We start from the raw sequence: 72,089 nt of genomic DNA, 5'->3' as shown, positions 1-72,089 counted from the left end.
CCTGATGTCTACATTTCCAGATTTCTTTGCTTATCTTTTTTATGTTTCTAAGTTGTATCTGCATACTAACAAAATTCTGTCCCTTCATCTCTGCTCCTTACCCAATTCTTATTCTGATGATTCACATCACATGTCAAAAGAATATGACTTACATGCTTAGATATAAGACACTGAAAGGAGACACTGAAAACAATTTTTTCAATGAGTGCTACCATAGTATATGTCTTACAGTGTTCTCAAATTACTCCTGCCTTTGTGATCATAGATCACATTTAAAGATTAAGAGATTAATCAGAACTTCGATAAACTGCCTAAATATACTGTAAGCAAATCCCTTTCTTGGGTACTCACCACAGACATATTCCAAATACAATCCATAAAGCTCTCTCATAGAGGTTCTTTTATGATGCTGTAATGAAACCTGTTATTCAGGCATTTTGTTTTCAGATTTACATTCATTTTCTGTACTAATAAAACACCAACATATAAACTAGGTCCTGATTTCTCAAGGACCACTCTCTGATGAGAAAGTTGGCAATCTTTTGAGGGGACCATGCCAGAATGCATTTTTCTTTAACTTAGACATCAAAGAGGTCAAAGAGTAGTACCAGTGAGGACCAGAAGAAACTGCCTCTCAGAAACCACAGACGTCTTATCAGCAAGTGTATCAGCCTTTCTGAGAGGCCCAGATAGCAGGAAATGTGGATCTCGGCAGGAGTGAGCTGTTGCTGCCTTTCACTGTTGCCTCGCCCTAGATGCTGTGGCTTTCTTAGCCCTTTTATCTGACATCCTAAGCCATCCTTTATATCGAGGTTTGCTCTTCTTTAATAAGTTACTTATCCCCAATCCAGTATTATAAATGATTACATTTGGTGACAAGTTAGGCACACCATAATAGGAGCTGGTAATCTCAGTTTCGATGTTTTCCATGAAATGAATCAACCCTTTCTAGCTCTACAATTCAAAAGCAAACCCTCTCCAGGATTTCATATAGATGAGACACATCTTATAAAAAAGTACAAAAACAGATTAAGTCAACCAAATACAGATCACACATATGCAGATACAAGTACAACCTTCAATTAATAAGGAATTGCTTGCAAGAATATAGATCTCAGCCATTTCCACTCAGGAAATGCTGAAACAGTGCAACAGCATGAAAACTTTATCATACTACATTAGCAATTTCCCATTACATATTATTAGGAACTGTCATATTACCCTAGAGTCCAGCACAATCATGGATCTCCATTAACCTAGCAGAGGGGCTTTCTTCTCTCCCTGACATAACTGCTAAACTACACAATACTACTCTTTCCTTCCATCAGAATATGGCTCCATCAGATTAACCATCTGGCCTGAAATACTTTCCTTTCCTGTTCAAAATCTGTTCCATATTCCACCCAGAAGAGTTTTTGAACACAAAAGGGCTATTCGGGTCTTGCCATTTATCTGGCAGAGCAGACTTCTATCAAACTGCAGATAGACTCACAGCTGTGATGGCATTCTGCAGAGAGTAATTTTCTATCCACGAGAGAGACTGTTTAATAAAAAGAATCTATTCTCTGATTCAGAAGGAAGGCTCTATCACGCAAGCACAAGGGTGTACTGTAAGTATGATTTCTCTTGCTATTTGTAAATCAGTGCTAGCTAATCTCAAGCAATTGGGGCCAGATTAGCTTAAATAATTGTATAGAATATTTACAGCATATTTCAGGGAAGGAAGTAGGTTAACAGTCTTCATCCTCTGAATTACCAATGCAGACATTAGCTATAACTTAGAGTGCCATAGTATTACTATGCCATTTTAAACAAGGTAAAGCTCTGTGTTGCAATTAAAAATACTGGACCCAAAATAGATCATGTGACTTTTGAACCAAAATTCCCAGGTGTACAAATCTCCATGTGTTCTCTATACCAGCAAGTAATTCTCTTCTTTCTTTCATTTACCCTACCTGTAATTCAATCATCCACCAAAAAAAGTGAAGGAGAGCAGCTAAAAGCAACATAAGTAAAGAAACTCCCATTGTGGAAAGTTTAGTCATTGTATATAACTTTATGCAAATTCTTCTTCAAAAGTATATTTGAAATCCTAGATGAAGGAAGACAAACTCTTTCAAATTTGCATGTACAGTAACTACACGGCATGATTATTTCCCTATTCTTTTTCTCTGTATTCAAGAAGAAGACTGGACAACTTTTATTTCAAGTCACCTTAACTTTCCAGTCTTTCTTAGAGCAAATAATCAAGCACCTTTCAATAAATACTATTTTAGCTCAAATGAAAGGCAATATGAATCGCACAAGGGAATCAGTACATCATTTAGCAATTACTGCTTGCCTTCATCAAAGCATGTAGCCAACAGAGAGTCCTGTGCTAGGTAACTGAACATGCAGTTGCCATTGGGCTCTATGAGCTAGAGAAGTGCCATAAAGCCAAGAATCCAAGTAACATCAAGAGCTGAAAAAATTAGACACAGTTTTAGGAAGTAAAGCCACAGGCATAGTCTGGAGCTTGGTGAGATCAAGACTGCAGGTAAAATAGTCTGAGCACTGGGCTGTCTAGCCACTGGTGTACCTTCACTAGCTACAGTGGAAGCTGGGAGTGCAAAGTACTCAGAGTGCAAATGACCTCCAGTAACACTATAGACCTGTTCCACGCTGCTGATGTTGGTTTGATTAGAAACTATTCAAAGATTACCAGTGACAGGTCACCAGCTCTAGGGAGATCAACCTTTTAGCTTTGACTTCTTCACTGAAATGAACCCCTGTAATAATAAAGCAGTATGTTATGCCCAGGAACCAGCCACTGTCAGAGCCCCTGTAACCTGTGCATTTGCCTACAGAGAGCATGTTTTTGGGAAGCAGAAAGGGGATTATTCACCCCTGTTGGCTTAGGGACATCACACGGTAACATAAATACAAGATGGGTGGGAAAATGTGCAGCGTTGCTTTGCTGTTCGGACGGTTAGTTCCAATCTATATAATTCTTGGGTTGGTGTCTTTTCTTTCATCCCTTTCACGGAGAAGATCCTTTCCAGATAGACATCTGATTAGAGTTCTCCTGAAATCCACAAAAATGAAGGTTTGGAAACAGAGAAGAGTTTCAGGACCTACCCTTTTTTCTTTTTTTTTTTTTTTTTTTTTGCTAGTACACATTCATTCACTCAGGCACATTAATAGGAGAGTATATATTAAAAAGTCTAGTGACAGTCTTAAAATGGCTGGTGGTAGCCTAGAAATAAGAGATTTTTGTTTTCAGATCATCTTATAATTTCTAACATAAGACTTTTAATATCATTTAGAGCATATGAACCTTTAGATTTGTTGCTTTTTCCCTATGAAGTGTATACCTTTTAATGTGTTTTAACTTCATTATAGATTTCTTTCTATTTCCAAGACAGAAGTGTTCTCCCTCTCTACTTTTATTCTTCTTTAGGCAGACTATGAATTCTTTACTTCTACCTGGGTTTTATTTCCGCTTTCTGTTATTCTGTGGGGGTTTTTCTACAACACTGTGGTGGGTTGACCTTGGCTGGATGTCAGGTACCCAGCAAGCCACTGTAGCACTCCCCTCCTCAGCAGGACAGGTCAGGGAAGAAAATAAGATGGAAAAAACTCTTGGGTCAAGATAAAGGCAGTTTAATAAAGCAAAAGCAAAGGCCACGCGTGGAAGCAAAGGAAAACAAAAGATCAATTCTCTACTTCCCATCAGCAGGCGATGTCCAGCCACTTCTCGGGAAGTAGGTCTTCAGTACACGTAGCAGTTGCTCCAGAAGACAAGCGTCATAATAACAAATGTCCCCCCTGCTCCTCCTTTCTCTTAGATTTTATTGCTGAGCAGATGTCATAGGGTATAGAATATCCTTTTGGTTAGTTTGGGTCAGCTGTCCTGGCTATGTCCCCTCCCAAGATCTTTCCCATCCCCAGCCTACTGGTGAGGGAGGGAATGTTGGAGAGACAACCTTGATGCTGTGCAAACACTGCTCAGCAGTAGCCAAAACACTAGTGTGTTATCGACACCTTTCTAGCTACCAATACAAAGCACAGCACTAATGAGGGCTGCTATGGGGAAAATTATCTTCATCTCAGCCAGACCCAAAACAAACACAAAGACTTCCTCCTGAGCTTCCAGGTTCTCTTTGTTTCAGACATCACCTTCTGGTACTACAGTGTTTACTTTTACAGTAAAATAAGAGTGTGCCTTTCATGTGACCATTCCCATCTCAACATAACAGGTACTACAGATAGATTCATTAATCAATCCAACTTTTCCCCACTGATATATGAGACTTTATTCTCCTGATTTTCTTGTGGAATTGTGAGGAATTTTTCAATTACTCAAGTTTCTAACATTTGGGACCTGGGGATGGGGAGGGTTTGTTTTCCTAAAGAAACACTTGTTCATGAAAGTCACGAACTGTGAGAGATCCTACATCTTGGCACAAGTAAGAGGTGGAGTCAGGGGAAATAGCATTTATTTATTTTTAATTCATGGAATCAATTGGCAACTTACTCCCTACATTGTTTCAGGCCATATGCTTTTATGTATCTCACCTACCACTCCCTTTTTCAGCTTTAGGCTGGACTACAAAGCTCTTGCTCTCACTCCTGTTTGCAGCAGCACTGTTAACTTTAGTGAGACTGCTTATACAAATAATAATTTGCTACTGATTTTAGGAAGTTTCTAGGAAGTAAGTGAGTTCAAATTCACATGCTCAGCCAGGGAAATCAATGGGGGAAAGATGAAAGGCACCTGCTGTCATTCTGAGGGGTGCTTAGCAAAGTAATCTGAAGCTGGATGTCAGTATGATTTTGATGGCTGTGTTTACTATAGAGTACTCCAATGTCTATGACTTGCATCAAGCTGACAGTCCCCCCTACCTGAGGAATCTCTGACTAGTGTAATAGGATATATTTGGTTTATGTTCTTGCTATTACCATCAAAATAGCATATATTCTTCTATATGATTCAAATCCATAAAATGAGAGGTGGTAAAATCATTAAGATGAGCCTCTGGGCCACTTCCAGAAGTGGGGTATGTTACACATGAGCACAGGAGCAAAATCCTAAATTGAGAGCTGCTGTAACTCATGCACCAAGAAAGTAGAGGGTTCTAGGGCAGCAGGGGAAGATGCAGAGATCATATATGATACAGCAATGTACTCTGTAATGCCATAATAGCTGCATGGTACTTCAGTGAAGCATATATAGACCTTTTCAATCTGTGTATCCTTTTCAAGAGACAGAAAAATAATTATGTCAAGCATTAATCTGCAAGCTGAACATTTTATTAAATGTAAAGCTGCTAAATTAAAATAATAACCAATGCAAAAGAAAACTTTTCCTTTTTTTTTCAGAAGTAGTATTGAAAGACTTTCTACTATAGGGCATCCTGAAGGTCATTTGCTGAAGGAGAGCTTAAACCTGGCAGGGGTCATGACTGTCATAAGTGCCTAATCATCTGGGATCAGACCAAATCACCCAGGTTACTATTGATAGCATCCTCTGCGGCTGCATGCAGGCCATCACAGCCTCAGCTGCTTCCCACATTCTCCATTGCAGGTTCAGTATCTCATACTTTCCATTAAAAGGCACTATTTTTAGGTAGGCAATCAAATGCTCTTTGCACTTGTTTTAAGGAAAGGCATTCAATAGCAATACAGGCGATCTGAAAATTGAGCTCAATTCTTAATGCAGTGTAAGCCTTCCATCACTTGTACCAGCTTAAATAGTACAGTTATAAGAACAGACAGGGTATCTCTTGTGGTTTTTTTCCCCCCTCACTGCAGACAGACAAAAATTTGGAAAATAAACAACTTAGGAAGGTAACAATATGATTTATAAATTTAGGGGGCAAGGGAAAAGCATTCAGAAAAACAATATACAGATTTTTCCAGTGGGTACACAATTTAAAATGTGCCTGTGCCATATGGAACATTGATGATTTATAACCAGGGGACTTCAAGCTTGCGAAATGTATAAAACTATTCCTAGAATATTTATTAAAAAGAATAATAGTTCTCATGCAGAACAGCATTTACTATGCTAATTTCTCCTGTTTAAATGGAGGAATAAAAAAAAATAATCCATAACTTAACGGGTCTACCATTTGTTTGTTTCTTTGTTCTTAACGATGCACTTTAACACAGCAATTTATCCTTATTTATTTATTTTCCTTTCAGGCTAGCTTGCAAGTCTGGAAGGTGTCAAGAAGTATTAGCAAAGAATCGAAGGTCATGGGCTGCTGCTGGCTACTGTGGCATGAAGCTGATATTCTCAGTCAACCAGATGCAGTGCGTTGACTTGCCGACATACGGAAGACACTACAGTGCGAAGAACCCCTCCCCCAGCAGCACTGGGCATGGCTGCACTGCACACAAAGAAGATGTGCTGTAAAGACACAGAGGAAAAAGGACCAGTATACATGAAGCAGAAACATCTCTATGTATGTTTTCTCAAGGTATGCATGTGTTGTGGATTTAGCCTTGGTAGGCAGCTCAGCCCCACACAGCCACTTGCTCATTCCCCCCGCAGCAGGATAGGGGAGAGAATCAGAAGGGCAGCAGTGAGAAAACTCATGGTTTGGCATAAAGACAGTTTGGTAGGTAAAGCAAAAGCTGCGCACACAAGCAAAGCAAAACAAGGAATTCATTCACTACTTCCCATCGGCAGGCAGGTGTTCAGCCATCCCCAGGAAAGCAGGGCTCCATCACGCATAACAGTTACTTGGGAAGACAAACGCCATCACTCCGAACATCACCCTTCTTCCTCCTTCTTCCCTCAGCTTTATATGGTGAGCATGACATCATATGGTGTGGAATATCCCTTTGGTCAGTTGGGGTCAGCTGTCCTGGCTGTGTCCCCTCCCAGCTTCTTGTGCACCCCCAGCCCACTCGCTGGTAGGGTTGTGTGAGAAGCAGAAAATGTCTTGACTCTGTGTAAGCATTGCTCAGCAATAACTAAAACATCCCTGTGTTTTCAACACTGTTTTCAGTACAAATCCAAAACATAGCACCATATGAGCTCCCATAAAGAAAATTAACTCTATCCCAGCCAAAACCAGTACAGCATGGTAGTCCTTTAACATATATAGTAAGAAAAAAAATATATTGAGGGCAGAATAACCACAGAGGGAGAAACACAAATCAAAGATCCTTTACAGTTCTCTCTGTGACTGTGAAAGCAAATCTTTCTGTTCTACCCATTGCAGTTAACTAGATGGATTTTGTAGGATAAAAGAAGGCAAGGAGAATAAGTTCTCTGAAACTGAGAATATGCTGGCCCTGACCCACTTCCCTCCTGTACTAAGATACATAATTTCAGTTTGGTCCCTGCAGTCCTGTACAAGAGGAGAGCTGATTTCTAAGGCAGACATTACAGACTAAGACTGCTCGTCAAAAAAAAGGTGGCTTCTACCACCTTCCATGGTGGTCAACCATGCCATTTTCAGACACTACCAGTACTATAGTCCTGAACATTATTTCTATTAAATATGCTGGAGGGTTATTGATACAACAGCTATTAAAGTTCTGTGCAATGACATGATTGTTACTCTGCCAGGCATTTTGTACTTATTACGCCTAGCAATAATTATGTTGTGAAACACTCCTCAAATGACTGTTAAAAGCAGGGGAAGGAAAAACTGGGGAGAATGAGTGAAGTTTAGGCCCAAATTAAGAATTACATGAGCACTAGCAACATCTCAAAGGTGTCTATTATTCTTGCATTTCAGGAATGGTTATTGGTGTCAGGGAGCCTTGTTCTTTCTGTGGGCTACTATCACCAATGGAACTGCAGCCTAAATAGCAGGAAAAAATGAGTGCACTAGTCTTCCAGTAGTACAAGCTGGCAGACATTTCCATTTTAATTTCAAACACAGTCTTTCTTAAGATTTAAAAACAGTTTACGTTACTTCTTTCTCTTTCCTTTGTTCCTTCTGCTCACAGCTGAAGCAGAAGACCTGAAATACAAAAAGAAAAGCTTCTTTAAATATGACTGAAACCAGAAAATACCACTGATTCTAGTTTTCTGGCTTATTTCAAAGATCTAAGAGATTCTAATTGCTATGATTAGGCTCAGTTAAACAGCCAAACTAAATCCTTTTTTAAAATTAATAAAGGACATCATATTTAGACATCAAACTTCTCAGCTGTTATTTGAAAAAAAAAAATCTATTAGATATCACTGTAGCAAGCACAGTTCACAAAGTATTTAGGATCACTAATTTGTCTGTGGAACCCCAGAGTTCACAGTGAATCTTCTTTAATTCCTCTTTCAACTCCTTCTTGTTAAATTTTGTTACAAAACAGAAACCTGAGAGAGGGAAACAACCTCTATAACATACTTTTAAAACTTTAATATTCTGTCTTACACTTTCACTAAGTGGTTTAATTGATTCCCTTTCCTGAATGATTGATGTACAGATTTTATATGCTGTTGAATTCCACCTGTTCTATAATCATTTTAATTATTGAATTGCATCGTTGTACCAGCACATAACAACTTCACCTTAGTTTAAAATGACAGATCTATTTATGCCTCTGTATGATCTTTCCTTGCATTAAGATCTTAACTGTCATAATACAAATCCAGAAACCCTTATTTAGGAATGGAGCAGGTCTTCTCTTTTTCTTTATTTACTCTGTGAGGTGTAAAGCAGAAAATAGTCAGATTATTTCAGGGCAATTTTGGTTTTTAGGGTAACACATCTAAAAGTGGGGCTGGATGAAATTCGGTGCGCTCAGGTCTTTTTTAATCACTATTACTACTAAAATGTGGGGTCAGCTACAGAGGGAACTGTTTTGTTTTCTTTTCTTTTCTTTAAACGTAGGATCAAAGAAAGCCATAAACCTGGGGGAATCATTTAATACATTTTACTCCACAATATAAACTCATTTCTTAGATCACACCAAACAGCTGTGTATTGAGTGTATATGCTTATGGCTATGGCTTTGATAAAACCTTTGAAGAAAATCCCTTCTGTAAGCACATCAGTTGAGGAACATAGGAAAAAGAATGTGTATCCCACACCATTAGTCTCGGTGTTTTTTCTTTAGTATGATACTGTTTCATGTTTATCTACAAAAGCCTTTGTAAACATATTTTTTAAGAAGTCACTTATGGTCAGTCTAATGACTAGAATGTACAGAATAAGTATTGCTCAGGATATGCAATGAAACCATTATCAATAAATCACAATATGAATATTACGGTTTTTAGACAAATTAACAAGCTTCACAAAGAATCTTTCAATTTCCAGTGTAATATCTTGGAGATTCAGTTGTTATTCTAATAAGGTGAATCTCCTTTCACACAACTTGAATATGATAGGCAGGTATATGTAATATAAAAAGATATCAATAAGAACATGGGAAGGTGTGGAGCATATTCCTCAGTGGTGTCTGCACATTAGTTTAATAAAAGTATTACAGGAAGGAATGAATAAATAAATTAATACTCTATTCTCTCTATTCTTACAATGCCCTTAACTATTTAGGTTAGACTGCAGTCAGGCAGAAGCAAGGAATGCCCTGCATTCTCCACATATATTGAAATGGAAAAGCATCCCAGAAATTGAAACGAAAATCCTCAGCTCAGTGGACTATTTTGTTGTTTCATATGACACCAGAACAAGCTGCAGTTTCTTCATTTGCTCTTTTACTGTAACATAGATTCACAGCACCAGCCTTCATTTTATCTCTGAACCTAAAATCATATATGCAGCTTTTATGTTGTGACATTAAAATAGGCTTTCCTGTGTCTGCTACTGTTTTATAGCAAAATTGTATTTCCAGATGTAAAACTCTGGAAGTGACCTAAATCTATAACATAAATCTACGAGTAAGACACAGGATAGCTAAGATGAAACAAAAAGCAATTGAACAATAGAATGAAAGAGAATATTAGCTCTATGTGCTCATCTTCCTTGAGGCCTAAACTCAAATCCAGGCTTGGATCATAAAACAAAATTAGTTTGATCTTCTCATTTTGGCATCCATTTGTGGAAATTGGAGTACTTCAATGGAGTTAACAGTCCCTGGTCAAGGGAAACATGAAACTGAAAGTCCCCGAGTGTTCAAAGCAAGAAGATGGAATATGTTCTGGGATAAATTGCATTCAGCCATTCCCTTCCTTGAGACCATAACTGACACAAACCAGTGCATCTCATCTTTATTTTAGAGAGGGTGCAGTAGACCAGATGAGTCTCAGGATGATAACCGGCTTAAAAATTATTAGCAGAACGGACCTGGCGTTGACCATGAAATGGCAACAGCTCCTCAAGAATATTTAAGAATTGAACACACATATTCTTTAATATTAATTTCAGTTTAACATTTTTAAGGACTGAAAATTCCAGTTGCTCTTCATTTGGAAAATGTCTTAAAACCTTATGGAATGATGCAAATTAAATGGACTGACTTTTGTGATTTGTGAGTTTTCTGAGGGCAGTGGGTTGACTCCATATTATTCAGCTGAGCCCATTTAAATTTAATTAATGAATTTTTCTTCAGTGTGGGCTTCCTTTGGGAGTGAAGAAAATAGACATTACAATAAGGAAAACACAGAAGCCATTCTCACCATTTCTCTTTCCAACCCCACTACCCAATTTCCTGGATACTGGGAATACTTACAAGTGTATCTAAGGAGCTCATCTTCATCTTTCAAATCACAATATCTTTAGCCTCTTCAAGCAGTGGAATGGAACCCAAAAGACCCCAGCCTCATTTAGTCCAGCAAATTACTTCTGCCTTTTGGGCCAGAGTGCATTGACCTTGCTGAATCATTTTACTTGTGTGACAACAGATAAAGAAATGTGGGCTTGGGAAAGGAAGAGGTTTATAACTCCATAAATAATCCAAGCTCCATTTCCCCATTACCATAACTGATTTTCCTCCTATCTTTTATTCACATACGGTACTGTATGATCCAGTCCTGCAGTACCATCTGCTGGGGCTTTTCCTTAAAAGGGCTTAGGGAAGTATCCACCCATTTTCAAAGAGCAAACCAGGAAACCAACTATTTATACCTCTTACTCATGTCAAGCGGGGCTTTAAAGTTAAATTCCAAATCTTGGTACTTTGAAAATACAGCTGCAAGCTCACTTGATATAACATAGTCCAATGTTATTTCCAATGAATTTTTATGAAGTGTGTACCAAATAATTTAATAAAATGGTAGCACAATACCTTGAATAAGACAGTAGCAATAGGCCTGAATTTGAATCACAGAATCATAGCATCATAGAACACCAGGTTGGAAGGGACCTCAAGGATCATCTGGTCCAACCTTTCTAGGCAAAAGCACAGTCTAGACAAGATGGCCCAGCACCCTGTCCAGCTGAGTCTTAAATGTGTCCAGTGTAGCAGAATTTGAAAATAAGCCTGTGGCCTGTGAGAATAAAAAGAAGAGAACCAGGAATCAGAAATAATCCACAAAACAGTATTTTAGACATTATGTATAAAAAGATTAAACTGGAATACCATCCGTTTAAAAAATACAATCCACTAACTTGAAGAAGTTGTTTTTTCCTTTTTTTTCCTTCCACCTTACAGGAGACTTGGAGCAGAAAGATCATCATAGAATCATAGAATAGTTTGGGTTGGAAGGGACCTTTAAAGGTCACCTAGTCCAACCCTCCTGCAATGAGCAGGGACATCTTCAACTAGAGCAGGTTGCTCAGAGCCCTGTCCAACCTGACCTTGGATGTTTCCAAGGATGGGGCATCTACCACCTCTCTGGGCAACCCATGCCAGTGTTTCACCACCCTCATTGTAAAAAATTTCCTCCTTATATCTAATCTGAATTTACCCTCTTTTAGTTTAAAAACTTTACCCCTTGTCCTATCACTAGAGCCCTTACTAAAAAGTCTGTCTCCAACTTTCTTGTAAGCCCCTTTCAGGTACTGGAAGGCTGTAATAAGGTCTTCCTGGAGCCTTCTCTTCTCCAGGCTGAACAACCCCAACTCTCTCAGCCTTTCTTCATAGGAGAGGTGCTCCATCCCTCTGATCATTTTTGTGGCTCTCCTCTGGACCCACTCCAACAGGTCCACGTCTTTCCTGTGCTGAGGGCTCCAGAGCTGGATGCAGTACTCCAGGTGAGGTCTCACGAGAGCAGAGTAGAGGGGCAAAATCACCTCCCTCAGCCTGCTGGCCACACTTCTGTTGATGCAGCCCAGGATACGGTTGGCCTTCTGGGCTGCGAGCGCACATTGTCGGCTCATGTCCAGCTTTTCATCCACCAGTACCCCCAAGTCCTTCTCCACAGGGCTGCTCTCAATCCCTTCATCCCCCAGCCCGTACTGATACCAGGGGTTGCCCCAACCCAAGTGCAGGACCTTGTACTTGGCCTTGTTAAACCTCATGAGGTTCACACAGGCCCACCTCTCAAGCTTGTCCAGGTCCCTCTGGATGGCATCCCAGCCCTCAGGCGTGTCAACCGCACCACTCAGCTTGGTGTCATCTGCAAACTTGCTGAGGGTGCACTCGATCCCACTGTCCCATGTCATTGATGAAGATATTAAACATTACTGGTCCTAGTACAGACCCCTGAGGGACACTACTTGTCACCGACCTCCATCAGGACATTGAGCCATTGACCACTACTCTCTGGATGTGTTTACAGCATCTGACTCACTTTTCACAGTTTAACAGAAAACTAGATGGTAAAAATACTGAAAGTGCTTCATGTGCTTGGAAAGGTCTTGTTAAAGATTTGGCTAGAAAAATAATGCTCGTTGTCCATTCTCTCTTACAAGGGCTATAGGTGCTAGTAAAATTATTTTTTTTACCATTGCTGATAACTCCAAGGTGATGTGCACTTTCAGCCATAACAGTATACGCTATCTATCATTATTTTTCAAGTATTCCAGTTCAGTCAACCATTGAGAGCCGCTTCCTTTTCCCCCAAGGCATGCTGTATCAACAGTTCAGTAAAGTTGCCAAATATTTTTCATGTTTTTAAAGGAAAAACAGTCTAAAACTGAGTACTTAATATTTTCCTTCACTAACAAAAATGGAAAAGTTGGCTCCACAAAAAGAAGAATTATCATGAACTGTGATCTCTGTTCAATGTCTACCATTAGCTAGTAACAAACAGGTTTTCTTTTCAACTGGAGATCTTATTTATGCAGGATAGATAAGAAGGAAAAGCAGAGCATTTTTTGCTATGATCAACTCTTTCATTTTACTCTTTCTCTTGAACATGCATAAATGTGTATTCCCTGAGTTGAGTAACTCACCTAGGTGTGTTGAGCTAGCAGGAGAGATACAGATTTAAAATAGACTCAGACATATCACTTACAGGGAAGCAAGTTACCATGCATCAACTGGTCCATAGCAACCGTCCATATACATGCTCTTAGCCCACAGCAAGGGCCAGATAATTGAGATTAACTTAGCCCTCTGTAGGACGGTGTGTGCAGACAGACAGTTCACACTGATCAGCTAATGGGTGGTAACTTGTCCTCTATCATTAAATTGGTTGCCTGTTTCAGCCCTACATGTGATGGTGCACCGAGGCTTGATATAGACCATTACTTTAATATAGAAACTTTTCTCTGTGTTTGTGTAGTAAGTAGTGCAGTGCTGCCTAGGCTATGTTTGGGCTCCTAAACTAGATGTCATAAGGTGGAACATAAATTACAAATACCAGAAGTAACTTAAAGCATAGAATTACAATATTTCACATTTCAGGAAGCAGGGCTTTCCTGATTCCACCACAGTCCAACAGGTTTTCGTTAGAGTTAGCCTGTGCTTGACATACATTGACTTTGAACAACCACTTTTCACATCTAGACTCAAATCTTTCAGTCTGTCTGTGAGGGACATACTTATGACAGAAAGCCTTTATATCGTATTATATACATTAAGAATCACTAATAGTCATCCTTGAGGGAATGTAAGAAACATTCCACAGTACAAAGGGTATTCAGATATCAACAAGATTAATCAAAGAGAAATGTGATGTCATTTTCAGAGGACACGCAAAGGAATGCTTCTGAATTCCCTCTCTGATGTGAGGGGGATTTTGAGAGATGTGGCCCAGAAATCAACCCGTCTGAGGGCAGTTCTCAGTGAAAGACGTGGCTTCACATTATAGAGTTGAAGAGTAGAAGGGAGCAAATTCTATGGTTCTTCTGGTAGGCACTGTTTAACAGGTCATTCAGATTCTGCCGGTTACTTCTCTCTGAGTCCTGTAAGTTGTGTTTGACTTTCAGAAAGGACATCCAGCCGTGATTTGAAGACTGCAATACAATGAGAATTCAAGCACTTCCTTTGTTCCAATGGTTAATCAATCCCACTTTTAAGAATATTGTGCCTCATTTTAATTTTAACTTGTCTGTCTGCAGCTCCCAGTCATTGGTTCAGTGTTCTGTATTTTTCCCCTGAAGATACTTATACACTATAATCAAATTATCTCTCAGAGATTGTGCAGTCTCCGAAGGGCATTTTGCGGTTCTTTTCTGTACCACCATTCCAACATCCTTTTAGAAAATGTTGATATCAGAGCAGTGCATGATAGTCCTGTACCAGGCTCACTGCTGCCATGAGTAAAGATTAAAATCACTTTCCTGCTCCCATTTGTTGCCCCCCTGCCTATACACTAAAGGATCTGCCAGCTCCTTGCTGCATAACACCAGCACAAGTTTAGTTGCTTGTCCACTGTAACCCCAAATTTTCTTCCAATGCTGCTTTCCAAGATGTAGTACCCGATTCTGCTTGTTTTCCTGATTTCCTTATTTCCTCTCCAGTTCAAAGATACTTTGTTTGACAGTGTATGTCTTAGATCAGAGCATTAATGCTTCAGTATCAGTAAGGACATTATTACCTTCATTTGGAGGTAGTAAATTTAACTAATGACAGTTGCCCGTTTGTCATGGTTTAACCCGGCAGGCAGCTAAACACCACACAGCCATTCGTTCACTCCCCCCCGAGTGGAACTGGGGAGAGAATCAGAAAAAAGCTAAAACTGGTGGGTTGAGGGAAAATAATAATAATGATAAAAGAATATACAAAACAAGTGATGCACAATGCAATTGCTCACCACCCACTGACAAATGCCCAGCCAGTTCCCAGGCAGCGGCCCCTGTTCCCCCAGCCAACCCCCCCAGTTTTTTTGTTCACGAGGACATCATATGGTATGCAACATCCCTTTGGCCAGTTCGGGTCATCTGTCCTGGTTGTGTCCCCTCCCAGCTTCTGGTACACCTCTAGCCTCCTCACTGGCAGAGCAGTGTGAGAAGCTGAAAAGTCCCTGACTCTGTGTAAGCACTGCTCAGCAACAACTAAAACATCAGTGTGTTATCAACATTATTCTCATCCTAAATCCAAAACACAGCACTATACCAGCTACTAGGAAGAAAATTAACTCTATCCTAGCCGAACTAGGAGACCTTTGCAGGCTGAAACTCTGGACATGAAATGGGTATCTGTGGTCACATTACTATTAGACCATTAGGAGATACAGCTGTTACATAGACAGAAGACAAATCAGTGAGATAAAGAAAAAATATATATACATGTGTGCATGAATACATACATATAAACACTCAAAGATTAATATATTGTAATATTCATTAATATTTACAGCTTTACACAGTTTTAATTTCAGTGTTTTGATAAGTTTAAATTAAAAATTCTTCTTCCTTTTTTCATACATCTATTATTTTATCACACCATCTGCACTATATAAGTGCCTGCATGCTTCACTCTAATTGTGTTTTCTATGCAAAAATATATACATTAAAATTATATTATCTGTGTATCTGCTAGAAGTTCTGGATCTGCAATCAGTAGCTCTCATTTAGGCAGGCCTATGCATTTCTACAGCTAATCATGGTGCTTTTGATAGTTCAGCTCCTTCAAAGGTGAATTATTGTGAACATGTCAGTGGCAAGGAGAGCTTTCTTGTGCCTTCAGACTTGTAATATACTGTAGAAAAGTACAGCATCTTAGTATTAGAAAAATACTGAAGTAAAATAAACTAGCACTATCAAGGTCCCAGTATATTTTATTGATTTTTTTTCTGGTTCTGGTTTGTTTGGGTTTTTTTAATAATAAATTGGGGAGAGAGGAAATACTGTTACATTTCTGTGTTATTTGTTTGGCCTAAGAGTTTCTTTACATTCACTGGGTTGGCTTTATCCCAAAGTAGGACAACAGTATCAAATGATTTAGGATAAAATGCAGACAGACATGAGTTTAAACTGCAGTTTTAAAACCTTTTATGCTGTATTATATATTGGCCTCCATGTAATGTTCATGGTCCACAGAGATTTTGAGGTGAACTCAGATTTAATCCATTCATTCTTTTCAAGTTCTCAAAGAAGAACCAGAAGAAGTAGAAGAGACCAAGAGAATCACCACATAATGAGGCATAAGATAAAGCACAGCCTGGATTCAGTCCTTGAAACTACTGTTTCCCCTGTGTGTGGTTAGATAAATTGCCAAATGATTCTGCAATGTGGGTCTCGCCACACTACAAGGCAACAACAGAAAACGTCCCTACTAATTTGACAGAGTAAAATTCCTTCTGGACTCCAAAGCTGCCAAGCCTGATTGAACCATTTCATTACTCTCATATCCTGTTTCAGACAAAGAAAGTAAGATTTATTTCATTTTTTTGTAAGGAAGCCAACAGACCATCTTAATCAGATCAGACTGTTATTGTAATGAATGAATGCGTGAAGTTCTGATTTTTGGCCCAGCTGGAAGAACCTGACAAGTACATAAACATCACTGCAAATGCTAGGGCTATGCCTCACACGTCAGGGACACAGACATTTGAAATGGCTATGCTTGTGCTGATACCAAAAGCAGAGTCTTTGGCGAGCATGGCATATATCCAGCCCTGAAGCCACTGCTGAGCTGTGTAGACTTAATGGTGCATAAGTCCAACTGCTCAGGGACCTCTGCAGCATCTCCTCTCTGCAGTGCAGACCCACCCTCAGGTCATCACCATTCCTTATCCTAGGAAAGGCTGTAATTTTTTAAAGTTTGCAATCTGAAGTACATACTAAAAAATAGAGTATAAAAATATAAAATACAGAACACGGCTACCTGTACCTAGCCTAATATATCAGAATTTTTGTGTACATAAATATAACCCATTGCACACTAGTTCTGTCCTCTCACATTCTTCATGGCCAGTTATTTACCTCCACAGCCAATGCCCAACAGATCTTTCCCTTCAGGAAAACTGGAACTGTCTGAAAAGCAGAAAACATTTGGCAGAAATAACCATAATGAAGATAAGTGTTAACACGAGATGCTAAACTCAGTCCGGGACACAGGCTTTCAAACTGCTATTTCCAGCTTGCAGATGAGAAACTGTTTCAGACAACATAAAAAGCTGTATCTAACACTTTCTGACAGTGCCATATTGGCTGGGACTAACACAAAAAGGAGGTGTACAGGAAAAGGCAAGGATGATTTCACCTTCATTGCTACACAAACTTCTAAGCTATCAAAATAATCAGAAAACTAAAAACCAAAATACAGCAAGAAACCAGCCGGCTTGCCTTCCAGCAGCTTCAGTTGGAAGATCAATGGGATCTTGACAGTATTGGTATCATCCGCCCTTTACAGCTAGTCAGATGTTTGTTTAAAGTGAATTAAAGAAAGCCAAGCTTTAAGAGTGAAAACAGAAATAATGATAATAGAACAACTCAATCAAGGGAACAAAACTACTATAGTCCACAGAGAGTCCAGAACAGAAAGGTGTGCACTTACCATTGATCAGGACAAATAAAACCCAGTGAATAAAGGTTAAATAAAGCAATAAGAAAGGTACCAAAAGCCACTGAAAATGACAAGAAAAAGGACAAGTTGTAAGCCTACACAGACCTTTAAAAAAGGGCTGTCCAAGCTTTGTCTAGCTGATACGTATATTGACAACAAGCACAGAGCTAATCTGCATGTAACAGAGGGGAATTCAGCCTTCCTCTTTTCTTTTTTTTTGAAAAAAGTATTGATTTAAAATTGATGTTGCGTGACATGAAAAAACAGCAAAAAGATCTTCCCAATTCAGTGTCTCAAGGACTGAATGCTACTCTTTGCCTGCATCAATTACTTTCACAGTGATTTACTTGCACAGTCCTCAGCAGGGGCAAAACCTGCATCCAGGAGCAGGCACCAAGAGATCTGGATAAGAGGTCTGTAAGTGTTCACAGGCACTCTCCCTCTCTTTGTGCAGTTAATTCCTCATAAATAGACCTAGGGGAATCTCTCATCTTCTTTCCTCTCACCAAATGTCCATAGTAGAGATTAAACCCAATTCAGCCATTTTAGTAATCTTAAAAGTCTTGAAATTCAATTTTAAGTGAGGAAAAATATCTTCTTATAAAACAGCTTTTGTTTGATTTAGTCTTATAAAGTATTATATAGTAAAATATTATTCACTTGGCTTTATTTCATATACTTTCATGCAATGTAAGGTAATTCCATTGGTTTTCTAGAAAAAGCTTCCAAAATAAGCAAAAGCTTTACACATAACATCCACTTGCAAAAGTAAAAACTAATGTTCTAATGTCATATGGGATCCTGAACAACGATATCTTGGATAAGTAAGATAAAATGTCTTCACAGGGGTGCTAAAACCAGCACATGGGCAGACTCGCTCCTTCCTCAGCTCACTCCAAGGAGGCAGCAGGAGCTCGGGCATCAGTGCCAGGAGGGCTGGCAGGGTTGCTCAGGAACTTGGCGTGGTGCAAAAACGGGAGTCAGAAAGGCAGACAGTAAAGCCATGTGGCCAAACCAGTGCCCAGTGCTAGATTTATTCACTGGTGACTTTTTTGTGCAGACATAGAGCAGTGCAGACATACCCACAGCTTTTACTTTGAGAAATCCAATGAGAACAAGCAGTGTGAGGAGTTATACAGCCTAGTGCTATGCACCAATTACAAAATTAGGATGATCTGATGAAAAATAAATAATACAGTTGTTCACAGACTCTGACAGCTCTTATTCCTCAGCAGAACGTTTGTGAACTGACGAAAGATTTCAGTGCCTAAGTCAAAGGTGATAGCAAAAGAATGGAGAAAGCTACAGAAAAGGAGAGCCTAGCTGGTCGAGTATGCTTGGTGACATACACAGAAAGAAGCCTTCAAGCCAATGCAGATGCCTTATGCTTAGCTCTCAGCTTTTTTTTTTTAATTTGTAATATTATTGGATTTTGTTAGAATAAGAAAAAAAAAAGTATTTATTACAATTTTCCAGGGATGGGGAAGGGCAGGGGGCAGGACAGACCCAAACCAAAACAACTCCTTTCTTCCTTGGTAAGTACCAAATCCTCAGAAGCAAAGACTTTCCTAAGAACTGTCTAATGCAATGGGTATCTGTCAGAGTCCAACCAGTGTCCTGTTGGACAATCTGATCTCCTGCTACTTACTTACTATTGTGAACTTTCCCTATGTTTTCAGATCCCCAGAAATTAAATATCTTGGAAGTCGGCAGCACAAGAAACTGACTCATCCCAGCGCTAAGCTCCAGTCCTTTCCGCTGTGGTTCAACTTTTCCTCCCTACATGTACAAAAGGAGTATGCAGCTTCTTCAAAATTAATTTCTTCAGAATATAGTCTTTGAATCTCTTAACAAGATAGTCCTGCTTTTTTTCTTCCAAAAAAAGAAATATGTGGAGGCTCCAGGAGAGAGATTTTTTCATTTAGCTTTTCACTATTCAGAATTTTTGCAGGAGAATATCCCAAGTTTTGTTCTCCTCTTAGCATTACCTTTATTTTGCTACATGGAATGTAGTTCTCTTTAATTCTATGTGATACAATTTTATACAGGAAGTCATTTCATTATATAATTACAGATATTTAAGACATCTTTTGGTATAAATATGTTAAATGTTCTGAGCTCACCATATTCGTAGCAGCTTTAGTCACAGCTGGTAATATTAATTGCTCTAATTTCTGCCTCTATTTCTCTCTCATCTTTTATTTTGTGCTTTCTCCCTGCTGGAGATAAAATTTTGCACTCAAAGTAATGTAACACTTCAACAAGAAAGAACAGTTGAAACCATATGGTAAAAAGACCTTTGGTTTACCTAGTATCTACTGACATCAGAATCAAGTTGGTCTCCAGAGGGCGTTGGTGACTGTATTTGCACCTGCAAATTATGACCTTTTGCAGTTTGAACACCCTAGATCAGTAAACAGACGCATTAATGAAGATCTGAAAAGGAAAATTCCTTTGGACATTGCTCATCTGTGACCACCTAAAAAAACCTGTTTTGTCTGGTGCTTTGGTTGTAAGGGATAATTTATAAGCTGCATCCTAGGAGGAGAGCCGTCACTTCTGTCTCTTTCATTGCCACAAACACATGAATCTGCTGGGACACAGGAACACCGTTGTGAGCAGAAGACAGACAGCATCAACAGTGGAAATACATCACACATAAAAGTGACACGCACACAAAAGACCTATAAATCAGATAACAAATTAGCAACAAAAACAGGCAGCTTCCTTGCTGTCAATATCCATCATCACAGGAGCTAGGGAGGCATTAGACAGGCAATGCGTTGCTCTGATTCAGCAAACCTGCAAGTCCCTGACGGCACTCATTTGATGGTCAGCACATGTAGGTACGATCATTCTCCTCAAACACACAAATGAACTCAGAGGAGACTGCTCCTGTGCACAGAGTTAATGCTGTGCAGCTGAATTTTTTTCCTTTTGCAGAAAGGAGACTTGGGATATTTATAAATGAGCTCATTCTATCTATCTGTCTGATGTAACTAATTCCCCAGCATTTTATTACCTAAATTTCCAGGTGATAACATTTATTGGTCTCTGAAGCTAGATAAAGAAACTGATGTGAGTGTATCCATGTACATACATGAATGCATGTGAGGAGAGGAAAAGAGATGATGCAGGATAAGAACAAAGGCCAATGGATTTCATATTCTTCTTTTTTTCTTCCTTAAAAGCATACAATTTAAAATTATTTGCATAATTCTTACATGTTTACATAGCAGCGAATTCTGTTATTCTATATAGGAAATTACAGAGAAGAAATGAAAATAAAAATCCTTTATTAGACATATAATTAACTGATGAACAATAGCTAAATAAGAAAAGAAAAACGTACATAGAACAGCAAGATATTAGCCAGCTGGTAAACAAGTGTTTTATTCAATAACATACTGGACCATGACAAAAGCTGGTCTCCAAATCTACAGATAACTTCATCTTTTTCAGTCTATAAAATCCAATAGCAAGAATGACTACTGAAGCATTTTATAAATGTAATATTACAAAGGAAGTTACTTGCTTGAAATTCTAGAGATGAGTATGTTCTCACTTTGTCTCAAGGTTTGAGAGAAATGACATTGCTAAGGACAGGCCAAAAGACTATATAACTCCAGAATTTTAAGAAGAAAATATGTTAAATGTATTAACATATTAAAATACAGTTTGCTTGGGGTACTATTTTTTCTGAAGTAGCATTTACATTTATTTTTTAATTGTGAAGAAGACAAAGACTTTCTCATATATTTATGTATACATACACACATATATATGGGGGGCTGGGGAACAAACAACTTTTCTTGATTCTTCGCATGAGACAAAATACTGTGGCCAAACACTGGAATAATTCCAAAGGTGTGAGACACTTTAGACATTTTCTTTAGATGCAAAACCAAAAGATATCTATATCAGCCTATCCAAATACTAAATTGGAGTTTGCCAAGCAGATCTGGGACAAGGCATGTATTCACATCTATAAATTCTCTAAAATCATTAAGATCCAATTGTCTCACACATAATTTCCTTTACTAGGGCTGTTCACTGCGGTTTTTAAACTGCTTTAACTGCAGTAATGAAGAATACAATACAATACTTGTGGTTTTCTACCTTAGAGAAGAAACAAGAACAAAGGAGAAACCCAGAAAGTGCCACTGTGGTATTGTACAAACCTAGCCATCACACCATCTCAAAAAAGAGATAGCAGAACTGGAAACACACAGAGAAGGTGACAAGAATGAACAAAATTACTGAACTTTTGAGGAGGACTGAGAAAACTGCTCAGAGATTCAGCTGGATCAGAAACATTTGCAGGGTGGGGTGAGACAGGAGAGAGGCCTCTGACATCATGACTGTCACAAAACACTGATTATTCTATGAAATAAATGCTCATTAAGTTACAGGCACAAATGATTTTACTATAAAGTGCATACCTAAACTATGTGTTCATTGCTATGACATGATGGAAACCAGCATTATGTGGTCAAAGACAGATTTGTGGATTGGCAGAAGAAAGATCCATCAGTTATTATTATCCACAACACTGTGGATACAACAGATTGACGGGAGTTGGAAAGGCTCATGAAGGGAAGCTTCAGTAAATACTCACCCTCTTCAGAAACTCCTTCCCTACACTTGTGGTACCAGCTTCTCTCTCATGGGAGACACTAGGCTCAGCAGACTTTTAGTGTAATCCAGTACAGCTATTTGTAAGGCTTTAAACATTATTAGGTGTGGAATTTGGGCAGTGTATTTTAGTCAAACAATAGCTCTATTTTTTAACTTTTTTTTTATTAGCAGTGTATGCAAAAAAGAAAATCTGACTTTACCACATCAGGTCTTTGGGGTTGTTCTGTATGGTCTGTGGCTGTATCTTCCATCTTTATCTGCAACCAGCAATCACTGGTCGGAATGTTCTCTGAAGCCATCTGCTGTTCATTTTAAGATCAAACACCCAGAACCCAGAACATCTGAGCTTGAGTCAGGTTTTACAAATCAGACCTTGTTTTCTCTTAAAAAGTTTCCCACAAGACTTCTTCAGCAGATGGTGGAAAAGTTATATATTATTAATGCTATCCAATTCCATTAGAAATCGTGGGTTTGCTATCTAGGACAAAGAGATAATTCATAATCTCCATCTGTATAGAAAGTTTGATTCTGAAGAAGTTTTACATAAGCAATGAAAACAGGTAAGTCTGCTCAACAGTTATTGCAGAATCAGAGTGCTGTATAACAAGACATCTATTTTTAAACCCATTAAAAGTTGTTCCTTCTTTATTTTTAAACCCCAAAATGTAGACAGGTAATGAAACTTAATATATCAGGCTGAACTGAGTCTAAAATCATACCACCACTTACAAATTATTTTTTTTTCCATCTAGTTCAGAAATATCCCTAAGAAATCTGCTTGTTTTGTAACTGTGGAAAATGTCACAACCACAAAATATCGGTCTTTTTCATACAGGAGATGTTGATATTAATATTAAAACTGTCTGAGGCAAGGCGTTTTCATCTATATTTCATTTCACATTTAGATTCACACTCTGCTGTTTTACTGAACCCATCTGCATCTCTATCTGTCTTTTTAAAATGTTCAGTGGACAGAATTCTCCTCTCTGATTTATACCTTGATCAAGCTGAGTGGAACAAACACATACGTTTTGGAGACCAGATACTGAGTCTCTGATAAATGCTAAGAAGGTTCCCAGTTCCTATCAATTGTATTGTTGTACCCATTTTGCTCTCTGCATTGCATCAACTTAAGAAGATGGGTTAACCGAGGCACAAAAAAAATTGAGAGCTGTTAGGATCACAGAGTCTGAAGGGAAAAAAATCCTTATGTTCCAGTGCTACATAAAAGAACCTGTCATCTAATATAGATGGCAATTAATATTTTTAAAAGATAGAAAAGTCTTTTTCCAGTATTTTGGAGACAATAAAAACAAATAGAAAAGTTTGAAGACTATCTTCCCACATGCTCTGTCGGTCAGAGACAAAAATCAGTAGCTCACACTTGCCCAGTCTATTGGTAATTCTGGTTCTTTCCATTTCCAGAAAATTGAAATGGTAAATAATTCAAGCTACCTACCTAAGCACATATTTAAATCTCCACCAAGACACCTAAATAACTGGTCTTTGGACTGCATAAAATTTCTCTTTTGCAATAACGTAACAATTCAACTGAAACCCTTCAAAGTCACTGCAGTGTCCTCTAACAAGAAGACCATCACCACTAAAGATGAACTGCATTATTGCTGCTCAGCCCCCACTGGGGTGACCCAGCTTCCCACTTCCCAAATCACAACCATGTCAACACACCAGCAGATGGCTGCCCAGCGCTCCCTGTGAGCAGTCCACCTAGGTGAATGCCTGCATATGCCAGCAGTCTTCAGAGGCAAGCAGAAATGAGATCCAGTTACCTTTGAGCAATATTGTATAAACCAGTTCACACATAGTTTTTCAAAACAGGATTTTTCTATCACTATTCCGAGAGATTACCTTCCCATTGGATCTCTCAGAGAGCTCAACTTCCCTGGCTGAAGATGCTGAGTGCACAGAGCTAACTTATACTTACACTGTAAAGTCTTTGGGGAATAAGTGTCTTTCTGTTTATGCCTGCATACTAATTTTCCTGCCCACAAATAGAGTGTGTAGGGATATTGATAATAAAAATAATCACTAACAAAACAATAGCACTGCACTAAAATATGAACCCATAATTCTGCTCAGGATTTTTACTTTACTGCTATTGTATTGATATATTGGTGTACTGTACTCCAATATTCACAGACAAATACATTTAAATCATGCTTATTATGGCATACCTATTCAACTTAAATGTCTTGGGAAATCTCTCTTTGGGCTTTTCAGCGCTAAACTGATTTCAATGAAAAACAATTCCTTTACTCTTTTTGAAAAGAAACGCTTTTGAGTGAAATAACATCTCCGAATTTCAGCCTCCGCAAATCTGAAACTCTTATATCCAGTAGCATATGATGATTCCTGCTAGTATACAGTATATGGATGGTTCCTGCTAACCACGAAAATATGAGACATACAACAAGTGACTCAGGCTCTTGAGGGACAGTGATGGGTGTGGTCTGTGAGTCTAAATTTAATGTAGCTGACCAGAAATAGAGAAAGCCCTTTGACTTCCCCAAATGTTGTGTTGTGACCCTCACACCCAAATTAACTGGGTTACTGAATCAAGGCTTAAATAAATGGACAGCACCTCTCGAAGACAGAGCACGTTGCATTTTCCGCAGTGTAGTTTTGAATGTAGAGGAGGGTTAGGATAGCCTTAGTCTGGGCAGAGCCCTGCTCTACAAACACTACAGCTTGGTGGGGCATCCCATTTGTAAAGTACTACACCAGGCAGAAGAAGTCAACCACAGCTGACCCTTATTTTCACAAGTATAAATAAGCAGGAGAGCTTGCTTTTGTTTGGTCTGAGAATATTGATTAAATTCACAGAATATGTCAAGGAATCAGCTTCATAAAATTGTTATGCAGAATGCTCTGGGGGACTCCAGTTTCACAATGGCTCTGAAGCAGTGGAGACAGTGGTAGGGACAAAAAGATGCCATTTCCCTACTAGTGTTCCCAAGTGGTCTCACATTCTCCCTTCTAATTCCTTTTTTTATATACATTTATTAAAGAGAAGAAATCATGTCATGAATAGACTTAATTTTTCCACTGTTTAAAAATAAATCATTACTGGGTTGCAGTGGGAAAAAGAAAAGGGAGACACGTACCTCCTGTGTATTCACATTATGAACTATGCTTGCCAGTCAATAAAAGGATTTAGTCTCATACACTGTCTGGCTAATTCACAGGGGAAATGAGTTCTGTACCTGAGAAATACAGACTGATATCATCTGACTTATTTGTAGTTAACAGTAAGCTAAGACCAAAAGATGACAATGATTATGACAGCAAAACCACCAATCAACAACAAATCAAATCTGGCACAAAAAGGACACTCTGAAGTCCTGTCATGCCAAACAAAAGCTTTCTTTCCCCAGCTGAGAATGTTTGGCTCTCTAATACTCAGAAATAAAGAGAATGTATTAAAGATCATGAGATGTTTTAATTTAATACCAGGTTATATTTAATTCACATTTTCAATCTTCTTTGCTTAACTAGAAGACACCTAAACTTGCAGTTTTTTAAATGAAAGTTGAAATTCTAATGTAATCACTGAACTTATGGCAGGCCTTCAAGAAAAGACACTTGCTGCATTAAAACCACAAGAGCTGGCAACAATGAGTCTGACTGACAGAAGCTTTAGCACATTCTAACTTTAGCAGTGCTAATTAATGATTATCAAGCTTCTGTTTCACACAACAATCCTGTACTTTCCATACTTAGTTTAAAATTTCTGTGTACATATACTAGCAACACATTACATCCAGAAAAATACAAGTACTATATCCAGAACATGAGGCATTATGACACAAAAAATTAATCTGTGACCCTGAACAAGTTTTTTTGTTGCTTGTTGTACTTTGACTTGTTTTTTTTCTTTTCTGAGAAAACAGTTTGCATAAATGTTATTTCTCTCAGCATATGGTAGTTGGATAATTAAGGGAGAAGGTTTACAGAGCTTTTTATCTTAATAAAAACTAGCAATTAAAAAAAAGCAGTCTTTGACTGAAGCCCTAAACCAATTCATGCTAATCAATATTATTAAAACATCTTTTCTGCATGTTTCAGGAGAAAATTAAAAAATTGCAATCTTTCTTCTGTAGCTAAGGTGAGTGAACCAGGAGTCAAATGAGCAGAAAAGGTTTTAAGAAATGTCTGGTGTATTTTCCAACATTTAAAAGCATTTCCTGGCACAACTCCAAGAAGTAATTTAGAGACTGCTTTCTGCCCAGGGGAAATGGACAGTTCTGGGGAACTTTATATAAGTTTAATAAAAGTAACTAATTTTTCAAGGCCTTGGAAATGTTGGCAGTATTTCAGCTAAGCAGCCTGCAGTCACAAAAGCAGTGCTCTGCAACAACTGCCTTCCTGCAGCAATAACTATGTTAGGTATATTTTGGCCTCCAACTTCACCTCATTCTGTCTATTCTGTCTTTATTTATTCAAGTTTGGGTACTTCATCATCATCACCATCACTTCTTTTGAGCACGTCAGTCCTCACTTGCCCTGCTTACCAGCACCTTAAACATCCTGAGCCCCCTTCTACTGCGTTCATCCCAAGTAATGCTGCTTCTTTCTTCTTGCTGCTTTGGAAACTCACAGCATCTAGGTGAGTGCATGGCAGAAGCTCCCAGTGGTGTCAAAGGCAACAAAACAGGTTGGGACAGTCAGTCCCACACATGTCGAGTGTCCCTAATTCCTCATGTACCAGCTTCTCCCTTGGGTCATTGGGGCCATAAAGAAATCACTCATATTGACAGTGGACAGATGTGGCTAGGGCATCTGTTCCTGAAGCAACTGTATATTCTTGGAAATATTTAAGCATAGCCAAACAGCATGAGTGCCATTAGATGGGTAAGGAGCACCTATATTTTCTGATGAAAATAGAAGCTTTGAGCAAACTAGAAAAAGCTAGCACAGCTAGTACACTGCAGTACAGCTGTTTATCCTACTAATTTTCCTTAGTCCCCACAAATAAACAGCTCTAATAACAGAAACCCCTAATAATGAATCCATGGATCTAATGATCACTTCCCAACTTATAGTTCTGTAGCTACTTTATATGTATTAGCATCAAAACATGGAAAAGTATTCAAACAACATACACAGGTTCTTTTTACAAAATTTCTAACGCACTGAGACTTTCATGGGTTCATTGGGTCATATAAGGTCTGACATAATATATAGGCAAGGAGACTAACAAAATAATGATTAATTTTTCATAACGTATGATGTTTTCTGTTGACCTTATTTGTGCCCTATTTTTTCCAGACTACTCCAAAATGCCACAGAACATCAGCTTACCCAGACAAGACAGAAGTATTTCTAATGCATAAGAAAATCAGGTATTCCTTTCCAAAAAAATCCATGTGATCTTTACTAATTGTGGGAAAAGGAGAGAAGAAATTGGAAGAAGCAGAGCATAAAATGTTACAAATTAAATTTTATAAGTTATGTCTGCCGCACAGTGAGGCACAGCAATGCATTAGTTAGAATTCATACTGATGTTTACCCCAAGCATTAGTTTTTCTGAGTAATTAGCAATTTAATGTTACATCCTAGCTTAACTTTTCTGCCACATGTTTGACATCAGCCAAAAGGGTCATGATCAAGAATTTAATCAATAATTTCCTCTTGGCACAAACACAGACTCCTATCCAACACATGGGGAAATTAAAAAAATCCTCTTCAAGAACCCTCTAGCAAGGGGAATGCTATCCGTACTGGCAGGGTATGCAGGCAGGCGTCAAAGTCTACTTAGTAGACCTCTGCAGTTCTCTGCTTGATCTGTGTTACCTTAGAGTGCAACACACAGCCATTTGCACATCAATGTCTCCCTCATAGAGGGTAAATGAGCACTTTGAGGTGAGTTCTCATAGCTTGGGAAAAGCTCTTTTCCCACAAGCTTCTCTAAGACCTGCTATTTCAAAAAGTCTGAAGTTCCTGTAAAGGTATATGAATTTTTCTACAAGCATCATCTTGCAAAATTTCTCAATTGTACAATTTCAGTTGTTCTTAAGTTCCAAGTGCAAGTAAAGCCACCTTCTCTATGGAAGTATACCTCTTCTTTTCTTTTTCACTAGCTTTTTAACCCTGAAATTCTCATGGGTATGAATGGTACCTAGACATCATGAGGGATGGTGAATTGGAAAGATAGGAACGTGGTTAATAGGCAAAAGTTTTTGGTCTAAAAATATCAATTAATGGACAAACAGCATACATTTTCCTCTACATCATAAGCAAATGAGTGTGAGCAAATACTGATCTGAAACAAGGATTTGAGTAAGGAATGACAAGCAAGTGCCATACAACATTCTGCTTTTCCCCCTTGTAATTTGTTTTTTTCCAGTTTTAAAATATAAAAACATTTGCAATAACTTTCTGTGTTAAGTATCATACTGGTTCTGACAAGGTTATTCTTTTTTTTTTTTTCTTAATGTGTAGTATCTTAGCCAAGGTATTGTGTGTCCTTATGCATGTGTGGATGTGAAAGTTATGTTCCATTGCAAGGTATCCCTAAAGTAAATCTTGAAGACTAACATCTTTTTTGAACCCAGTTTTAAAGAATTAAATGGGTGTTGGAAAGTCATTGGGGAACATAAACAAGGGAACTACACTCAGCTGCTACAGCAGCTTAATTACTGGAATATAAGCAGGTATCTTCCCCCCTACCCCCATCACCCCAATCTACAAGACAGCAATTCCTTCTTACTACAAGAAGGCTTTCTGCATTCACAGGATAATGAAAGGAGGGGGAAACAATAGGTTTATATTCCTTCACATACTTCTATGTGATTCATAGCACTGAAGCTTACTTACTGTGCTGGGGGGAATCTGTCTCTTAATTAATACCAGGGGTTTTTTTTAAATCATACATTAGAAAAACTTACACAAAACTATACACTGATACTTAATTTCTCTACAGCCAATTGGCAAAAAGCAATTCTTTGCTTCATCAGTTTGACAAAAAAAGAAGCAGAGCAAAGCAGCTGCTGTTTCAAGAGAAGTGTTGCTGAAGCTTTTAGATTATTTCCATTGACTTTAGATAAATGTTTATTTGTGTGCCTGCATGACCAGGCAGGTAAAGTTATCTTCTATCTCTGACCAATAAATCAGAGTAAGTTGATGTTAAGAGGAGAGGGGAAAAAGCTTTATGCAGAAATTTCCATTTTTTTTTCAATTTCTAATAGGAACTTTTGCAAATGTGAGTTCTACCTAATGTGCTTATTAATGTTTAAACGCTTCTATTAGGCAAAACTATTACAATGGTGTACCAAAATGGGAAACAACATTACTTCTAAGGTTATCATTTTCCTCTGTGAGGTGCATTACTCAGTTCATCATGCCATTTATTTAACAAAATATTTCTAGCACGCGTCTGTTAGTTTTGCTCTGTTAAAATTGTAAGAGTCCATTCATCTGAACCAGTGTTTCTTTTTATACACAGATGGACTTATTCTTTAAAGGGTAAATATAATTTATATTATTCAAGAATTATAATTATATCAAAGAAAAGGAAGCACTCTTTACTAAAATATCTACGTTTCTTTATCAGTTGTTTTGCAACAAAACCCCCCGATTAAGACAAAGACCTGGAGAAGGGTCACTTACAACACTTAATCAAGTCTTCCTGTAATACAATCAATGACAAGTTCAGAATGATTCCCAAAATGCCTACTCATGCCACAAAACATTCACAAATACCCTAAAACAAACATACCAGTATGAACATCCCAAAAGTCATAAGCAAAAAGTGCCACAGAAAGAGCACAATGGACATTACAAATTTCATAAATGACTACAATAGCAGGCAATTTCTTAAATAATGTAGCAAGAGATTTCTTAAAAGATCTTATCTCCCTCCCAAACATACCTATCTTATATGAAGATAAATCCTTTATTAATTTAAATCAGTAATAATCTTAATTCTTATCATCTGAACAGGATTTACCAGCCAAGCACTTCAAAGGTTTTTTGTTTTTAGTCACACCCCTGCACCCCAGCCTGCCCACAAGTGCAAGAACCTCTGGTGCATCAGAGAAAGAAGAGAAGGACAAGGGAGAAGAAAAGCTGGGTAAGTGTCAAACAAGGAAAAAAAATCTTCCTGTCCCCACCGGTGTTCCAAAGCATGGGATTAATGCAATACAAAAAAGGTACAACTAAACAGCTATTCAATCTCCCTTCAACATCTCTGGGGAGAGCACTGCACTGACTACCCAAGAACACTCTACAAGCCGAATTTTCTGTGTATTGGAATGCTGCAATTTCTCATGTAAACATTTCCCAAGGTTTACCACTTCATCGTTTGCTCATCACAGTGCTGTTTGGTTGTCAGATTATTGTTCTTCTTCAGTCTTGACATGGCTGGGCACTTTCTAGTACAGACCAATCTGAGATACATTCCTCTTCTGGGAGCAAGATTTCCTGGTCAGTGCTGAATTAGGAGTTAGCAATTCATAATGAAATCTATGGAAAATCCAATGTGTCCACTAAAACATTATTAATACATGTATTGATAAAAACTAGCATAGGTTGGGGGGGGGGTGGTGGTGGTGTCTGTATTCTTGGCAGAAACTTGTATTTTTCTTTCATGTGACTCATAGGTGCTATGCTGCTACAAGTGGCAAACAAACCGTAGTACCAGGAAGCAAAGAATTTGCTTCTATTTCTAACAAGGACAAAATCCCTACAAAAAAGTTTAAAGTCATTTCCTCTATTATTTAGAGTAGTCTGAATACAAAGAAGATAGATGGGAAAAGATAAAATAAGAATATTTTTAATAGCTGATAGACCAGGCTACATGTACATGAGCACATAAGTAAACAAAGCAGCCGGTAAACAGCAAGTTCATATGGAAGCTCCTGAACAAAGTCCTTCAATTCCCTATGTCTCTGTAATGTAGGAGCCCCACCTTCAAAAGCAGTAAGGGTTTCTGGACAAATGAAAACTCATTCTCTGAGTGCTTTTTACACCTAGATGGACCAAAAGCCCTTCATAATCTAGCATCCACTGAAGAGCAGTTTAAACAAGGAAACCCACAGCCTGATTTATATTCTGCTAGACACTGTACACGTAACCCTTGTTAGGAGAACCGTATAGACCAGGGACATGTTATATGGATGCAGAATTGTACAAGTTAAAGACTGCTGGCTCAGACAGCAGTTTGTTCACAGCTTTCTGCTGTGAGATGAAACTCAGAAGAGAGGCCCATTTAGTGACTGGTGATTAGTGACTAGGGGCTGGTAGCAGGGTCCTGGACATGGCAAGGTGGTGAAGCAGGTCCTGGGTCCACCCAGGAGCAACAGGAGATGGGGCTGCAGATAGGCACACCTGCAGCACAGCTCAGGCAAGGCCTAGGGGCCAGGGACTCGGCCAAAATGTGGCTTTGGGGGCCGTGGGCAGGAGGGCGGTCCCATGTGAGGCTGGACAGGGCTGTTAAAGCCTATTAATGCCCTCAAGACCCTGTCAGAGCTAGATAGTGAGAGGAAAGTCAATAGTCCTGCAGTAAATGTGCACAAACATCATTATAGTTGGATAATATAAACTACAACATAAAGATATGTCTGTAGTGCTAAGACTTCATTTTGATTACTATGCTTTTCCTATCCCAGTTACCCCAAAAGTTTCTGAGAACTGAGTCCTCTGAAATATAAATGAAGCAGTTTGGGCCTGTGGACTCAGACAGAGGCTAAACATTAAAGGACAGCAAATATATATGGATGAAGACGATGTAACAACTAGATAGACTTACTTTCATTTAGGACATATTCACAACCAAACAATTTATTAATGTGCTTCACTAAACTTAAAATGCTGTTGAATAATTTGAATAGAGAAGCAATTCAGTTAATTCACAGAGAGACAGCATTTGAGAAATAAATCAGATCTAACCACTTCACAACTTTAATAGAGAATTCTTCTGAGAGTCAGAAGTCTTCTCATCTTCTTAGGCACTATTTTCAGATGGAAAACCATTTCTTTAGTCCCAGATGATTCCTATCAAACATGGACTGCAACTTATGCTTACTACTGGAGCTCCTAGCAGAGTAACTTAATCTGAAATAATTTCTAACAGATGAATAGCAGAAATCAAAATCAGGAGTGGAATCACTTAAGTAAACAAGACTAAAAAGGTAATTCATACAAGTACAAATGCCTGTGACAATCACAGGTTTAAAATCAGGTAGCTCACAAAAGGCTGAACCATGAGCCTTCCTTATGCAACTCTAAAGACCAATCCAACATTCTACATAATTATCCAAAACCTTCCATGTCTGGGAAGAAAGATTGGTCCCGCACCCTGGGGAAGCTGGTTCGTCCCTGCCCCATGCAAGCACGCAGAGTGTGTTCAGCTTCAGTGCCTCAGCCTGCACAAATAGGTAGGAAGCAGAGAGCAAAATTAGCACCATCTGACCTCCACTTACCTTGTTCCCTAAAGAACAAGGACTGAACAGTGCAGTCCCGTGCCGGGCTCAATTTCACAGTGCATGCTACCAGTTTAGATTCAGGTGGCAGAAACTAGACAAGTCACAACCTGCCAGCCACTTTCTGGACAGCAGACCCATGCAGATTTCATTTTGAAAATTTTTGGCAAAGGAAAGGGGGCCCTGCACTCTCCTGATAGAACATATTCATCCTCAGTTTCAAAACACATTATGATACAAAAACGATTTAACTGCTTAATGAGGTTCTACTCAGTCAGGGAAGTCATATCGCAACTCTCCATTGTCCCTTGATGTAGCTCATTAAGTTCTAGAAATACTGTCTGAAAAACTTAAGTCATCCAAGTCTCTGTCCACTTGCAATAAAACTCATGACCTTCTCAAAAAGAGATTCCATTTGAAACTGTGCCTTTGTATAAGAAACAGTGATGGTTAACCTTACAAAGTTTTTCTTTATTACCCTGTAAGTTCAGGAAAATGTTTACCCAGGCTGATGGATTTTCTAAATGTCTTTTACAGTAATATTTCATGAAAAAATGCATTAATTTCATCTTTTCATGTATGTATATATGTATATGTATTTAGAGATTGATTTTAAGAAACATTAGATGCACACAAGTCCATAAAGTAGCTACATTCACTGACATGGGTTCAAAAACTGTGGGAATAGAGTTCTGAAAAATAATATATCTGAAGTTCCTGGCAGTCACAAAATCACAGAGTGAAGCAACCTCTCTGGGCAGTCTGGTCCACTACTTGACCAACTTCTTGGTTAAATAAATAAATAAATTCCTTAGTATCTAATTAAACTTTCCCATGTTCCAACTTGTGTCCATTGTTCCTCGGCCTGTCTTTGGGCGCTTTCAAGGAGAATCTGACTCTGTCTTCCATATCCTCTGGTTAAGTGGTTGTAGACAGCAACAAGGTCCTAACTGAGCCTTCTCTTCTCCAGGCTGAGTAAACCCTGCTCTCTTAGCCTGTCTTTGTTCGTCATGTGCTCCAGCCCCCACCAGCACCTGCCACCCAGGGACAGCTTTCCCCATCCAGTCCCTTCTGCTAAGACAACAAGCCCACCAGGATGCTTCCTAACTGCCATGTCCTGATATTTTGAACACTGTTGCCACCACATGCTCCGGCTGCCCATGCTGTCCTAGCATCCAATAGTTAATGACCCTATACGAGAGTGCATGGTAGTTTCTGAAACACACTAAGCAAAATGGTGATTTTTTTTTTTCTTCTCCATGTTAGAAATTTTAAGCAAGAAAAAAATATAATATACATTATAATTACTTTGTATTTCTTCATGTACAAAAAGAAAGAGTAAATTATTTTTTGTCATTGACTTTTAGGATCGTGTTTTAAGTCAAAAATTAATATGCTTATTCAAAAGAGCAAAGGCATTTTTCCAGTTTTATTTTGCTTAATAAAATAATTTACAAATATACAAATAGATCAATAAGTAACTTAAAGATAAAGTAATTTTTTAATAAAATACATAAATCTGAAATGGGCAAATTTGAAAGAATATGTTGAAAAAAAAAAAATGCCTGTGTTACTCTGTACTGGAAATGTACTGGAAATGAACGTGGATACATAGTGAAGATTTCAAAAACTGGAATATCCTTTGGATGTACATTTTCAAGGAAAACACATTCTTTTATTGCTGCTTCTTAGAGTCCCTCATGCTTATGCTTAGGTTTTTACGAAGCCTTGGAGCTATATGCGATTAAAGTACCTTACTTTGAAGAAAACAGTGAAATTGAGAGAAAACAGAAACACTGTATGAACAGTGGGCACATCAGCTTCTCTGTGCACACCTGTGCCAGCTGGTTCCTTTGTGTGGACTGTAGGAATGGGACTGTATGGGTTAAATCAGTCAGCCTTGACACAGCCAGTACATATTGCTCCCCCGCACCCCGTCCCAAGTCCCTGTGTTATTCTAAAATAATTAACGCAATGTACATCCACGTTATCCTTTTCCCTTATTATTGCATTATTATACTATAGTATTTCATAAACCGATTTCTGTATGTCAGATTCGAGGAAACAGAAAGCCAGGATGCAAGCATGTCTCTCAGTATAGGATCAATGGTTACGCCATTAAAACTCATAGTCTCAGTGTACTAATAACAGCTTGACAGGAAATCTCAGGAAGAGAGAAACTAGGAAATCCTCCAAAGAATACAACCAAAACATCTTATATTGGCTTTTAGTCTCGTTCTTATTACTTGTGAGCTGACATTTTATGAAGTACATTTTAATGAGTCAACAGACTGGCCATAGAGCAGAACTCTAACTGTTGGCCATGGTAAAAACTTTATAACCTTCAAAAGATATAAAGTTCTACAAAGTTCTCTGTAGATAGAGAGGCTTTAATTTGTGGGTAACATATCTCTGCTGCCTTTGATGAATTATTGCACGGGTTTTTCTGGGCAATGTTATATTTTATTATTGTTTGTTTCTGCTAGCACTCTCTGTGTGACAGTGGCTATATAAATATGAAAACACGTGTGACCTGAAGAGCTTCTGTTTTAAGCAGTGAAAAAGCAAATAGGAAATGATACTGAGACTAGAGGAATTTAAAATTGAAGCAATCTTTTGGTAATCAGCTGCATTTTGACTACACCAAATTACAATGCATCTCAGTTTTCATTTATTTCTATGAAATATTAATCTACCACAATGTTATTAAAACTGAGTACCAATACAGGTACCAGTCTTGGAAGGGAATCTGCACATAGAGATTTTACAGACTCTCTTCTACCATCAGGCATAGAATGGTCTAAAGTACAGGAGAGACAGAGTTCATAGGAAAATCAGCATCTTCAGATTTCCTTAGATACTTCAACCCGTTACTGACAAAAACATACAGGCTTCGAGCACATAATGCTTTGTGCTAATAGAAAATAGTGTTGTGTATTCTAAGCCTTGCCTTCATTTCAGGTGGCCTATTCTTAACACACATTTCATAAAGACTTAACACAGAACAAGTTCCCTAACAAATATGCTTTTGTTACTGAAAAACTCAGGTAACTCATTTTTCCAATACTGAGTTTGGCATACAAAAATAGGTAGAATTTAAAATACTGTAATATACATAAAAGCTTATAACAAAATTTTACTATTGAGAACATTGACAGACCTTAGTTCTGTTCTGTTAGATAGCAAGACCTCCTTTTTAAATTTGTCTTTCTTTTTTCTTTTTTTTATGCTTAACCCTGTAAAATGTGGCAAGGTTTACCACCACCTTCCCCTTGAACTTTGGGCATCCTACTGAAGAGCAGCCATTTTTACATAAGAGCAGCAGATGTGATCTGTGTATTTGAAATGAGAACTAAATCAAAGATATTGTGATGTACAAACATCCAGTTAGACTCTACTAAGAGTCTTTCCTGTGACTCAGAGTGAATTTTGATGCCAGGAAGTCTGAGGTTATAGCAGAAAACACAATTTCCTTACTCCATTTTCTGGCTTCAAAACCAGGTTCCCTGTATATATGCCCCTTCTTTTCCTTCTAATCCCATCCATTTTCTTCCTGATTTCCGTAGAAAGAAAAGAGCCATAGTGGCTGCCCAGGAGATGTAACATATTCAGTATGTCCACATTAAGCTGGCAGGGAAAAGGCTAGGAGGTTGGCAAGGCCCTGCCCTAAGGTGAAGCTAGCTGAACAGGATGTGGAAAACTACTGGACATGACATGAAAAATTGCTGGACGTGTCAGAAACCAGCATAAGAAGCTAACAAAAGTTACAGATAGTGCCAAGAGGGACATTGGGGTTTGGCAGACAGTTAAGAGGGAGTTATGTGAGAAATGGTTGAACTTCACAGATAGTGGAGGGGATTATTAGGACTAGCAGATTCTTGCAAAGCCAGCAATGCCTAGGTGACCTTATCAATAATACCTTATAAGACCCAAATTATCTTGGTTTCAGTATCTGAAATGCCAAATTTGTGTACAAATGTATCATAACTGCGACCAATGTGGAAAAAGTAACTAACTACAGTTGGCCGGATTGCTTATTGCTATCTGCTGTGTTGATTCAAGACCCTGAAGAACCAGTTTATACTGTAAGTTGTTGGATCATATTAAGACCAAGGAAGCTGGTCTCCCCATCAGGAAATGTTGCTTTTAGCTTAGGTTGAACAGAGATTATCCCTGCTCAAAAAGGCATTGGAAAGAAGAATCAGCCACAGCAGAGTCCTTCTCCTCCAACCACCCACTCCATCCCTCGCCAATGGTTCACGCTTCCTTCCCTCCTCTGTACGCCATAGTAGGAGCTGAACACTGGAGATGGTAAAGCTACCTGCATAACATTTGTCTTATAAGTTCACAATATGTCCAAGGACTTTTAGACAGGACAAAATTATTTCAGGTGACTGAGGAATTTAACCTTCAGGCCAGATAAGGACCGCTGTGTTTTAATGATGTCATCTGGATGGCTTGCCACAACCCGATGAGACAATGTTAAATTAGATATTTCTGCCTACATTATGTAGTAACTCATGAAAGTACCGTAACAGGAAATGAGATCAGTGATCTTCTCTAAGTATTTACAGACAGCTCTACAGTTTCAATTTTTCTCTTTTAACATTTTCCATAATTGATATGCAGTGCTTTCCTATGGATAGTAAAGATTTGCTGAGCTTTATGAAGAACATCAATCTTTTGAGTTTCCTCAAACCCTTTAAACTAGGGATCAGTATGAAAGGGTAGAGCTTGTTAAAGGGCACTTTGAACAAAAGAACACTATCGGTCAAAACAGTGGCTTGATAATGCAGCTGAGGCAGTAAGTTATCTCAGAATGAACAGTGCATCACCCAATTAACCTGATATCAGAGTGGAAGTCCATCTGAACAAAAAAAAAAAAAAAAAAAAAAAAAGAAAAAGAAAGGGAGAGAAGCCATTATTCCAGAGGTTTTCTTTTGCTGTAGCCTTTCCAAGCACAAGCCAGTGCAGATGATCAGTATAGCAACCTGTTGCAGAGCTCACTTGCGGTTTGATAAGGTCAAAGTAAAGCTGTTTAGCTGTTTTCCTTCCTTTCAAAATATAAAGGTCTGGTAAGAGAAACTTGTTAGCCAGAATGACACCATCTAATTATGAAGACTGTAGCATCTTTGGGCAGAAACTTTCAAAAATCTTGGTTTGCTATTTTGTTACAGTCCTGAAAATACCAGCAGCTTTTGCTGAAGTTTTGCAAAAATCTGATAGAACAATTCTTCATATGAATGTAGTGCCTCAATGAATAAAGCCCTGTTATGTCTGAAAACCTAGTACCGCGTATCGTCCCCTTCCCATGCATCCACAAAAGCAAAAATCGAGCAATAGTTCCTATTAAATTAAATAATATTTTGTTGTTAATATTGGCAACCTGAAGGCATAAAACTGAGCAGCATGACATAATTGAAAATAAATGGCAGGTCCTGTTGGTCACAGTGAGACAATCGTAAGCCTAACTCTCTTCAGCTGAATCAAAGTAGCGCACACTATCCACTATACTTAGAGACCCCAGGATCCGATTAAACCTCAAGCAACAGATCCCTTCTAGAAAGCATTTTAGACTGAAATTTACCTTGTGCAATGTCAGACTGCAAAAAGTTTTATGCTTTCTGAATTAGTAGCAACAAACTTCCAATAATACCCTCAATATTTAAACTGCAATTCAGCTGAATTCAAGGGGATTCAAGCACTGCTCTTGCTACTACAGGGTGTCCCATGATTGCAGTAAGGTTCCTCTGAATCAGTTGCAATATGCAGAGAATAAATGTCCTTTTATGACATGCAAGCCACTAATTCTATGAGGATTTCTCATACGGTAGCATAAGGGAGAGAGAGAGAAACTAAAAGCACCCTATTCCTGTTCCTGTACTTCTGAGTGGGAATGAATGTGAGATATTTACCATCAAAGCATAGACATACAAATTACCAGAAGGGAGCCCAAAACATGAATCAGCTACATCAAGTGAGGTCAAATCAAGGGAAGACCGAGACAGCTGTTTGCTTACAATTCTTAAAGCCAGCCAGCGAGAAGACATTCTCTAGACAGATAGACTGTTTAAGCATTTATCATCCTAATCGAAGTGGCTTCTTAGTACTCAGTTTAAATACTCCTTGATCCAAATGGAGTTAATTCCATCTTGTCCTTGCTCAGCAGAGACAGGGAACAATTGCTCACTATCTTTTTATAACAGTCTTTAAACACAAGAAGATAATTTAATGACTCAGCCTCCTCTTCCCTAGACTGAACAAATACTCTCAAGCTTTCCTCATAGGTCATATCTTTTAAATTCCTGTACTGTCTTTGGGCTCTCTCCTGGATTCTGGTGCATTTTCCTCACATCTTATTTTAAGACTATTAACCAAGCAGTGGAAAAAGTATTCTTTTGAAGCTTTAACAACCCTCACCAAGTTACTCATGGTCTCTCATACAATATTTGTAGTAATACATATCAAAATTAGCAGGGTTTACGTATTTTTCAATAGCATCTTAGGGTTAACTGTAACAAGTCCAAGGTGACATCCATTCTCAGATCCTCATTCCATTTTTAGGACATTTTTCAATAGGATCTGACTAACACCTTAGAAACAACACTTTTTCCCACTCACTTGGCAACTGGGATTACCAGCCTCTCAGCTTAGAGGAGGCATACTCTGCAGATTCCTAACGATTCCTGAAACTACAAAGGGCTGTGATCTTCTGAGAGTACTTAGTAAACCCTAATTATGCTTTCTACCCTCATGGCATGAGAACCTGAACTAACTAGGAGCAATATACTCCTGTACATGAAGAAACACCCAGGAATATTGCTTGACGCTTGGGCACAATTGCCGGTACTGTTACACAGCCATGCCAGCTCACATGGTCCCAGGGCAAATTTGGTCCCATACTACCTGTCTTTTTCCCATGCAGTTCCAGAGCATGGTTTGGGACAGGCCAGGCACCCATTCTTAGTTCAGCTGGAGCTACACTACTCTGGCATAAGGAAGTTTGGATGCACAAAGAAAGGTACATTGCATGCACTGCAGTAGACACAGCCAATATTCACCAGTATTTATCCTGAAGTCATTTTCAGTGCCGAGAAAAGATTTGCAGGCAAAATATAAACAAGTTTATTCAAGTGAAAAGCACAGTTAGGATGTGATGACAGACACAAAGAGATAAGCACAACAGCTCACCTTATTACCCCTCTGATACATTGCCTTAACTTTGGGATTATCTCCATGTTTCTTCCAGCTAGATGAAGTAATTGTGCAGACTGAATAATCATCACAGCTAGAGAGGGATGGGCTTTATTCAGTAAGTGGGGAAGAAGGTTTGAGACAAAGGTATCACTCTAAGTCCAAGACACTGACTCATACATAGTTTATGAGAGACTCTTTGCTCCCATATTGCCTTAGCCAGTCATTCCCCATTTGTGCATTTGATTTATCCTTGATGAAGTGTAGCCCTTTCTAGTCGTCTTTTGTCAAGAGATAATTGAAATCTGAACCAGCCCTTGAATGAGGTGTAATCCTCCCAGTTTGATGTCAGACATAACACATAATGTGCCATCTTTTCCACTATCCAAGTCATTAGCAAAAAAGCAGAACAGAATTGGCCAAGGACAAATCCAGCTGTGCACCCACCTGATGATAATTTCTCCTCAGCTGCATTTCATTTCAGCTTGGGAGAGTGGGGGCTGGAGGGAGTCATGGAAATGGGTTGCTTGACAGGACAATAGTGATATGTCTCACTAAGCCAAAGGACTACAGAAACTGTTGCACAAATGTGATTTAATTTAAAATAAGATTACAGCAAGTTATACTATTATAGTAAGAAAAATATTAGAGAAGGAGACAGTAGAGGATTGAGTTTTCTAGTGTTCTGGAGTATTTTTGAACAACTGTGTCTTCTTATAGACATGTACTGTCATATGTCATTACACAATTAACATAAAAATCCACTAGCTATTTTCTATTCAAGTTTTTGTCTGAGACATAATTTTCTATTGATTTTGTTTGAATACCGACTTATACAGAAATCCAGAGCTCAGCTTCTTAGTTGCTACTTTGACTTCAATGAGAAGATGGTATTTTATATTATCTCGTCAACTCTTCTCTCACATTAATGGGTAAAGTTAAGGAAAAAAAATATATATGCTTCTATTGATGAATATTTAGTACAGGAGATTAAATCCTGATGTTTGTATATAGAACAAGCTTCAACTAATACCGGTGAAAGTTCATCCTATACAACCATTGTTAATTTTTTCCCATAGGAACTGCTTTAGATTTCAAATGCACAAACTTTACCCAGAAAAGTCAGAGAATATGGACCTACTGTACTTTAGCACAGATTGTAAAGATAGTTAAGGACATCATGATATAGATCTGGCAGCAAATCATTTACATTTACAGAGCCCTTTTTTCAGATTGAATGCTTATGGGAATTGTAAAAAAAACTCCAATGAACTCTGAGGGTATTGTGCTGAAATTCTGAAAATCTTACTAAGTAGATAGCTTTAAATGTTTGTCTTTTGTATTCTGTCACTTGTAACTACATAAAAGAATTGTATCTATAACTAGTTTACTGGAATGGATTACAAGTTATATATATATATATATATACACACATACTAACAAAAAGAATAAATTCTCAATAAGAAATAATAGTAATAGTAACCATTGTAGTAGCAAAAATCAGTGGCAACAATGATAACAATTATGCAGATGGATGCTTTCCCATTCAAGCATTAAAATCACCAAGGGCTAAATGCTGAAATATACAATGGAAAAAACCTGGCGCTTAATTCTCTTGTGATATATATTTATTAAATAAAAGTGGACTTAGAGCAGCAGAGAATGTAGCCAAATTTTATTCACAAATGTACAATTTCCAACCTGAAAAATTCTTATGCGTGGCTGATTATTATTCTCAGATCTAATCTTATTTAACAATATACCTAATCTTTAAAGCCATAAGCAGAATTGGCATAGGAATTTTTCAGTGAAGATATTGTTATTGATAAGTAAGTACAGCAAGGCTTTTTGTTCAGAATTCCTTTTTCCTCATACAGACACTGTGACTTTCAGTTTGCAAATAACCATTACTGAAGAGCACTAAAAATTCTGTTGTGCCAGGACCAAGTGTATTCAGAATTGGGGCTTGGTTTTTTCCACTTATCAAAATCAATATTTTAATAAGAAAACAAAACCAAGGAACATTTTCTCCAGTGTAAGCCCCACTCAAAAACCCCAAATATATATGTAATGTTATTAGTACAGACTATTCCTGTGCTTCAAATTATCCATAACTTTAGCAATCTTCTGAAGTGAAGAATTAAGAGGTCATTTTTCATATTATTTCATGTGTCTTGCAGCAAAGAACCAAGTAAGCTTTTCACAAACAAACAGTAAGACAAGGCATCTCCTTTTGGTTGGTGACACATTCATGCCTTAAATCCTTTTGGAAAAAAAAGGATGCATTTAGTCCTTGGAATAAAATTACTTCTCAATTTAAGCTTAAAGATTGATGTTTTCCTTTCCTCAGTTCAGCTGTCATATGGCTCCTTGCCACATCGCTTGTTATTTGGGCATCTGAGTCCCATGCCATTTTGTGTCTTCATTAAAGCTTTAAAAATACAGGGTGGTGCTTAATAATCACTAGCAACTATCTACTATGGCTTTTTTGTTGTTGTTTTGTTAGCTTGTCAACTAGACATCCTAAGGTTTTCTGAAACTACTTCTTAACATTAAGTCTTTATTTGAAGTGTTTGATTTATAGATTATGAAAAAGACAGTGCTAAGACAGTGCTTTTCAAAATTAAAACTTAGAGAACCAACTGGTGTATAGCAATACCTCTAAAATGTAAGATGAAAGTAGCAGTATGTCACGTGTTATCTTTTTTCTCTGATTACAAACATGCTAAGAATATCCTTAAGGAAAGTTCTAGGGAGTTCAAGCAATGATTTTCTTTTGGTGATCCCAGCCATGTCTCTTTAATTAATTATAAACATGCTGAGGAAAACTAGGACTGCTTTAGCAATTAGCATACTGTTTTGGACAGGAAAGTAAAGAAACCAGCAACAGCATAGTGACTGTCTGACCTAACCAAAGAGAAGTAACTTATTATAAGGAGCTGCTCTCTAAATACATTTTAACAAGGCAAGAAGTAGTGTTTTTAATTTGCAAGTACAGCAACTACTGTAATGAATGATTCTACTTTCAATAAATGCTTGTTTTTAATAGCATTTAAAACATCTCACATTTCTAAGGAATAAATTTGTTTACAACCTACATTGTTCTGAAAACTGCATTTCTTCCTCCACAACAACAGACCTTCAGTTTTTTCATAGGTACAAAGGCCAGAATTTTCAAAGAAACTGCTTCCCATTATCCCTTAAATTCTAAGGCTAGATGGCCTACTAAGCTGTTTTGGAAAGCCTAGCCAAAAAAGATGTCACAGTAGTTTACAGATTGCTCCCCTCTTCTCCACTAAGTCCTCCTACTTTCCTAATTGACTTCACTCAATTACCTTTTGTGCTCTGCAAAATGTTACAATCCATCACATTTATAGTGTGATCCTCTTAAGTAGATGACTCAGCCCTGATGTTCTTCAGCCTGCATATATTGCAAATGCAAACCACAATGAGCAGAAAGTATTATTTGCATAATAGTGCTGGAAAATGACTCAGAGGTGACTCTGAGGGAATTTGCATGCTTTACTTTTAACAATGTTTACCACCAGTTTAATAGCAGAGGTCAAATAATAAGAAAAGATGGGATTGTCTGTACTACTTACAAGCAATGTTTTGAAAGATGTGTCAGATCTCCGAAGTTGTTTCCCCTTTTCCCTGTTTTATCCTGGCTTCCTTTATTTCCTTCTATTTTTGCAAAATGTTAAACTTCAGGAAGGCAACCAGCTGAGTTAAAATTGGAAACTTAATTATTTGTTGTTCCTTTCATGTGAGAAAAAAAAGTTACTGAAGTAGTTTTCTGGATCAGTAAATCCTTCCCTGCAGTGAAGCATTGTCTTTTCCTTGCTTACCCATTGTTATTTAACTAACTCTACTTCTTAGGTTGTTAAGTATGGTCTAATATTTGATCAGTGATTTTTTTTTTCTTACTTTTCTTGTGTAAATTGTCTACACTGGCTAAGTAAAGCAAGATTCTTGAATTCCTATTGATGTTGAAGGAAAGAACAAAGTCATGTTTTCCGTCCGTGATCACGTTTCTCCTTTTGCAAAATGAAAGCCCTTCTTCCTGCAGTAAATCTTGCACGTTGTCATTGCCTCCAGTGAGTGCTGGCAGACTAAACAGGAGTCTTCAGATTCTTGCTATGTGGATATTCACTACACACAGAAACTCTGATTTACCTTTTTGGACTAAAATACCTAGTCTCTACAACCAGGCCTCATCCAGGAAAAAGCTACACAGCCACCTGGCTGGCGACAACAGATAAGAGTCATTTCTCACTACAGTTTCTATTAACTAGAAGTTGCGAAGAGTTAAGAACTGACATAGACCATCATGTTTATAAGCCAAGTCTGTGATTAAATACCACCATTTCTACATTGCCATTTTATTTTTGCCACCTGTGGATAGGTGGGTAGACACAGTTTGAAATTAACTTCGTTTCTGGGCCACAGGTAAAATTATTAACATTTCAACTGTATTATACTTTTTATGAGATGGAATAATCTTTAAAATTTAGAAAGCTGTATCTTTTTACACACTCGATTTTTGGCAGCAGCTCCAGTGAGCTCCTAGCAATATTACACGTCTTACACCTCTAAGGTGTATCTTGTACTGCTTAGAATCTGACCCTGTGTTCCTAAAGACTTTGCTCAGTTGGCTGGAAAGCAGCTTGGCAAAGAAGGACCTGGGGGTCCTGGTGGACAAAGATGATGAAGGGACTATCCACAAACATAATTAAGGGACTGGAGCATCTCTCCTATGAGGAAAGGCTGAGAGAGCTGGGACTGTTCAGCCTGTAGAAGGCTCAGAGGGAATCTTGTTAATGTAGATAAATACCTGAAGGGAGGGTGCAAAGACAGAGCCAGGCTCCTTTCAGTGGTGCCCAGTGACAGGACAAGAGGCAATGGGCACAAACTGAAACACAGGAGGGTCCATCTGGACAGAAAGAAATAATTTCTTACTGTGAGGGATACCAAGCACTGGCACAGGCTGCCCAGGGAGGGCGTGGAGCCTCCATCCTTGGAGATGTTCAAAAGCCATCCCAGGAATCTGGTTCTAGGAGGCCCTGTTTCAGCAGTGAATTTGGACCAGATGACTTCCAGAGGTCCCTTCCAACCTCAGCCACTCTGTGATTCTGTAAAGAGGTCCATAAAGAGACACTAAAAAGAATAGGCAGGGATACACCCTCTAACAGCCCTCATCCAACATTCATGGATGGAGGGATGGTAAAATGGGAACATCCAGAGAATGGCCAGTCTCACCTGCACCCTAAATATCATCTCCTTGCTGCCACTGCCAGAGACTACTGTCTATTAGACTGATCCAATAGGATGGTACAAAGCCACTCTCCACCATATTTGAAAAGTTGTGGCAGTCAGGGGAAGTCCCCAGTGACTAGAAAAAGGGAAACATCATGCCCATTTTTAAAAAGGGTAAAAAGAAGGACCCTGGGAACTACCAGCCAGTCAGCCTCATCTCCATATCTTGTGTTCCGAAGCAGTTCTCTGTAATTTAAAAATTAAAAAAAAAGAAAAAAGGAATTTTAATTACAAATCTGTTTCAGTTAATTAATTCTGTCCTAGGTCATTTATAACTGGAGCTTTTGAGAGAGAATGAATGACAGAATATGTATCTCATGTATATATGTACTCATTTTATACATATATAAAAACATGCACTCATTTATATATACAATAATGTGTATCTATTCCTGTTTGTTTCTCAAGGAAGAGATTTTTCTAGCAGAGGGCTAAGGTTTTAATTTTTCATTACTGATTTTCCCATCATTCATCAAAATTCATTAATATTGCAATATCTAACCTTCATGGTGTAGGAACATCACTATAGAATTAGTGCTCTTACTACAGAACTGATTGTCTCAACCACACTCCCAGAAGTCTGCCCTATTTCAATAAAAAGGAACTCTCCATTCCTCACAGCTGTTTCTATTAACCCTTTCAAAGAACCCTTTGCTGATACACAGAATTCATTGGTGTATCTCTTTTGGGGGATATGCTACCCTCTTCTGAATTTTTGTATTGCCGTAGAAATCACTGTCAACAATGAGAAGCCAATAAAATTTAATTAAACATTTAGGTATTTCCCTAGACTTAGTCACTCCACATTCCCTCAATAGACTTTTCAGTGTATGCAATAATGACATCTCTAAATTAGAGTTTGAATTGAGAATGGTTTATTAAATCTACTACAGCTATTGGAAGATTATAACGATAATCATTTATAATGTAAAAGCACCTCAGAGCCCTAAGCATGTACATGTCATTGCACTAGATGCCGTACTAGCAGAGAACAAAAAGATGGTTCTTGCCCTAAAAAGACTTCCATTCTATTGTTGAGGAACAATAAGATTAATTCCTGTCAGACATTTTGAAATATTGCCCCATGTCTCTCAATACAGTCTCTAAACACTAAAGAATTCAAGATGTCAGTTAAACGCCCACTTCATCTATTTACCGTTTATGATGGGTAAAAACTCATTAGGGTCACATGTGAATACTTGTACTCCTTAGTAGTGAGGACTTAAATTTCTCTTTAAAGAAACAGAAAAAATAAGAAATATACCTATTTACAAACAGCTATTTTTATTTAGATTGGATAGAGTTATTGATATGTTAAAAAGTTGTTATGCTCCTAACAGCTGTACAAAGAAAAATGCATTTGCTCAAATATTTCTGAAATGGAAATAGTTATATCAACTTAGTTAACACATATGAAAAAGCATAGCAAACACATCATATAGTGTGGCTGTATCCTTGTCAACCTCTGAGAGCCTAATGGCTCCACATTTTCCATCCTGGACTTTTCTTATTCCAAACTCTTTCTGAAATAAAATACCTTAAGCAATGTAATAATATCCATAGCCCAGGGAAAGATTTGGAATTGAAATGGCACTTTATAGGCACTCTGCACAAAATGTCATTGAATTTTGTTCTTTAGACTGGTTGTTCTGAGTTTAGCTTGTATAACTCATAAATGGAAAATTACTTTCGTTAATGTCAAGAACTCCTTAAAAAACATCACACTGAACTATACTCTGCATAAAGAACAGATTTTTTTAAAAATTTGTGATTTGTTGAAATCACTATAAAATATCAAGATAACTCCTTATTAGACCAACATGTGCAACTATCTCATGAAGAGCCTAATGCCAGTATAGATATGATATAAGGAGAGGAGAGAGACTTTGCAAGTTTGAATTTTGTAAATTTGACTGATGCAGCAAGGCTTTCTTGTCACTGTTCGATCTGGTAAACCCAAAACATCTACAAAAGAAATGTAAAAAGAATTTCAAAAGGCAAGAAATTCAAAACTAATTAGATATTCTTCCTTTTTACTGTCACCAATAGGAGGCCAACAGTTGGGCTAGAATTTACACCCTAACTTGAAATTTGCCAGCTTTGGTCAGTAAACATCCATATGTCTGCTCTGCCAGAGGGAGCAACCCATTTCCATAGTGCTGACTATTTCCATATGTCTGAAGAGCTTTTCAGAGATCCAAGAGACTCACTTGCTGTCATACTAGGGAGGGAAAGGCTTTCTCAGCTGAGTGCCCAAGATTAAGTTAAACGTAAGTTAGGCTGCAGTCTGCATAAGGACAAAAGGCTAGAGGGCTGGAGGTCAGATGAATAAACTCAGGCATCTAGTGCCATTTCAGAAGCCCTATGGTATCATCTTCTGGCTCCCACACCAGAGAGGCACAATCCTGTGGCTTATCTGTGAGCCCCATGAGAGTGAATCTCTCTCCATCAGTAGTTTTAGAATTAAAATACTTAATGCTGGATCTTGCAATGTCTTAAAGATCAACAAAGAACTGCTCCTAGCAGAGAATACCTAAAGTTTGACTATGGCTAGGGTTAGGATTAGGGTTAGTATTAGGAAATCAGGGGCTGAAGAACCTTGTTTGTTACTTGCCCATGCAATATCCCTGAGATAGAGAAGTGTTAAATGCCAGAAAGGGAGAATGGTTATTGTTTTGTTCTAATGTCAGGCAGGATCACTAGGTCTCTCAGTTAAACTGAAAGCTGTCATAAACATAAGATTTATAGAGAGAAAGGCTATAATTTGTGTTCTTGAAAGCCCTTTTAACAGAAAACTGGTCCTGGTACTAGAAAGAGAAATAGCTTACGATATAGTCTGGTACAGGTTTTTCTTACAGTTAGGGTTTTGCTTACTATTTAGAAGACTTATAAGGCTTTCTTTAGAAGACCACTTCTATTTGGGCACCTTTAACTGTGTAAAAGAAGGGGATTTGCAAGCAGGATTATATGAAACTAATGAGTACAAGACAATTATCTTCTATACATGGAAAATAACTGGAACTAACAGTAATGCTCACTGTCTTGGTGCAGGGACCCAATGGCTCTCTGCTGACCAGCAGTCATCAGCCAGCTGGGAAGTATCAGTTTTAGTTACTGCCTAGAGCAGGGTGATCCTTGATCTTGCTAAATTGCCATTCTCCTTCTCTATATTTTTTCTCAGAGTTTTATATCTTTCCTTCAGGCCAGTATTTTCCTCCTGAGCTATTGCTATTATTGACTCAAGTGATTTCTCTTCTGACTTGGTTTTTGCTTTTCTTACCTTTCAGAACTGACACACTCTCTCAAAGTCAAATTTTTTTCAATAAAATTGAGCCAAGGTCACAGAGCTACATTTCTCAAAACTGGGATCCGTGTCACACACAGCTGAGTTTTACAAAACTATTATTAGCTATTATTATTAACTATTATTATTAGGGGATGTTATTAGCTTGAAGTTTGTGCTGTGGTTAAAAACAGGGTTATGGAAAGTAGTTTCTGCACAGTTAGTCTCAGTACTACGTTGCACAACATTCAGACACAAACTAGACAAATGCTAGGTAATAACTTTTCTGTTTATCTTTCCAGACTAGGTTGCTGTAAATCGAGAGTAGAGTGCAGACAGAGATCAAGCAGAGGAACAGCAGAGACCATATTGCTCCTTGCAGAACTCCATCAGGCTCCCTAAGCCAGTACAAAGACCAGCTTCAGAAAGAGAAAATGACTATTCTCTATTGGGTTAGTATTCAGGCTAAAACTAAATTCGTACTTACAGTGAGAAGCACAGATTAAAAGTCCAAGGAGCTCTGTTTTCAAGGCCTGCTGAACTTCAGCAAAGGCTGGTTCAAGAAGAAAAGAATGGTCCATGGTTTAGGTTAGAGACACCGTATAAAAGGGCTTGAAGAGTTTGGGTTATAGCAGGCAGGTTATAGCTTCATAGCAGGCAGGAAACATTGGATTTTGGTGTAGCCAGACACTTCACTGACTTCAAACAAGGATGAGCTGAGAAAGGATTGGAATTAAGGTTATGGTTACTGAGCACAGAGCATCAGGGGACAGCAAGAGCAGGGCTGCTCCCCAAGGGACGAGGAGCCAGGAGTGAAACTGGGGCAGTGACTGCACCAACAGGGCACAGCCCTGTGGTATCTGAGCTGGGCAGGGGTGATGACAGTAACAGGCTCTGTTGACAACCCGATAATCATCAGCCAGGGTGAAGTCTGGTCGATCCAGGAGTGCAGCCAGCAAGTCAGGACAGCAGAAGCCAGAAACAGGGCTGGTTCTACCTACAGCATTGCTCATCCCAGGAGTGGGGGCCAGGACCTAGGCTGAAATGGGGCTTCTGGCCCATGGGTGGAGGGTGAAGCTGAGGGTCCCAGCTGAGGCTGGTCAGGGCATGTCGTGGACTCAGGGCCATGACAGTGGGATTGCATAGTTGTGTACTGTTGTACACCAAAGATTTTGCTGTGGTAAAAAATGGCTTAGTGACAGGAGAATGACTTTTCTGACTATAATCTGAATGACTTTTCCACTATAATCTGAATACTAGACTAAAATATCTGCTGTTGTTAACCCTACACTTGAGCCAGAGTTATGTTGTGAACTTCAGAAAAATAAGATATTCCTCTCTTGTGTGGCTTTTGCTTTGTAGAATGTTGACTATGAAAGAAGGAAATGGTTCATGTTTTGTCCCTACGCAGAGATGATTCTCTGGGTTTATTTTAAGACTGTGGAAGTTCTGCAGAACAGTAGCCAAAAGCCTGTCCTCTGCAAAAGCTGCCTGGGTGCTTGTTCTGGAGTAGAATGAATCCTGGTGACAGAAGAAGGAGTTTTTCTCAGTCCCTTCACTAATGTTGATCTGTATATTAGTGCTTCAGCACTAGAATCCAGTGCTGTAGCCGTCAGATGATGGAGACATAAGAGTTATTTTTCCTGCTGTATCCTGCAAGAACTGTTATACAGTGCTGGTTTTATAAACAAAGAATAATTTGTACGTTGTGACACCTGACTAGGAATCTTTCATTAAGCCTAAATTAAGATTACGGAGGAGGTCTTGAGAAGCTCTGAATCCCACAAGGTTAATCAGTCATTGATGAGCGATGATTCTGGAAGGGAGAATGGTTTCTGATTTTTTCCCTAATCTGATAACAACAGTGACTAAGGATTACTGTTAAAAACAGGGTGAGGACTGCATCAGAATTAGAGAAAGACATTGATTTATTACTGAATCCTTTAAAAAAAACTCCCTTACATCAGCTATTAGAACAATTAATTCCAGAAATTAAAATTGTAGAGCAAGTTTTGGAGCCTTTGGGTTTTCATTAAGTGGAACAGTGTGTTAGGAGCTACAATTACTGCTGACTAAAGCCCCTCAATCAAGGCAGAGAGTGGTAGTTTACTTTGAGGTCTCTGTTTTACTATTAAGTCCCGGTTTAAGTGTTAGGTAGGCTCAGGGTCATGGACAGCAGGAACCCACTGATTCTACAGGACTTCCTCAGAGGTGATAAAAAATTATTCAGGAAGAAGATAGTGACTTCTAGGATTTTTTTTCCCTCTAATTTTGGCAGTGATGTAAAATGATAACAGATATTAGAGCAAGAAAGTAGGTCCTGTTTCATTTTCTTCCTTGAATAGGGTCTTTGTATAACCAGTAAACCTATGGTAAAGGATGAGTCACAGTGAGTGATTTTCCCAAGGTGGCTCCTTTTACTAAATTTATAGCTGGGGTTAGGATTAGAAAGGAGAGGGAATGAAGTTCCTACTTTATTACTGGACCTTGCAAGGCTCAGGAACATAAAATATGATCTAGTGCTACAAAGAAAAAGTAGTTCTTGTTTCATTCACCACCCAAGTGGAGTATCTCCACTCTTGACCATAGTGTAACAGTGAAGTTTACAATTGCAGATAGAATATTGGGAAGAGGAATACGGCTGTTGGTGAATGGTTAATGTTAGGATTATACAGAAGCACTACTTCTCTGCAGCATCCTGAAATCCTGCATTCCCAAGTCAAGGGGAAAGAATACATCATATTTTTACTGAAGTCTGTTTTGCAGTCTCTAGGTTTTTTGCTTAGTTTAGATTTGGGTCTGAAGTTAGACTTACACTTACCAAAACCTGTGCGACAAGGTTATTTCCCTGTTCTTCCCCCTGTAATGGTGGCTTGCTCTAAAAGAGAAGAAAAAAACCAACAGGCCTGTGGAATAAGTCTAAGCTTAGCAGTGGCCATATCATGAGTTAGCATCACCTTACAACAGAGTCTGAGAAATTTGCTTTACCTTGGTTCCTGCCTGGCCTCTAGACTAAAACTATAGGCAGTTTAATTTATATTTTTCCTTAAGCTGTCTTGGAGGCTATGCAGTATGTTTTTAAGCACAGGAAAACTGGGGAAGAGAGGAACTGCTGGTTTCTGGTAGAATTCCTGGCAGCCATTCCAAAGAATGGCTGACAATTTCTTCTAGTCCAACAAGAAACTTCTTATGTGTTGGCAGACATAGGGTTATGGTTCTGGTTAGGATGACAGGCATGGTAGCCAAGGACATCATTTTCCCTAATGTCCTGTTATTCTCAGATGCAGACTATTGCTATAAATGCACAGTTTACAAGGCTCCTGTGACCTAGGATGAGACATCATGTCAGACATAAAAAATTGCTCAATTTTTTGTAGCTCAGGTCTTGGGGATATTTTTAAACTATAGTTCTGGTAGAGTAGAAAAGAGAGTGAATGGGCCTTCACTGACCTATGATAAAAATCAGTGCCAGAAAATTGCCCTCTAGTCCTATAAATGTATATACTCCCTAACTATCCTTACGACTGTTTCCTCTTAAGATGAAGGCCCAGTTTTTTTGGCTGATCAGCCATCTATTTTGAGAAATTATTTCTATTTTCTTTTGGTGGAGTAGGTAGAGGCAAACCCTACTGTGCTCTACTATTTGAATTCTGTTTAAGGTTCTGAGAGCAAAGCATGGAGAGAGAGCTTTACTGAGGGATCCTCCAATATCTGAACCATAAATCAACAGTTCACGTTTTGCTTTTCCTCACATATGGGTCTGCCACAGTGAAGCACAAATTTAGGATGCTGACTCCACTGAGGTTTACAGAACAGTGCATGGCAGTAGGTCTCAGGGAGCCAACCCAGAAGAAAGCTTCTTTTCATGTTGGAAGATTTTTTTATTGGTGTTTTGTTCTGTTCTTGTAAACATGTCAAAGCTATTAGCATATGAGTAGAGCTGTGGTTCTTGTTAACTTTCCTGGGAGCAGGGCCTGAAGCCATGAATGTAAATTCATGTTTCTTTATCCTTCAAGACTCACTGAGACACTTTGTTCCACTGTGGCAAAAAGAAATAGCTTAATCTTTTTTTTTTTTTTTTTTTTTTTTTCTTTTTCCATCTCTCTATTCTGTTTGAGAACCTAGGAATGGGGTCATAGTTATGGCTAAGGTCATGGACTGGCCAAGCCAAGGAGTTAGATTTATTTGAGATCCTGTAAAGCTCATGACCCTATGGACAGAGGTTTATTCCTTAGTGAGCTGGGAATTCTTAATACAAACAACAGATCTTGAAGAGCCAGTTTCAGTATTTGGTCCTGCAAATTATACCAGTTTAGAATGAAAGTTTCAGAAAGAAAAAGGGTCTTTTTAATTTTCTTGTTCTGGATGCTGATTAGGGCTTAGACCTTGGGCTGTGGGAACTTGAAATAAAAACATCAGGTTTATGCATTCAAAAGGGCTCTGGGTGAGGAAGAAAGCAGTTTCTGGAAAGGAAACTGTTCATATTTCAATCTAGTCCATAGAGGAGCTTCTAGTTAGATTTATAATAAGGATTTTGGAGTACACGTACTTAACTACTCTGTTACTGAGACCTCCTCCTACCAGGCCCACCGTTAGAAGGAGGAAGGCTGGTTCCAGAAGACAAAAACCTTTATTTTCTCTTGTCCAGGGAGCTGGTTCTCTAGGCCAGTATTAATGAATAATTAAGTCTTGAGTAAGAGCTCGGTAAAAGAAAGCAGAAACTGCAGCACTACGTAGTCTACAGGGTGACAAAAGCCCTGTCAGTTTAGGTTGAGACATTGTGCTTGAAGAGGAGAAAAGCAAATCTGTGGGTTCTGTTTATCAGATTTGTGACCTGAAAAGAAGTGTCTGGGCTAGGTTTGGTACTGCAAGTATGTTTTGGAAAGGCAGCAGCTGAAGAAGATTAGATTAGCACTGGATGATAATGTAAAATGAGGGGAGAGTTTCATTCTGTTCTGATACAGATAGATCTTGGGAGGGCTGTTAGTTCAGAGTAAGGATTTGTTCCAGAAGGAAATAATAATTTGCATATTTTTCTGTTCTTCATAGAAGGTTTTGGCTACAGTTAGGATTGGATTAGGGTAGGTATAGGATCAGGAAACTCACAAAAAAGCTATTTAATGTTTGAGGCTTCAGAATTCCCTGGACTGCACTGAGAACTGGTTTTAAGGCCAAAGTGGTCTTCTCTCAACAGAAGTCCCCACCGAGTGTGGACATAAAACTAGAGCTACAAGTGACAGAGCCTTTTTAGGATGACAGCTGGTGGCAACAGTAAAAGTGTCTTATACTTCTCTGGTGCGAATGGTCTCTAGCTTGGTTTTGTGGTTTAGGCTATGTATTTAAGATTAGGACTGCACATAGCAGGACCAAAGTTTAGGATCACATTTTTTCCTCTTGCAAGAATCCAGAGGATTCAATTAAGTATTAGTGCCTATATCACCGTATGACATCATTAGATTTAGGACAAGGTCAGACATGCTTTTGACCACAGAAAATAAGGGTTAAAACTTGCCTAACATTTTTTCTGAGCATTATGTATTTATTAAATCCAGCTCATTCATTTGTTTTTGTGGTTTCCAATATTTTGCAGTTTCCAAGGTAAAAAGAACACAAATTCCTTAACTTCAGGCTCTTGAGATGATCCTTTCAAGGTGAATTAGTGGCATTGAAATACCAGATCAAATGAATAGGTTAGAAGATTCTAGCAATTTAATGACATCTGTGCTTTGAAAAAAAGTAAAAAAAAAATACCCAAAACATTATTTTATAGAAAAAGAAAAATTAGACATGTAATATCTAGGGAGTAACCCATAAGAGAAATTTTAAATGATCTCTTTCTTTTCTATATTTTCATTAGCAACCCTACATAGTAGTTGTTACTTAAAATAGGCAACATTTTCTTACAAAAGAAAGACAAACTGAAGGAGCCAGTTTAAAACTAATTCCAACTGCAAACAGTCAATACTTATTACTGGTATAGTTTCATGCAACTCCTCAGATTGGCTCTTTAACACTATTCTTCCACATAAAAACTAAGTGTGCAGTACACTTCAGATAATGATGCATCAACATTTGTGACTTTTTTATCTTAGAAAATTAAGCCTAATTCTGAAGAGCAACCCTATAAAGAAGTACATTTAAAACTACAGTGCTATTTTAAACTTGCTTGAAAAGTGTACTGCTGCAGAATTTAAATCCTTAAAGTGCATTCAACAAAAAAGGCTGAACACCAACATCATGCTCCTAAGCATTTTTAATAAATAAATCTCCGGCACTTGCTCAGACTTCTTATATCATCATTCAGGGAGTGATCAAGTTAATCAGCAGTTCCACTTTTATTAATCTTACATGCATTCTGTCTGCTGGAGTACTGTCATTTATAATTTGTCTTTTCTTGTTGTGGATTATGGAGGTAGAAAGAATGTGTCCCTGGCTACATTTCATTCCAGGTCCTAAGTACATTCAGACCAGACTTTGCTTTGTTTTTTGTTGGTCTCACCTCTTAATCATTGTAAGAAAAAGAATCAAAGCTATAAAAAGCAAACAGGCATTGAAAAAGCCACAGGGAGCCCGAGATTCAAAATCTGCTCATGTGGCTGTATTCATTTAAATCACTCGAAATGCCAATGGAATGAGGCACGTACATGAAATGGTAAAGGGAAAGGCTACTGTTAAATAGGTACAGATTCAGACTGATACGTAAAATTATATAAAGGTTTCAAAATGAATTAGCTGCCTCTACTTTATGTTTCTTCTCTCACAGTCATCTGCATAGATTCATTGCTGCAATAAGGCTTCAGCCTAGGTCTCACAGTACTGAAATATGGTATCTTTTAGCATAAGAGAAATATAAATCTTGCAAAGAAGGAAGCATAAATCCTATTAACTAGAAAAGCCCAAAAGATTGCAAAGTATCCGGGTAATACCTATTTGCTCACAACTTAATAGAACCAAGGTTTTTTTCCCTCTTCACTTTGTAGAAGTCCAAAAGCCAGAGTAGCTGTCTTTGTGAAGATCACTTTCTTGTTTAGGAAGACTGTCTGAAAGTAATAAGCTCATGTAAAGGCTCCTATGTCACTCCTCCTCCAGGCTTCCAGTACTACACAATTCTAAAGGTGAATAAAACATAACCCCTGCTGTCATACTTCAACTATAGCATAACTAGCATAAATAAATATTCCCTAGTGTCAATAGAAGCACTCACAGCAATGATGACAGTAGGCTTTATGTTTAGCTCTTCAATATTTGGATATCAAGCAGTAATCCAATGGATTGATCAGAAATCAAGCAGGCTGCGGCCACCCATTGCAGCACTTTGTCTTTGATGCAGAAATGAGTTTAAATCAGAGTGTAAGGTGAAAGTTCTCAGCATGAGCCCTGCCCTTACTGGACAAATCGGAGCTTGCGTTTTGAAAACACAAGTCCTCCCACTTTCTTGCAAGTGGCTCTTTATTTGGCAAGGCTTCAGAGGTACTATTTTCCACTGATTTGTAAGGTTCATTTTGGCTAAGATTCCTGTATAATTAATTTTTTTCTGGTCAAGTTATTCACTAAAGCTACAATCCAAAAGGAAAATGCATATTGCCTTCTGTTTTGTTACCTGACCTGAGTTTTCAGTCTAAATTTGAGGCATCTCTAAATTACTCCTGACTTCTGTCATCTCCAGCAAGGAAATAAGGTCTTGGAGGTCCTATCCAGGATCCTGCTCCAAAAGAAAACTGCTTTCCTTGTATCTGATTCCATCAATAGCACATTTTCTATTCTTTTCAACTACATTTCCACCATTTCTCACACTCTTTTTTTCCACTTTTGATTAGATCCACAGTTTATGCCAGCATGTAAAAATACAGATTTGGCTAGTTTGAGGATAGCCATGCACACACATTTTTGTCCTTACCTCTCTGTCTTTCAAATACATCTAGCATAGCAGTCAGAAGGGATTGATCTTGGCCTACTTATCCAATATAGGAGGAATGCTCAGACTATTCCTCTTGCACATTCATAGATTTCAGCTTCAGCCTGATGACCTACTAATCATCATTTCACTGTCATTATGCTCATAGTCTGCCACAGACAAAAAAACCCACAACAACACAGCTGAATCAGTATCTGCTTCACTTCCTTCAGCTGAGGGCACAATTTCTTTTCCTTGTCCTGGAAAGGCTTCTAACTCATGCTTGTTACAGCACTGGCTGAGATTTCAGGGGACACTTGAACTTCCTTCAGGTTGGCCTTCTCTCCTCTTATAAATTACCAATTATTTGTTTTCTTTGATGGCCAACTATTCCATTTTTCTCTTTTTTAATAAATCTGAAGTGATTTACTAGCATTAGCAGAAAAAGCATTGACACTTAATAGTGCCTAGATAAATGGTCACGGTATATTTAACATTACGTGTTTTTCAAGACTGACACTATTTAAGATTTCTTGCTTTTTAAACTATTTTTTTTCCTCTCTTGGTTTTGACTAGACACACTATAAGCAGTGCTGGAAGTATAACGTACTGTTAAAGCTACTCAATATTTTCCAGTATACAACCCTGTTTTGAGATGCTCAGAACTTTGACCAAACCATTCTGTTCTGACCAACATTCTTGTTCAGACTAGCTCTGACTGAGCTAGTCCCGGGATGACTTTTTCTCTTAAAAAAAAAAAAAATCCAAACTCATCGTTCAGTTTTTCTTTGGTGGAAAAGTACAGAAAAAAGAATGGAAAATGCAGTGAGAGAATGGAATCAGCTTAGTTAGGGGTGTAAGCATTCAAGTTTAAGACAAAAGAGTGGTCTCTCTGGGGAAAAAAATTATATTTGATCTGGTGATTAAAGAAACTATGATCAAGTGTATGGACAAAGCAGCTAAATTAGAACTGAATATGCAATTGGACTGCTAGAATTCTTTAATTTTAGTATTCCTTTCCATCCGATGATTAATGTGTATTTTAAAATACAGAAAACTATTTGCATTCCATTCTACCTTGTGTAGATTCAGCTTGACAATACTTCCACAAGAATATTTCTGCCTTTTAGCTGCATTCAACTATTGTTTGTTTTCATTTATTTCATGTCTTTTTTGGCATTCAGTGAGATCAGTGGACTTTAGTTGTGGTCCTGCATATGAATCATTTAGAAGTAGGCTGTAATGCAACAACTCTGCCAGATACACATAGACAGTATGGGCTAGAATGCCTTCCTTCCAGTACAGACACAGTTTGGATTCGTATATACTATCTTAAGTAGAGACAATAGGATGCTAGGTACCCACAGTAGGATGTTTGCCACCAAGATTTCAGACGCTATCAGCTCTAAAGACAGGAATGCTCAATGGAAGTATCAAGCTACTTGAAAGGTAACCTATAAGTGCAGTGCTTTCTATCCATTTATCATAATCCACTTCTGTGGGGGAAAAGTCCATTTTACTGAAATAACTCTTCAGTCAAGAGAAAAGAAGGTATCTATTTCAAAAGTAATACACTGGCCAATCAGAATGCTGTACATGCCGTGAGGTATTTGTCTCTCAAGAAATATATTTATATATATCTGTCAAAATCTTTCCACTTCTCTCAATTATGTATTCTTGTGTAGATAAAAATATATAAGTCTGAGCAGTTTGTATTTACACACACACACAGAGAAGCGTCTACCTCAATTCCCAGGCATACTGGTTTGGTGAGCATAATATGTCCATTATGGCAGTAACTACTGAAATACAGTATTGAACGCAGCAGGCAGTAAGTAATATGGTTTCTGCCACAGAATTATAGAAAACACTAGGAGGCACACTGCAGCAATGGTACACATTTACAGATGTCATTGCAGCAAGAGTCATGCTAAACTGCTGGAGGCCTAGATGCTTGCAGTGAAATTGGTTGTCCTTTAAATGGTTTCTTCTAAAGCATAATTGCTTGGTTCTGGGTAAGAAATAGAGAAGAGGGGGAGTACGTATCCTTTTTCCTTTTGCAACTGTGTGAGCCAGAAGAGTTACAGCCAAATTTCTGAGTCAAGATAAATGATAAAGTCATTGTGCTTTTAACTGAATGCCAAACAAATTTTCTTCTGCTAGTTTTTAGACAAGATTCATTTACTACAATAATCTCTTTTACACCTAAATACTGCTATGGTCACCATCTAAAAGCTTTATAAATGATCCTTCAAGTTTGCAGTATAAGACAATTACTTAGGTGCAAATCAAAGCCTGCCAGAACTCCAAGGTATACAGCAGGTTACTATTTTCTTTTAAAACCCACATTTGCAGCATATGCATATAAATTGCACATCCACCAACTGAAACTGCAAATACAGATATGCATTCTTCCCCTACTACAAAACTATCGAGCATTTCAGCTTAAGTGTGCAGTTCCATCTTTTGCATATGAAATTTGTGCACCAGTTTTAAATGTGTTATCCTACCTATCAATAAGCTATATAAAGCATGTTCCTCGTCTGTGTAAATCAAAGTATATTTTTGAAATACATAATAGCTATGATTAAGCTAGTGCATACCTCCATGCCAAAGTCACATATAGTAATATTTGTGCCAGTAATCCACTCAAAGGTAAATACAACCAAGTTATGAATGTATTTCTACATGAAGAGCTTTGAAGCTCTGAAGTATAATGAAAAAAGCCAAGCAGAAGCTGCAGTGCAACTAATGAAATAAGCAACTGGATGCTCAAGAGAAGAATAGCGGACAGATATAGTTAGAGACTAAAACCCTAAGAGTAATGTGAATGATATACAGAGTTTGCAAGGGAAAAGAGGTGATAAAACAGAGAAGAGAGTACCTGAGTTAAATCTATGCAACTGGGGACTAATTATGAAGGGGAATTAATAAGTCTGTCACCAGTGCAGAGTGAGAAACTAGAATAGCAAACTAACCACCAGAGTAAGGATGTAAAATGTGGTTCTGAAGTTGATGGAAGGTAGGGAAAATTCTATAATTATCCTTTATCTATAATTATCCTTAATTATCCTAATTAATCTTGATTGCCTTCCGTGATGAAATGACTGGCTCTGCAGACAAAGGGAAAGCAGTGTGTGTCATTTACCTTGATTTTAGCAAGGCTTTGGACACAGTCTCCCATAGCATTCTTGTAGGCACACTGAATGGGTACAGACAGGATGGCCAGACTTCAAGGAGAGGGAAAAACTGGCTGGATCATTGCACTCAAAGAATTGTGGTCAACAGTTCAGAGTTTAACAGGCATCCAGTTACAAGTGGCTCTCCTCAGAGCTCAGTACAAGGACTGATACTACTAAACATGTTTGGGATAGGATCATCTAGTTCATGAACACCAACGAACAGAGGGGAGCAGTTGATACACTGGAGGAGGAGCAGAGGACTTTGACAGATGGCAAAACAGCTGATCGATGAAGGCGGAGGAAGGCAAAGGCAAAGGCAGAGTCGAGGTAAAGGCAGGTAACAGCAAGGCTGGAGGTGACTGGTTAGAAATCAGCTCTGCAGATAAGGGCATGGTGGACAGCAAGTTGAATATGAGGCAGCAGTGCGCCCTTATGGCAGTGAAGGGTAACAGCATAGTGGACACCAAAAGTATAGCCAAGAGGTATGAGAGAGTAGTTATTTCCTTTTGTTTTGCCGTTGTGAAGCTCCATCCAAAACAGTGTCTAGCTTTGGATGCTCCCAGTAGCAACTAATGACTGGGATGGTTAGGAGACTGCAGCACATGACACAGAGACCTAAAGAAATTTATTTGTTCAGCCTGAAGAAAAAAAGGCTAAAGGGGGATCAGATTGCTGCCTTCAACTGCCTAAAAGTGAGCAATAGAGAAGACAGAGCCAGACTTTACTCATAGCTGACAAGCAAAAGCTCCCCAGTTAGCCAGGACTGCTGATAAATGATTGAAAGTGGCTTGGTGAGCACTTCCGTCACCTTCCTCAATACCCTTCGGTGGATTCCATCAAGCCCCATAGACTTGTGTGTCTTTAAGTGTTGTAGCAGGTCACTAACCATTTCCCCTTGGATTATGGGGGCTTCATTCTCCTCCCCATCCCTGTCTTCCAGCTCAGGGGGCTGGGTACCTGGACAGCAACTGGTCTTACTATTAAAGATTGAGGCAAAGTCGTCATTAAGTACCTCAGCCTTTTCCTCATCCTTTGTCACTATGTTTCCCCCCTACATCCATTAAAGGACAGAGATTCTCCTTAGCCCTCCTTTTGTTGCTAATGTATTTATAGAAACAATTTTATTGTCTTTGATGGCAGTAGCCAGATTAAGTTCTAGTTGGGCTTTGGCCTTCCTAATTTTCTCCCTGCATTACCTCACGTAATCCCTGTAGCCCTACTGAGTTGCGTGCCCCTTCTTCCAAAGGTCATAAACTCTCCTTTTTTTCATGAGTTTGAGCCGAAGCTCTTTGTTCAGCCAGGCCAGTCTTCTTCCCCGCCAGCTTGTCTTTCAGCACATGGGGATGGCCTGCTCCTGCGCCTCTAAGATTTCCTTCTTGAAGAATGTCCAGCCTTCCTGGACTCCTTTGCCCTTCAGGACTGCCTCCCAAGGGACTCTGTCAACCAGGTCCCTAAACAGGCCAAAGTCTGCCCTCTGGAAGTCCAAGGTAGCAGTTCTGCTGAGTCCCCTCCTTACTTCTCCAAGAATTGAAAACTCTATGATTTCATGATCACTATGCCCAAGATGGCCTCCAACCATCACATCACCCACTGGTCCTTCTCCGTTCACAAACAAGAGGTCCAGCGGGGCACCTTCCCTAGTTGGCTCACTCACCAGCTGTGTCAGGAAGTTATCTTCCAAACGCTCCAGGAACCTCCTAGACTGTTTGCTGTATTGTATTTCCAGCAGACATCTGGTAAGTTGAAGTCAGCCATGAGAACAAGGGCTAGCAATTGTGAGATTTCTCCCAGCTGCTTATAGAATATTTCATCTGCCCCTTCATCCTGGTTGGGTGGTCTGTAACAGACTCCCACTGTGATATCTGCCTTGTTGGCCTTTCCCCTGATTCTTACCCATAAACACTCAACCCCATTGTCACCATCATTAAGCTCTAGACAATCAAAACATTCCCTAAGGCTACACCACCGCCTCTCCTTCCTTGCCTATCCCTTCTGAAGGGTTTATAGCTATCCATTGCAGCACTACATTGCAAGTCATCCCACCATGTTTCCATGACAGTAACTATATCATAGTTGTCCTGCTGCACAGTGGCTTTCAGCTCTTCCTGTTTGTTGCCCATGCTGCGTGCATTGGTGCAGATGCACTTCAGTTGGGCTATTGCTCCTGCCACCTTTTTGGGGTGAGAAGCCCTAATTCCTACGTGACCATTCTCAGGTGCTTCCGTTGTTTCTAACATATCAATAACCCTTGCATCTTTGCTGCCGCATGGATCTCCATCCCTTACCTCCACTGAGATGGCAGACCGAGGACCTTGCTAGCACACCATCCCTCAAACATTGGTGTGCTGCCCCCAGGCTTACCTCTAGCAAGCCTGGTTTTACCCCTTTCCCCCTTCAAATCTAGTTCAAAACTCTTTCAATGAGTCCTGCTAACTCCCGTGCAAAGATCCTTTTCCCCCTTTGAGACAGGTGTACCCTGTCTGTTGCCAGCAGGCCTGGTGTCATGTAAACTGACCCATGATCAAAAAACGCAAAATTCTGCCAGTGGCACCAGGCTTGGAGCCAGGTATTGATCTGCTGGCTCTTCCTGTTTCTTCCTTCATCATTCCCTGCAATTGAACGATAGAAGAGAACGCTACTTGTGCTCCTGATCTCTTAACCAGTTGTCCCAAGGCCTTGAAGTCTCTCTTGATTGCCCTCAGACTTCTTGTTGCAACTTCATCGCTGGCTACCTGAAAAATCAATAATGGATAATAATCTGAGAACCATACCAGGGTAGGAAGCTTTCTCTTCACATCTTTAACCTGGGCCCCAGGGAGGTAGCAGACTTCCCTTAGAAGTGGGTCCTGTCTGCATATAGCGCCTTCTGTTCCCTTCAGAAGGCAGTCTCCTATGTCTTTTTTTCTTTATGGAAGCAGTTTCAACGCAGGGCGTAGGTCAGCTTAACCTCGGCAACACCTCCAAGCTAGATGAACCATCGTCCTCATCATTGTTTGGTTCCACTTACAGAGCCTCATTCCTATTATGCAAGGGCACCTGGGAAGGTAGGGTAGTCACAGAGGAGATGAGCCTGCTGGGCCGGCCAGGAACTTGTCACCATTGCTCCCTCTCCCTTAAGTCACTGTGCTACCTGCCGCATAAACTGCCGCGCCATGTCCTTGCTGATGCGCCACGTCCTTGCTGATGCGCCACGTCCTTGCTGATGTGCCACGTCCTTGCTGATGCGCCACGCCCTGTTTGCCCACCCTGTTGGCAACACTCCTGGTCGCTAGCACTCCCTAAGGGCTTGTTTTATACGTGGGTGGGGCTTGGCCGCTGTTGCTCCTGGCCCCACCCAGGTCTCATCAGCAGCTGCCGGCCTCCCAGCAGCTCTCTTGGCTCCCCCTGAGCTTCCCCAGGGTCGGGAAATCCCGCTGCGCACTGTGTTAGAGTGCTCCGCTGCAGATTCTGCCAGCACCAGAGCTGCTCGCCTCGGCCACTGAGTGCTAGTTTCGGTTATGGAGCAATAGCAATCCTGATGGGAAGTAGCTGGTGGCTTTCTTCAGAAAACCATAAATAAATATAAAGGCAGTATAGTTGCACTGTACATTAGCAGTGTGACAGAGAGTAAAGAAAAAAAAGTGATAGCACAGATGAAGTGGATCTGGTTTATATAAAAATTATTTTAAAGAAAGACTGGTATCAGGGCAGATTTTTCTAAAACCCCTGAATCAGATTTGCATTCAGATGGAGATTTTATTTTATTATTATAGAAAGTAAAAGATACCTGGAATTAAGTCAAGAAACAAAAAGGCCCAGATGTTTCTGCATACTGCAGTGACAAGTTTCTTCAGCAAGAAGCTTTGAAGTCAAAAATGCTACGTCATCTTTGGGTTGGCAGTGAAGATCTAATCATACAAAATATTATTGAAAGAAGTGATCACAGATGCCTTAAATGACATTAAAAATATACACAAATAATACATGTGTAGCTGAAGTTTCCAATTTCAAAAGCTTAAACAGGAAGAATTTCAGGGAGCTAGTAGGTGAAGTCTGGTTGTCTGGAAATCTCAAGGAAGTTTTCTCTATGTCCATATCCTCTGAAACCAGTAGTGTAAAACTATCTTTAACTTGTATCCTAAGCACCGTGAAAACCTTGTGTGGAAAGTTCCTGTTTTTAATGGAATAAATTGGTGTCTCAGAAAGGTTATTAGAAGTCAATGGAGAGCTAACAAGCAAAGGTAAAGACTGATGGTTCACTGAAGAGCAATGTAAAGACCTTGCCATCCTTCAGAGCTCTCAGGACCTTCATTTCTGTAACTGAGTGAAAAAATCAATCAAGGAAGGTGAAATGGTCGTTGCTCTCTGTTCTGCCTTGATATCCTCAGTCCTGAGAAGGCTGCCTTGTATCCAGAAGAAGCTTCCACTAAAGAAAGACGAGAGCGTTTGGTCTTGGTTAGTGAAGCCTGATGAGACGAGTGAGACCATTTGGAATATTTCCCCAGGTGGGGACTGTGGAGGTGCAGGGCAGGGGGAGGGATGTGTTTTGCCTACTACCCAGGTGCAAGCCATCCCTGTGAGTACATCACATGGTTGTGACTGACTTCCCAGCCCTCCAAGAAGGCAAAAAGAAGTCTTTGTTCTGTACATAGGAAAGGTGCAGTTAGGACTGGTGCCATTTAAGTTTTCATATCTATAGCATTTGCCCTGCCAACAGGTAATGCCTAGAGTATCAAAAGACATCCTGATAATCAAAGACTTTTTCGTCCCAAATGCCCTTGGTTTGGGCATCTAACCGTTGGTGTCTAAGTTCATTTTATTACTCCTTTGACTAAATAAACTAGGGCTGCTTAAATGACACTAGATGGAATACTTTCTGTAGGGAAAGTGCTAATGTTGCTTCTGATGAAATCAGTGCTTTTTCCCTATAATTTAGAATTAATAGCTCAATATATACAGCAGGATTAAAAATGCTTGAACTTTCCAAATGCATTTCCAATTCTGCCAATTCAGCTGTGTTACAGTAGAAGATTAATTACTAGGAGCTCAGGAATCTGACTGCGTCAATTTTGTATATTCATCTGCATTGGTATTTATTTGTTTGTTTGCTATAACTTCTGTACCTCAGGTTATGCCTCAGAAAACCTTCATTCCCGTCATGGAAAAATGGCAAGAAACTAAAGCGGTAAAACTGTCCTTTTTTATCCCTTCATCAATTTGGTTTACACTTTAAGAACCTGCAGCCAATACTTTTGTAATGGGTATCAGTAGGAACTTCTCCCTCTCATGTTTCTTCTCCCTCTTCACAGCACGTTCTTTTTTTTCTTTCTCCCCTTGGGTGATCATTTTATATGTAAGTGGACAAAAGTGGTAAGTCAGGTGCTGAGCAAGTAAACCATCCTCAGCATCATGGTCCTTATGCAATGCTTGTCAGACTTGAGTATCGTTCAATATTCAGGCTCTCTGTCTTCTGGTCCAATCTGAAATTGGTCACTTTCTCTGGTGGACCTTAAGAACATGAACCAAAAGCAAAAGTCACTTGAACTTTTGATTTATGGCATTTGCAACTGTTCTGCAAGAGTTTGTACAAAACTGACCTACAACAATCTCAAAATAGTCTGGGAAAGCGAGCTGTAAGGGCAATTGCATTTTCAAATAGAGAAGTGAGAGCTGTCTTTTGCAACAATTGTCCTGTTTCACCATCTGCACAACACTAATTGAAAAGGAACATACTGACGTACAACTTGCAAACATTTCTCTTACTAATTATGTATTTACAATATTAAGCTGTTTTGCATACTGTAAAATAACAAGCAAGAATACATGTTTTTATAACACCTACTTTAAAACCACGTTGTTTGTGACAAAAACAACCCTGACAGCTCTTTGCGCCATCAAAATCAACAACTGGGTTACATAACCTTATTCTCTGTGATATGCAAATTCCTTGGCTTGGGGAACAAACATCGCAAAAGAAGTTGTGCTGGTATTAGCCTGGTCTGAATAGAAGGCTGGATAATAGCACAGAGATAGGCTCAGTTCTCTATATTCGAGTTTGGGGATCAGAGAAAATGGATGCAAGTCATTAATCACATCATTGTGGGGTTCTTTCATTGTTTCATGAGGAAACATCAAGCTGCATGGCTGGCAGACTTGCCCTTTCTGTCAGTTAGAAAATGATAAAAGTGTTTCTTAAAATAATCTTAGTCTAATACTGTGACTTTCATGCACAATATAAAATTGCCAGGTCTCTACCATACTTCAAAGAATATGATTAGTGATGAATGCACTCTTTTTTTTTTTTGCTCTCATTTTGCAAAGACACTTGAAAATGGTAAATCTACTCAATGCTAGTAGTACTTGGCTGTTTTTTTTTTTTCTTTGTGAGCTGCCAGAGTGTTTAATCATTTAGTTAAAGGCAGCAATCATTTGCCTTTACCAGGAAATAATTCAAATAATGAGATATGCAAAACAGACACATACGCACACAAAAAAAACTTCATTCCCGTAAGACTAGCTTTCTGAATTGGCAAAAAATAATGAATCTTTATGTCTGCAGTGATAAAGCAGGACTCCACACTCTCAGTATCTCCATCTTCAGTTAGATTGCTTGCAGATCCACTGAAATTAGATGTCAGTGTAAATTATGGTGTAGGCCGAGTTGCTAGCCAAGGCTATGAAGGGTAGACACATAAAAACAAGGTGCTATTGAACGTAATTGCTTCTGATCTTAAAGTTCTTAAGTGACAAAATTGGTGCTGATGTGGCATTTGCATCAGAGGCTCCCTTTTAATTGACACTGACTAGATCGAGGGCTTGCTTTTTTTCGTAGAGTTTGGGGTTTTTTTCTGCTTAATTCTTAAAATCCACCTTGTAAAACAATGGCAGACTGCAGAACACAATTGAGCTTAGCAGGAAAAGGATATTTGCTTTTTTCACGGGATTCAAGGAAAAAGCATGTGTGCGTGTGCACGCATATACACCACGTACACACCTGTCTGTATGCACGTGTGTGTGTGCACATGTGTTTTATACAGAGAGGGGAAAAGAGCAATTTTAAATTTTAAGCAAAAAAGTTGTTTATAAAGGGTTAAATCTGAAAAAATTATGGCTACGCTTATCATTGCAGTGCCTACCTCTCAGACAAGCCATTGTCTAGTGTAGTGCTCAGCTCGATTTAGTTCCCCAGGCTCCCCATGTCATCTGTAAATAAAGGCTCTAAAAATACATTGAGGCCATCAAGTCAAAGAAGGCACCACCTGAGCTAGCCGGGAGGAAATTATAGGAAAAGGGCAAAAGTTAAGCTTCATATATTTAATGCTTTTAAGCACGTTAAGTCAGAGAGATGGAGACACCAGGCTATTCAGTTTTCCAGCTAAACCTTTCTCAGAAGGGTTCTTCTAATGGAGTCATGCTTTCAAAATGCAGAAGGCACATACCTACCCCTCACTAGGTTTCCTTCAGCCAGTTCTCAAAAGACTTGCATGGTGTCCCTAGTTGTTTGCCACAGACATGCACAAGCCCTTGCTAGTATAGTTGGTTCATTTAACACTGAAGTAAGATTACGTCTTGGGAAGAAAAGAGTAGGGTAGGGAAACAGCTGTGGATGTCAGGTGCAGAAGCAGAGACCAGCCATCACATCTCACCACCTTGTACTTGCCTGCAGACCTCACCACAGAGTTTCTACTAATCCCTCATCACATCCTTTCAAAGGAGGCAGCACTGAGGTGATATTCATCAGAGTTTCTTTTACCCATCTAAAGGGCATCTGGATTAAGTTGCCAAAAAGCTCTTTGAATTGAGTGGAGGGAGACAAGCACTTCACAATGACCATTGATTTCTAGAGGTGACCACTATCTTGGACTGGAAGCAAAACTTGTTGGTAACAATAGTTACTGGAATTGAGAAGACCATTCTCTGCCACGTTTCCTCCAATGGAGAATGCATGCACAGCACTCTAGTTGCACAACCATATTCCTGTTCATTACTCAAAGGAAAAAGCTACCTACAAACGTTGTTTTATTATTACTTTTATATTAACATGTGCAAAGCAAGAGGACAAAGTAGTGGAGTTCACTTTCAATGAGATCATTCCCCAGAAGCAGGGCTGGCTAACTTTATACTGCTGTCATTGTTTAACCCCAGTCAGCAACTACGCACCACACAGCCACTCGCTCACTCCCCCCTGGTGGAATGGGGGAGAGAATCGGAAGAGTAAAAGTGAGAAAACTCATGGGTTGAGATAAAGACAGTTTAATAGGTAAAGCAAAAGCTGCGTGCACAAGCAAAGCAAAGCAAGGAATTCATTCACTACTTCCCATCAGCAGGCAGGTGTTCAGCCATCCTCAGGAAAGCAGGGCTCCATCACGCGTAACGGTTACGTGGGAAGACAAACACTATCACTCTGAATGTCCCCCCCTTCCTTCTTCTTCCCTCAGTTTATATACTGAGCATGATGTCATATGGTATGGAATAGCCCTTTGGCCAGTCTGGGTCAGCTGTTCCAGCTATGCTCCCTCCCAGCTTCTTATGCACCTGGCAGAACACGAGAAGCTGAAAAGTCCTTGACTAGTGTAAACTCTGCTCAGCAAGAACCAAAACATCAGTGTGTTATCAACATTATCCTCATCCTAAATCCAAAACACAGCACTAAGAAGAAAATTAACTCTATCCCAGCTGAAACCAGGACAACTGCCTACACAGAATTTGGATTGAGAGAAACCATAGGAGACTGCATTGAATGTCCCTCTGGAGAAGTCCACCTCTAGACTAGTTAGGAGACTAACTGCCTACATTCACCCAGTGCTCTCCTGAAAGTGACAACCCCGGCCTGGCCATTAAAATCTGGACCCATGAACCTGGCTCACTGCTGCCACCACGTCTCCCTGGGAGCCACACCATCTCCGCAGCTCAGCAGGCACTTTAGCATTTTCTCTCATCTCACACTCAAGCTAGCTCCCAGGAGCATCCTGCTCCCCAAGAGACAACCGCAGTCGCAGCCGCTGGCCCTGTGTTCCCACCCCCATAGCCAACAAATATTCAGTGCAATTCAGCATTAGGCACCTGAGATAACTCTCTGACAGTACATGTTAGGCACCCCCAGTGCCGCTATCATCCCCATACAACTACTTTTTACATGAAGGCTCTGATGGCATCACTCACAGGGAAGCTGATGGCAAAATGCACATGTGCCAGTGAGGAAGAGGCAGTACTGTCTGGGCAAAAAAGAAAACTGCGGCAAAGTTTAGGGAACTTTCTGAACCATCATGAATATGAGTGACTCGCAAGGCAACAAAAAACTGCTCCAGTGAGCACAGTTACTCCTGGCCCAGTCAGGACTTTATAATCTTACACTGAATCTGTATATATATCCTGGAGAAATATTGTTAAATGACAACTATTTTGGGCATATTAACAAACTTGGTTTACCACACGTTTTTTTCCACAACTTCTTTTTCCCTTCAAAGCAGCAAATAATATTACTTCCAAAACATCACATTTCGTAGCTTAAACTGAGGAACTGCCAACACCTTCACAGTTTCTCTTAAGGCTTTGGTGAGACAAAAAAATGCAGCTATCTTTATTCCTACTTTCACATGTTCTGTAGTCATCCATTCTCATTAATATGCTCACATAATAATTGACTAGCAGAAAATTTACAGGATGCTAGCACCCATGTGTGCTATAGAAAATCCATGCAAACTCTGTTCTGGGAAGGGATGTTATGATCATGTAATTCAAGAACAGAAAGAGAAAATTGAGACCTCTGCATTTCAATCAAAGAAACTTATTCAACCCCCTTTTACTATGCATCCAAGTTACCATGTTCACTGTTTAAAAACACTTAGACAAGGAAAAAAAATAAGAGAATTCACTCACAAACTGTGCACGCATATATTGTTTTCTCAGATCTGCAGTAGATGTATGGTAAAGGTATTAACAACAAAAGTGATTCCATTTTCTTTTAGATCTTTTTAAGACTAAAGTAGTGAAATTTCCCATAATCTACTTGGTACAGGTATCAGGTATAGTTGGAGCCAAACTGACCTATCCTTATGTCTTATCCTTAGAGATCCTATATCATTTCCATCTTTCAGCTTTCCTTTGCCCGCTCCCCCCCAGCAGTTTATTCAAGAGGTGTAACAAGCACATTTGCATTTTAAAAACTGAAAACTAAGTGATATAGAAGGCACAGTGAAAAACTATTTCTACAGATTATACAAAGCCCTTGAAGATAGCTAATCAGTTAGTGTTCAGACACTGCTACTTAGCACACCCAGTGTATTGGTTTTCTTGATAGCTTCCCCTCCACCCCTCCCCTGCAATTGTTTGTTCTCTTTTACTGTTGTGCCTTGTCATATGTCAAGATTGTAAGCTCTTTACAGCAGAGATGGTTTTATTATGCACATGGATGGTGCCTAGAATAATAGGGTCTTGAACCCTATTTGGGATCCTTAGATGTTACTGCAATAAAGAACAATTATTATTATAATAAAATGAATTCGGTTGAGAATGGTTGGCATAGTATAAATGCATGGAGGCAGTTAGAAAGAAAGACCCTTTTCCATTGTCAGAAGCAGAAGGTTTGTTCAGCCATTTTTTTTAAATTGGTGCCTTGCTTTTTTCCCCTTAGAATACAGAGATATAAGCTACTTACTTATTTGTATTCTGAAAACAAAACTGGTGCTAGTTAGAGGTGGAAGGACCACATCTGGATGTGGCTAGCAGATAAGCCAGGAGAGTATGTGGTTTCCCATATGAATTTTATTTTTATGTCTTCTGAGTCGTTCTATTATGTCTCTGAATGACAAAGAAAAATGCACTGTAGTCTTACATTTTCTCTCTTTCCATTTCACATTTAAATAATGTATTTTCTTTAAGTGCCTTAGCTGTAATAGAAGCATGTCCTGATAAAACTATTAGGAAAGAAAATACAAAAAAGCTGCAAAGTAACCTTCAAAGCCACCATAAAAATCACAACAAAGGAATTAGAATTTAAAACATCAAAGTATCCAAAGTACTTTAATCGCTGAAATGGAGAGTACGGGGGAAGGAGGGAGGGGTTGCATTTCCTACGTTGTTATATTTTTGCGACTTAAAGATCCATGTACTTCAGCAATAACCTAAGAATAAAGCAACCGTATTTTAAAATACACAAACAAATGCAAATAGGACATGTCATTTTTATTTCTTTCTGTCTTTTAGCTGTTCTTTCAGTGTTCATGACATTCAGTGTTCATCTAAAGTCAGAAGAGCCTGTGCACGCCTCCATTCTTTCTCGGCTATTGTGATTTGCCTCTGTTTTCTTGTTTAAAGTAGAGCATGCAATTTGCTACCTAAGGTGATTCAAGTGCAGTGTGGAAGACTGAACACTCAGTGACCTTAGCTCAGTGCCCTCTCACTGCAACGAATAATGCAGTTCCTTCCAATTTTCACAAGTAGGCAATCACACTAAAACCTTGATCTTGCTCAAAAATTCTCCCTGGATAAAAGCATATAATTTGTACACTCCAATGTATCTAGCTGTCAGACATGGATTTATTAGCTTCGCCTAGGACCACTTTCCTATTCTGCTGTTTCTGTATCTTGCTTTAGTGATTAGAATTATTTTCATCATCTGCTTCTATTTTCAGCTTCAGAACTCCTTTCTGACATTTATCTATAAAGCAGGATTCTAGCAAGAAAATGTAGCTGGAGCCAGAACTCAGTTTCCTTTGGGAACTCCACCTCCAAAACATGTTTTTTTTCCCCTGCCTACAGCATTTCAATTATATTAAACTCTCTAAAGCACTGCTGTAATGTCTGTAAAAGTATTTTCCTGGTGAAAAAGGATAAACAAACATGCATAGAAAACAACTTCCATGTTTTTCAGGCAGTGGGAAGCCTTAAAAATCTCAGCCTCTAGTAAAATTTAGTTCTTTCTGGAATGCAAGTTTCATGACAGTACATAACGCTCATCAGTGAGGAGTTCCTCTACCCTATATTGTGGATTTCTTTAGTTTTGTCAATACAAAGTATTCACAAACCACAAGCCTGATTTGATTGGCCACAATTTGGAATTCATCTTCACAATCACAGTACTTAGAAACTTAAGTGACAGCTACAGCCCTTGTTTCCAGAATGTGGTACACTACAAGCAAAATGTAAAATGTCAAGAGCCATGCAATAAAGTCTACAGTTTTAGATAAAAATAGTCTAGAGGAAATTCAGGGGGTCATCTAGCTTATCCTGTGCCACGGCGGGATCGGCTTCAGTGATGTCCTATCTCATAGATTTTTGTCTCATTGGTTCTTAAAGATTTCCAGCTCTGCAGATCCACATCCTTCCCAGAAAATCTATTGCAGTGCTTCACTGTTTCTACCATTAGAAAGGTTTTTCTAAAATCCAGCCTGAATTTTCCTTGATACAAGCTCATTGCT

Source organism: Nipponia nippon, unplaced genomic scaffold (assembly GCF_047370975.1).
Source record: "Nipponia nippon isolate SJK-2023a ecotype South Korea unplaced genomic scaffold, ASM4737097v1 scaffold_4, whole genome shotgun sequence".
Classification (NCBI taxonomy): domain Eukaryota; kingdom Metazoa; phylum Chordata; class Aves; order Pelecaniformes; family Threskiornithidae; genus Nipponia; species Nipponia nippon.
This window is presented reverse-complemented; position numbering follows the sequence as displayed.